Source organism: Marmota marmota, unplaced genomic scaffold (genome assembly GCF_001458135.2).
Source record: "Marmota marmota marmota unplaced genomic scaffold, marMar, whole genome shotgun sequence".
Lineage (NCBI taxonomy): Eukaryota > Metazoa > Chordata > Mammalia > Rodentia > Sciuridae > Marmota > Marmota marmota.
This window is the reverse complement of record NW_026000051.1, coordinates 3038183-3096353: the sequence shown is the minus strand read 5'-3', so window position 1 is coordinate 3096353 and position 58171 is coordinate 3038183. Positions and strand designations below refer to the sequence as shown.

At 53.7% G+C, this 58171-nt stretch overlaps 3 protein-coding genes across 12 annotated transcripts; 2 read left to right on the top strand and 1 right to left on the bottom strand.

Moving 5' to 3' along the window:
• Nucleotides 1-2720: 2720 nt before the first annotated feature.
• On the top strand, nt 2721-29044 carry Miga2 (mitoguardin 2). 5 transcript variants are annotated; one of them, XM_048812912.1, is made up of 16 exons: nt 2721-2863; nt 5502-5743; nt 6923-7133; nt 8644-8756; nt 9563-9680; nt 10013-10149; nt 16586-16703; nt 17357-17457; nt 17939-18054; nt 19137-19209; nt 19416-19502; nt 23430-23528; nt 23817-24173; nt 24587-24640; nt 25311-25427; nt 25660-29044. In XM_048812912.1, exons 2-16 carry the CDS (start codon nt 5648-5650, stop codon nt 25864-25866), a joined length of 2004 nt encoding a protein of 667 aa, XP_048668869.1. In that variant the 5' UTR covers nt 2721-2863; nt 5502-5647; the 3' UTR covers nt 25867-29044. The 5 variants fall into 5 exon arrangements, with proteins under 5 accessions (XP_048668869.1, XP_015352944.1, XP_048668871.1 ...); XM_015497458.2 differs by having other exon boundaries at nt 23817-23951; nt 25660-27577; XM_048812913.1 differs by having other exon boundaries at nt 2861-2997.
• A 4563-nt stretch (nt 29045-33607) lies between these two features.
• Dolpp1 (dolichyldiphosphatase 1) lies at nt 33608-42629 on the top strand. 4 transcript variants are annotated; one of them, XM_015497457.2, is made up of 8 exons: nt 33616-33825; nt 37166-37266; nt 37469-37553; nt 37652-37751; nt 37963-38061; nt 38559-38687; nt 39301-39390; nt 41253-42629. In XM_015497457.2, the coding sequence occupies exons 1-8, from the start codon at nt 33750-33752 to the stop codon at nt 41287-41289; spliced, it is 717 nt and encodes a 238-aa protein (XP_015352943.1). In that variant the 5' UTR covers nt 33616-33749; the 3' UTR covers nt 41290-42629. The 4 variants fall into 4 exon arrangements, with proteins under 4 accessions (XP_048668874.1, XP_015352943.1, XP_048668873.1 ...); XM_015497456.2 differs by lacking the exon at nt 33616-33825 and adding an exon at nt 33983-34275; XM_048812917.1 differs by lacking the exon at nt 38559-38687 and having other exon boundaries at nt 33608-33825.
• A 2137-nt stretch (nt 42630-44766) lies between these two features.
• Crat (carnitine O-acetyltransferase) lies at nt 44767-57050 on the bottom strand. Of its 3 annotated transcripts, XM_048812910.1 has the most exons (15): nt 56271-57041; nt 55741-55902; nt 55309-55572; nt 52134-52252; nt 50892-50945; nt 50183-50348; nt 49718-49892; nt 48925-49103; nt 48262-48362; nt 47789-47908; nt 47508-47630; nt 47284-47419; nt 46876-46938; nt 46030-46167; nt 44767-45573 (listed from the first exon to the last, which is right to left on the bottom strand). In XM_048812910.1, the coding sequence occupies exons 1-15, from the start codon at nt 56295-56297 to the stop codon at nt 45358-45360; spliced, it is 2043 nt and encodes a 680-aa protein (XP_048668867.1). In that variant the 5' UTR covers nt 56298-57041; the 3' UTR covers nt 44767-45357. The 3 variants fall into 3 exon arrangements, with proteins under 3 accessions (XP_048668867.1, XP_048668868.1, XP_015352941.1); XM_048812911.1 differs by lacking the exon at nt 47789-47908 and having other exon boundaries at nt 56271-57050; XM_015497455.2 differs by lacking the exon at nt 55741-55902 and having other exon boundaries at nt 56271-57025.
• Nucleotides 57051-58171: the final 1121 nt, after the last annotated feature.

The window sequence follows — 58171 nt, the reverse complement described above, 5'->3', positions numbered from 1 at the left end:
GGGGCCTGGCGGGCAGCTGCCGGGCTCGCTGCTGCCCCTGCCGGCCGGAGCCGGCCCAGCCTCTCGGGCCGCTCCCCCTGGGATATTACGCCTGGAAGCACACGTGCGGCTAGCTTATTGCAGGTGCACAGCATAATTACATACTAGTTGCCCTCTTGCTGCTGCTTTTTACAAATTCTATTTCTAATCGACAAGTAAGAATTGTATATATTTAGGGGTTACAAAGTGATGTTTTGATGTATGTTCATATCGTGGAATGATGAAAGCAAGCTAATTAACATGTCCTCACCTATTTATCATTATTTTGTGGTGAGAACATTACAAATCTACCTCTTCAGAAGTTCTGAAATATACAACACATTTTCATTAACTACAGTCGTTCTGCAGCTGAGCAATCGATCTCTAAATTGATCAGGCCTCTGTGGCTGGCCCCTCCTTTGTCCCTTCCTCTCCCGTTTGTGCCTTTTCAATTCCCTTTCCCTTTATTCCAACACTGTCCCCTGTCTAGTAGGCCCTTGGTCTCCCAATTTTCTACCTCTTTCCCTGGGACTCTCCTCCTCCGCTCTCACCTTCCCCTCTTCTTCTGCCCTGATCTTGGTCACCCTATGGAACAACTGAGCCGAGACAAGCCAGCTGTGGACTCACCTTCTACTGCTATTTGTCCCCTCTGGTTTCCCCAAATTGTAGTGGGATGTAGAGAGGGATCATGGGAAAGAAAGGTGCCCTGGGGTTGGAGCCCAAACCCAGTGTGTGAGGAGATGAGATACTTTGGTTGGACAGCCAACATTTGTCTCTGCGGATGGGCTATTCTTAGGGTATGGACATGTGCTGAACTTGAACTCAGTTCCTCACATCCCAGACTGATAGGAGCATGACTTCAAGATACTCTTGCTGCCTGCCCACATTCTCTTGGAACTTGGGGTTTAGGAAGAGCTTGTTACCTTTCTGTACCTGTCCTTGTTCCCTACCTCTAGACTTTTTTTTTTTTTTTAACTTCTTCCTCGTCTTCTCTCCCACCCCCTCTGGTACTGGAGATCAAACTAGAGCCTCAAACATGCCAGACAGGCACTCTACCACTGAGCTATACCTCCAGCCCTTTTTTTATTTTGTATTTTGAGGCAGGGTCTTGCTAAATTGCCTGGGCTGGCCTCAATCCTGTGATCCTCCTGTCTCAGACTCTCAAGTCATTGGGATTACAGGCTTGCTCCCCAGTTTAGGCTTTATCCCCCCTGTATGGTGGATTGAACCCAGGGGTGCTTTACTACTGAACTACATCCCCAGCCCTTTTTATTTTTTGAGACAGGGTCTTGCTAAGTGGGTGAGGCTGGTCTTGAACTTTCCATCCTCCTGCCTTAGCCTCCTGAGTAGCTGGCACTGGGTGGCTCCTACATCCCTGCCCTTGTGCACCATGGCTAGGCTTCATCTTTTAACCCAGAAAGAGATGTTCCTGAGCTGGTACCCTGTCCTTACTGGCTTGTTCATCTCCCTGTACTTCCCCAGTTCCCTATCACCTACCTCTCTGCCTGTCTGTGCAGGGGTGAGCCTTGAATCACCTGGGGATTTGTTGAAAATCCAGGCCTTGGTCCCTCCTCTAGTCCTGTTAGTTCAGGTGAGGCCCAGGCAGGTGAAGTTCTAAAAAGCTCCCAGGTGACTCAATTTTAGAGCCACTGACCAGTTCAGAACCACTAGTGACTTACTGTGTATAAAGAGCTTTTATGGACTTTAAAATCACAACTGTAATTCCTAAACTCCATGTATCTGTCACTATGTGCCTTGTTTGTCTGTATTGATCACTGATTTGTTTATCAGTTATTGGTCTTTGGCCAACCATAGCATTTAACCAGTATCCAGCCATATTATATCATCTAAAGCCATGTACCAATACTGGTTACATGTTTATTTATTAACACACATCAATTTAAAAGAAAATCAGTAGTAACTCACATTGAGTACCTGTTACGTGCCAGGTACTGTTCTTTCCAGGCAACAGAAATGAAATAGTAAACAAAACAAGGTCCCAAAGTTTAGCATAGGGCATGGTTAGGTGGTCAGAACTGATTTCCAACTTGACTTCAATCCTTGGGAACACAATGTCTGGCTGGCAAGAGGGGCACTTCTGCAGAAGCTCCAGAACAAGGTGGAGAGTGGCAACTGATTAAGAGGATGCAGAGGGAAGTCGAAGGCGGTGGTATTTGAAAATAGACGTTTGAAGGACAGGAGAGGTCCGGTGGATGGCGGATGGCGCACGGCTGTAATCCCAGAGACTCAGGAGGCTGACGTAGGAGGATCACAAGTTCAAAGCCAACCTCAGCAACTTAGTGTGGCCCTAAGCAAATTAGCGAGACCCTGGCTCAAAATAAAAAAAATAAAAAGGCTTGGGGGTGTGGCTCAGTGGTTAAGGCCCCTGGATTCAATCCACAGTACAAAAAAAGAAAAAAGAAAAAAAGAAGCAGGAAGGATTTGTTGATCAGGGAGCAGCTGGATTGGAATAGAGGAGCCAAACTCGAGAGCACAGACAGCCCCCGGGGGCCTGACTGCTCCGCCTCCTCTCCTTGAGAGGCTCCGGGTCTCTCTCGGCCGTCTGTGTCAATCTAAACCTGGTGGCCAATGGTAGGAGAGAAGAGAGCACTCCCGCACCTCAACCGCACTTAGGAGGAGGGTCAGAGGGCAGGAGAGGCGGGCCCAGAGTGATCACGTGCGCCACCCGATTGGCCAAGGGCCAAGGCGGTGCCGAGTAGTTTGGCGGCGTTCATTGGCTAGAGCCGGTCGGCTGGGCTCGGAACCACGCCCCCTGCGGTCGCGGGTTTGGTTGCGCGGCTGCCGGGGAAGGAGACGCTGCCCTTCCGCAGCGATGGGATCCCGGGTGAGTGGCGGCCTGGCTGAGTCGACCCTACGGGCGGGCAGCGGGACAGGGTCCCAGACAGAAGCTTGCGATGCGCGGGGTCAGCCCTGCGCAGGGAACTGGGCGGGTGCAGGTGTCCCGGCCCAGGCGGACCGGTAAGGTGCTCAGGATGGAATGAGTAGGTACTCGGGCCGAGGGAAGCGCGAGAGGGTGCCTTGCTTGGCGGTAGAACGAGAAGGTACCTGGGTCAGAGAGGAGACACCCGGGCCTGGAACGTTGCTGGTATCCGAACATGAATGCAGGTGTCCGAACCCAGACTGAGAAAGTACTCGGGATGGAAGGACCAGGTGTGCTGGCCGTGGGTGATGCTGGAGGGTGCCTGGACGAACCTCAAGGATATTCTAGGAGTAGGAGTCAAAGAGGAAGGGGCCTGGCCTAGGCAGTGCAAGATATCCGGAATGGAATGAGCACTGCTGTCTCAGTGCTTGTCTACCCAGTGCTGGGCCAGGTGGGAGTTCGGAGGTATATGGGATGGGATGAACAGAAGACTGGGCACAGGGTGGCCCAAGGGAGGGCCTGGGTTGGGGACATTCTGGGGTCAAGATGGATTAAAGGGTACCCAGGCCAGAGGCCTTTGGGGGTTGTCCAGAGCAGGGGAAGAGGACCTAGGATGGAAGGCATGGGCATCCAGGCTGAGAGTGTTGTAATGTCTGGAAGTGGAATGAGGAGGTGCTGACCCAAGATTGTAGAGCAGGAAAGAGGTGGTTGCCCAGGTGGAGCCCTGCCTTGCCCAGCGATAGGTGTCTTTGTTGGGGGGGGGGGTGTTGCCACAGGGTTTTCACTATAGTTAGGAGGTGGAGGCCTCTTTTCCTCTGGCCCTGGCTTGTGCCAGGGGGATGTATAGGTAGGTCATGAATGGACTGGATTTGGACCCTTCCCTGCAATGAGGTGGGCTTGGAAGGGAAGTTGTTACCTTCTTCTCAAGGGGGACAGCAGAGGCTATCTAGACTCTCAGGCAGACAAATACCAGGCCTCAGTGCCCCCTCTACCTGTCTGGCTCCTGGCACATGCATCCGTGCTCATCCTTATAACCCCAGGTGGGCTTCTCAGAAGCTCAGGGGCTTGAAAGTCCTTCAGGTGTGGCACAGACAAGCAGTGGAGTTGGGGAAAGCAGTGGCTGGGAAGCACCACTGCAGCCTTAGACCACCACCCCCACCCCCACCCCCACCCCCACCCCCGCCAACTGGGGATATTTGAGTGACCTCAGTGAAGTTGCTCACTTCTCAGAGCCTTACTTTCCCCATGATAACTGTGGTTATCATGAGGGTTCTGCTGTGGCTGGACTCAAACCTGTAATAAGTGCTTTGGGAAAAGTAGCTGCTGAACCTCTGATGTTCTTATCACCCCAACTCCAGGCCTGAGCCAGGCTTGGGGATGGGAGGAGGGGCTTGCAGCATGACCTGGACCAACCACTGGAGGTCACAGCTAATCGAAGCCTCCTGACAACGTGGCAGTTTCCTTAGTCCTAGAACGGGAACGTCACTGTGCCATCATTCCTTGCACCCCACCTCCCAGCCTCAGAGCTGGACTGATAGGACTGTAGGTCCTTCCCACTCACTGGGGATAAGCCGTCTCTTGTGCTGGCCCAGTGATTTTGGCCACTATCCCAGGGAGACAGGGTCTGTCCTGGCCTGTGTGTTCCTTCTGCTTGAGGTCCCTTGAAGGCATCCTTAGGCTTCGTGCTGGCAGTTGGGGAACACCCTGCAGGGTCTTAGGATCTGGGCTGTGTGATCAAGGTACTTATTCCCTGGCTTTGGAAGGGAACAGTAGGATACTCTGGGAGGGTTTCAAAAGGTCCAGAGAAAGCTGCTCTTGTTCCCTGTGGTTCTTCTGGGCCTGAGCTTCCTGCTTCCTGTCAAATTTAGCAAAAGGGTTGCATTGAGCAGTCTAGAGTCCAACAGAACTTGATCCAAATCCTGACTCCCCACACCAGTGTGACTTTGGACTCCTGACAGCCTCCCGAGACTCAGTTTCCTCATTGGAAGGTGGAGGCAGCACAGGCAGAAGGGTGAGTAGGTAGCATCTGCTGTGATGTTTCCCAGCAACTCGGGAGGAGGATGAGGCAATAGGATTATGAGTTCAAGGCCAGCCTGGACAACTTAGTGAGACCCTGTTCTCTCTCACCTCCCCCCAAAAAGAAGAATTGTGACAGATCGATGAAATAACATAGATAAAGAGCTCAGCATAAAATAGCCATTGTCCTTGTCTGGGGAGTGGACCCTGCTGTCCTTTTCTGGTACAGTCCACAGAGCTTAACTTCATGGAAGGTGAAAAAGATGTGATTATTCTCAGTCTTGGGCTGAGAATTTTGTTTAGCAAGTGGCTCGGGGCTTAAAAAGGTGACCTGTCCATCTCCCAGGCCTGGGTCCTCTTTTTGGCCAGCATGCCAGAGGTGCTGCCTTCTGCTCCCAGGGCTCGAGGTGGGCAAGGGTCTGTGAGGATCTGGCTGCCCACCTGCTGCCAGGTGCAGGGTCTGGGGCCCAATTCCAGCTGGTGTTCCAGACATAGGCTTTGTCTCTCCCTGTGCTCTGAAGCCTTGTGTGGATCTCTGTGTCCATGTGTGCATATCCATGTGCTGACCTGGTTGTCTGTCTCTCAGATCTGTGGAGGGACTCTCTGGTATGAGTGTCCCTGTCTGGTTGGCAAGTGGACGGTGCCTCAGACCCGGTGGGCAACCAGCTGAAGGTGTTCTCTTGGGAAACTCTTGGCCCCACGGGCTCTCTTGCCTGGGGTGCCGGTCCTGCCATGGCGTTCCGGAGGACTGAGGGCATGTCCATGATCCAGGCTCTGGCCATGACGGTGGCGGAGATCCCTGTATTCCTGTACACAACCTTTGGGCAGGTAAGGATGGGGATGGCCCTGCCTCTTATGCTTCTGGTCCCTCAAACACTGAACTGCTCAGCCCAGGGACCCTCAGTGTCTGGGAGAGCTGGGCCCTTGTCACTGATGTCCCAACCATCAGGTGTCATCTCTGAGCAGAGTAAGAGGGACTAGGTTAGGGGTCTGGGCCCTGAGCCTGGTCTTCACATCAAGGCCATGTGAGTCCTTGACCTCAGAGCTTGTCTGCAGAAGCAGGTGGGCTGCCTCCCTGGCAGCTCAACTTTCCTGGCTGACCTGGGCTCTTTTGTTTTTTGGTACCAGGGATTGAACTCAGGAGACCTTGACCACTGAACCACATCCCAGCCCTATTTTGTATTTTATTTAGAGACAGAGTCTCCCAATTGCTTAGTGCCTCACTTTTGCTGAGGCTGGCTTTGAACTCGTGATCCTCCTGTCTCAGCCTCCTGAGCTGCTGGGATTACAGGTGTGGCCACTGCACCCAGCTGACCTGGACTCCTGGCGCTTCTTTTTTTTTTTTTTAATAAGTTTTAGTTGCCAGTGAATTTTTTTTACTTTATTTTTTTAATTTTATGTGGTGCTGAGGATCGAATCCAGGGCCTCACACATGCCAGGCAAGCGCTGTACCACTGACCACAGCCCCAGTCCTCTGGATGCTTCTTGAAGCCCTATCCTATGGGATGTGGTCCACCCAGCAGGCTCCCAGTCCAGCGAGCAGAGGGCGAGGGGAGAGTGAGACGCATCATCATCTTCCCAGAGTCTTTGAGAATCGAGGGCCGGCAGACCGGAGTTCCCATGCTGCCTCTGTCACTATGAGCATGTGTCTTAACCTCTGTGACTTCCATTCCTCACCTGGACAATGTGTCACCGGGATGTGACACAGCTCAAGTGCTGGTGCAGTGCCTGGTGAGAGGCGCTGTATCCCTGTGCCCTAGGTCATCCTGACTAATGACTTCAGGGATGCCTGCTGGACCCCAGGCCTCAGCTCCTTGGTGTTGGCCCTTTTTCATCTTTATATATCTGTAGTCCACTTTCAGAGAGGCTGATCAGGTCCTCTCTCCAGTAGTGACTACCTTTGTCACTTATCTGGTCAGTGCAGGGACATTAGGTGCCCAGCACCTGAGTGCTCTTGGGATAGTGTTCCCTGGGGCAATGTAACCAGCCACCCTCTCTTTCCCACAGTCTGCATTCTCACAGCTGCGGCTGACCCCAGGCCTGCGCAAGGTTCTCTTTGCCACAGCCCTCGGGACTGTGGCCTTGGCCCTAGCTGCCCACCAGCTGAAGAGGCGCCGGCGGAGGAAGAAGCAGGTTGGCCCTGAAGTTGGAGGTGAACAGCTGGGCACAGTGCCCCTGCCCATCCTTATGGCCCGGAAGGTCCCATCAGTGAAGAAAGGTAAGCTTGCAGTGGGGAAGCACTGACTTGGTCACATTCCAGGGGCCACCAGTAACTGTGGGGTCTTGGGCTAGTGCCTTCCGTCTCACAGCTAGATTCCCACCATCCAAGAGACAGGGGTAGAACCTTCTTGCAGTCATCGTAAGGGTCTAGTGGATGGTGTGCCTGATGCACATGTCCCACCAGTGGGTGGTTCCAGGGACCCTTTGGGAGCACCCGGTACAGAGGGGCGCTGGTGGGTGTGGCCGGCTGGGGGCAGTTCCCTGAGGTTCAGGGACAGGAAGGGCCTTTGGCTCTTGCTGTAGCTCCCATCCCGTGTTTTAGAAAACTGAGCCACAACTTGCCTGCGGCGATAGTCACCCTTTTCGCATAACACTTCTGAGCGTTGACATTCATATGGTCATATAATCGGCCCACAGCAATAACCTTTCTGTCATCCCCTCATCCCCCCCAGTCCCTTTGTCCTCAGCCCCTCTCCCCTACTCCTATTCCTGGCAGACGCCCATCTGTGGCTAGCTGGTATGGGTTTAGAAAACTCATGGCTCCTTGTAATCTATTAAATGAAGCTGTCTGCCACACCTGAGCATCCTATCAATCTGTTCCAGCGCCAGGTGTTCTCATAAACTTTCACCTGGAGAGAGATTCATTTTAAGAAGCCAAAGCCTCCTTCTGGGGAGAACTTTTTTTTTTATTTGTTTTTTTTTGTACCAGAGATTGAACCCAGGGGTGCTTAACCACTGAGCCACATCTCCAGCCCTCTTTATATTTTATTTAGAGATAGGGTCTCACTAAGTTGCTTAGGGCCTGGCTAAATTGCTGTTGCTGAGGCTGGCTTTGGACTTGCAATCCTCCTGCCTTAGCCTCCTGAGCTGCTGGGATTACAGGCGTGCACCACCACATCTGGCTGGAAGAAGAATTTTAGATATAAAATTTCACAGCAAAATAAAGTTTTATCTTTATAGTTAGAAGAAGTTAACGATAGTCTTGTCACCTTGCAGTGGCCCCTGGGAGGTCTGGACCCATGTCCACACCAGCCTCTAGTCTGCTTGCACTGTGCCACCACTACCATCCCACTTCACCTTTGACCCCTTCCCTTCTTTACCCAGGGCCTCATGCATGCTAATCATGTGCTCTACCACTGAGCTACACCCCAGCCCCTACTTTTCTCACTTAAAAAAAAATTTTCTATATTTTAAAAATGTTTTTGTCTTGACTCCCTCTTGGAAGGAGGAAAATTCCAAATCTTTCACATAACCAACAACACAGGGAAGCAGAGTACGGAGGCAGGGAAGTGGCCGGACCTCATCCTGAGCTCATCCCAGCAGGCCTGGGATGCTCCTCCGGGCATGGTCCTGTGCTGGATGACAGGTTAGGGCTTGAGCAGAATAGCAGGAGCCCCGTGTTCCTTGGCTCTGCTGTTCCCTGACCCAGAAGGTCAGGACGTGCTCCCAGATGAGGACTGCCAGGGAATTGGGGGGTTTCTGCATGACCTGCCTCCTGTTCCTCACAGGTTACTCCAGCCGGAGGGGACAGAGCCCCAGTAGCAAGAGCAATGACACTCTCAGTGGCATTTCCTCCATTGAGCCCAGCAAACACTCAGGCTCCTCCCACAGCCTGGCCTCGGTGAGGAGCTGGGGTGGGGATGGCCAGGGAGGGCACCCAGCACAGCCCCCACTCTGCCCTCAGGGAGCTTCTGGACTAGCAGGAAGACGGGAGAAGTTTCAATTTATTCGTGCCTTTGTTCATCCATGCATATAGGTCTTCAGAGATGGCTGCAGGCTGCAGCCACATGGGAGAAAGGTGGACAGGTGCAGAAGAGAGAGGCTGACGGCCTCTTGGGGAAGGCACTTATCTCTGAAAATACCTTTCTTCATTCTTTTCTCAGACACTGAGCAAACGCCTGCGTGGTGACAGGGACACTGCTAGGTGCTGAGGATCTAGAGATAAATAGGACAAAGGGAAGCTTGTTTTTTCCTGGGGCAGTGCTTCAGCTCCTTCACTCGTCTAGTTAATAATGCACTCAGCAAGCTCGAGCCCAGCACCACCCTGGGGACACGGGGGTGAGCAAGGGATGGTTCTTGTCCTCTGGAGCCCATAGCCTCTGGCAGGAGGGCGCAGCCAGTCCTGTGGATGAGAGACTGGCAGGTGGTGGGCACTCCTGCCTTCTGAGTCTGTCTGGTACAGCAAGGACTGGGAGCATGTTTCACAGGCAGACACTGAGTGCCAGGCGGGCCTTGGCCTGGTTCCTCCTGTGTTGGTGGCTCTGGCTGGCATCGTCAGGTGCTTGAGCTGTGGATTCAGGCCATTCTGAAAGTTGAACAGTGGCCAGGCTTGCAGGATGGTTTTGGGAGGCTGTGGGGGTGGGCTCAGAGGGGTCCTGGAAAGGGTCTGCAGAGTCCTCACTCCTTGACCTTGTGCTTGGCACCCAGATGGTGGTGGTGAACTCATCCAGTCCCACTGCTGCGTGCTCTGGACCGTGGGACATCCGAGGGATGGAGGAGTCTGTGCCCGTCACCGACGACAGTGCTGAGCGTCTCTACGCACAAGGTGCAAGCAGGAGGCTGACTCCGCCAGGGCGGGGTGGAGGAGGGCTGCCCAGAGCCGCTGGGGCTTGGGCCCTGCTCCAGGTGCTGCCCCAACCCTGCCCCAAGCCCCCCATTCAGTGATTTTCAGCCCTTTTTGGACAGGGGACAGTGTCCAGGAACAAATTTGGTCTAAGTGAAGGCCTGGAATCTGACCAACTCTGAAGAGTGGTCAGACCCAGCTCCCCAGGCATGCTAGGTTCTCCTTTTCCTGTGACTCCCTGCCTCCCTCCATGTGCGCCCTTCTTAAGCAAGGCTCGGGAGGCGGGGCCTGACTGTCCTCCTGCCTGTGCCCAGGCATGGAGCTCTTCGAGGAGGCACTGCAGAAGTGGGAGCAGGCCCTGAGCGTTGGCCAGAGGGGGGAAGACGGCAGCACCCCCACGCCAGGGGACAGCCTCCGGAGCCCTGAGACTGCCTCTGAGGCACTGTCAGAGGTAGGTGGTCTTCCTCCACGTCTTGCCCCCGGGTCATTTGAGGTTGGTGACGTGGAACACTGGGCAGCCGCGCTGTCTGTGACTCCTTTCCTTCTTGGCCTGAAGCTTCCCATCCATGAGGGCATTATTGGGATTTATAAAACAGTCCACGATGGTGCTTGGCACAGTGCCTGGCACTTGGTAGTTCCTCAGTAAATGATTATCAGACCCCTCCTCCCAACTCTGAGAAAATGTGCATTGACGAAAGCCTGGAAGGAAATGGGCCTCCGTTCAGAGGGGATTGACTCACGGGGCCTTTTTTGTTTGTTTTTGGTACCCGGGATTGAACTCAAGGGCACTCGACCACTGAGCCACATCCCCAGCCCTATTCTGTGTACTTTTTAGAGACAGGGTCTCACTGAGTTGCTTGGCACCTCATTTTAGATGAGGCTAGCTTTGAACTTGTGGTCCTCTTGCCTCAGCCTCCCCAGCTGCTGGGATTACAGACGTGTGCCCCCGGGCGGGCTGTTTTTCTTTTCTTGGTGTATTCTTTTGGAATACTGTCTAGGTGGTTTTCTGTAGTGAATTTTTATTTTCCAATATTAGGAAAGAAAATAAAGGTGGCTGCTGCTTTTTTTGTGGGGCTGACAATTGAAGCCAGGACTTCACCCATGCTGGGCCAGGACACTGCCACTGAGCCACATCTGCAGCCCCAAGGCTTCTGTTTTTTACAGTAAACATTTCTGTGAAAAGGGCACCAAACGCATGTCCCAAGATGGATGTTCACTGAAGTTAACACAAAATCCTGGAAACTACCTAAATACCTCTAGCCACTGCAAGGAGCAGGGGAAATCTGTGTGGACGGACAGGCCCAGGGTGTGTCATTTGAGTGAAAAAAATAAGCCAGAGAACTGTGTGCATAGCACTACCCTGTGTGCAATGGCTTTGAACAAGACGCACGTGTATGTGCAGTAGAGAGCACTGGTGTGTTCGTACATTTCCATTTTTCTCTGAATGGATGCATTTACTAGGGGAGAGAGGTATTAAGAGGGAGGTGGGAAAAACTTCTACTTTACTGTGCAGTACTTTTCTTTTCTTTTTGAATATTTTTAGGTTTTGTTTTGTTTGTTTTGGTGCTGGTGCTGGGGACGGAGCCCAGGGCCTTGCCATGCTTCTGTTGCTGAGCCGCACCCTCAGCCTCTCTGATTCTTATAATGTTGAACAGACCCTTATGGCAAGGTGCCGTAGTGATATCTTGGGCTGTTTTTTTTTTCCCCTCATGCCTTTCTGTATTGAAAAAGATAAAAAGCAAAACCAAAGGCTGGTGGGTCCCTGTTCTGCTGGAGGACAAGCAGGAGCCCTCTTTCAGGAATGGCATGATGGTATCTGCAGCCAGCCAGGAAATCGCAACAACTTGAGGCGCCAAAAACAGGGAGTTTCCAGAGACTTGGGAGATGATTGCAAGTTCAAGGTCAGGCTCGGCAATTTATCAAGACCCTCAGCAACTTAGTGAGAGCCTGTTTCAAAATAAAAAATAAAAAGGACTTGGTCTGTGGCTCCCTACTGCAGCATCCTGGCCCCAACCTTCAGTTCTAAATCAAACCAAACCAGACAGGGAGTTTAATCCAGGGACTCAGTTGCCCGGATGAGGGAGGAGCTGGAGGGATGTGGGAAGAGGTTGTGGCCCTGAGCCCAGGTCAGGGCTGTTCTATGGGAGCTGGACCCACAGGGGAACTCACGGTGAAAATGCCCACTCTTCCACCCTGCACCTCTGTCTGTGTCTCACCTGCGTCTCCCGTTGGCCAGGAGCCATCAGGTGGGGGTGCTGGCAAGCAGTTTGCAGACCTGGATTGCACCTGGCACAGCCGCTCAAAGGCTAAGAGTGCACCTGCCCTCTGCCCTGACTGGGGCATGAGCTCAGAGGCCTCCTGCCATGTGGGCATGCCTGCAGGGGCCGTGGGCAGACACGAGGGCAGGGAAGTGCCTGGGGCATGGTGTAGAGGGCCCACGCTATAGCCCCTTGATGCCAGTCCATGCAGTAGATGATGGACACCTGCAGGCTCTGTCAGGGAGGGGGAGTGAGCGAGGCTGCTTTGTTTCCCAAATTATACTCATTGCTGAAGCTGCATCTTAGGATCCTGGATCTTGTACTGTTTTCCTCACTGTGAAAGCAATGGAATCCCCACTTGGAGAACAGTGAAAACCACAGAAATCCCAGAGAGGAAAATGGAGGAGCCCAGCCCCTGCCCTCGCAGCTCATGGTTGTGGTGTGGGGCGAAGGCCCTCAGCCTCCTGGCTGCTGGGCTGTCACACAGGGTGCTTGTCATTGAGCCCCCATCCTTTCCCAGGAGTAACCACCGTGGGCCCCCAAAGGCATATTTCTACACTATAATTTTTAAAACAACTTTATCAAATAGAATTCCCATGCTATCAAATTTATACACTTTCTATAATTCAGTGGCTTTAGTAGCTTCCTGGAGTTGTCTGTCCATCATGGAAATTGCTCCCAGAACATTTTCATGAAACCCCTTGTACTTCAGCAGTCACCCCCACATTTCCTCATCCCCCAGCCCTGGACAACCGTGAGTCTCCCTTCTCCATATATAGATGTGCGTATCCTGGACTTTTTTTTTTTTTTAGACAAATTTTTAATATTTATTTTTAGTTTTCGGCGGACACAACATCTTTGTTTGTATGTGGTGCTGAGGATCGAACCCAGCGCCCCGCGCATGCCAGGTGAGCACACTACCGCTTGAGCCACATCCCCAGCCCCCTGGACATTTTTTAAAAATCTTTATTTTATTCATTTATTTTTATGTGGTGCTGAGGACCGAACCCAGGGTCTCGCACATGTGAGGCGAGCGCTCTACCCTGAGCCATACCCCCAGCCCTATCCTGGACATTTTTATAAGTGGAATCATGAAATATGTGGTTTTCTGTGGTTGGCTTCCTTCATATGGCATTGTGCTTCCAAGATTCACTGCTGAATGACATTCCAGCATATGGATATCCATTTTATGTATCCACTTGATTGATTTTTATACATCAGTAGATGGATGTTTGGGTCATTTGCACTCTGGCTGTAATGAGAACGCTCTATGAGCATTTATGTAAGGGTGGTATTTTTGATTTTTGGTTTTTTGTTTGTTTTGTTTTGTTTTTGTACTAGGGATTGAACCCAGGGGTGCTCTGCCACAGAGCCACATCCTCAGCCCTTTTATTTTTTGAGACGGGGTCTTGAACTTGAGATCCTCCTGCCTCAGCTTCCTGAGTAGCTGGGATTACAAGTATGTACCACCATGCCTGGCTGTTTACACTTCCTTGATAGTATCCTTTGAAGCACAAAATTTTTTTTTTTTAATTATTGGTACTGGGGATTGAACGCAGGGGTGCTTTACCACTGAGCCACATCCCTAGTCCTTTTTATGTTTTATTTAGAGACAGGGTTTCACTGAGTTGCTGAGGATGGCTTTGAACTTGCAATCATCCTGCCTCAGCCTCTGAGTCACTGGGATTACAGATATGCACCACCACCCCCAACCAAAATTTTTAATTCTAAAATTCAGTTTACTTATTTTTTAATTTTATAGCTAAGAAACTTTTGCCTACTCTGAGGTCATTTTACAGCAAAGTAGTGAAGTGAGCAGGCTGCTGCCAGAGCTGCTAGGCTCTTCTGGCCACACAGACGTGCCCTGGCCCTGCTATAGAACCCAGCAAAGAGGCCCATGGGTCTGAGGTCCTGTAAGCTGAGCCTGGGTCTAGCTATGCCAGGCTATAGCTGGATAATCTGGGACACTTCTTGAGTTTTTAAAATTTTTCTATTTTCTTTCTTTTCTTTTCAATACTAAGGATGGAACCCAGGGCCTTGTGTAATGTAGGCAAGTGCTCTATCACTGAGCTACAACCGCAGCCTTTTTTGGGGGCGTGGGGGGATTGAATTTAGGGGCAATCAACCACTGAGCCACATCCCCATTTTTTTTTTTTTTTTTTAATTTAGAGACAAGTCTCACTGAGTTACTAAGTGCGTCACCATTGCTGAGGCTGGCTTTGAACTCACAATCCTCCTGCCTCAGCTTCCAGAGCCACTGGGATTACAGGCATGTGCCACTGTGCCCAGCCCGTAGCCCTTTTTTTTTAATATTTATTTTTTGGTTGTAGTTGGACACAATACCTTTATTTTATTGATTTTTATGTGGTGCTGAGGATCAAACCCAGGGCCTCACATGTGCCAGGCAAGCTCTGTACCGCTGAGCCACCACCCCAGGTACCCACAGCCCTTTTTTTAAAAAAAAAAAAAAAAATTTTATTTGTATTTTTTAGTTGTAAATGGACACAATTCCTTTATTTGATTTATTTGTTTTTATGTGGTGCTGAAGTTTGAACCCAGTGCCTCACACGTGCTAGGCAAGCGCTCCACCACTGAGCCACAACCTCAACCCCCACCCCCCCAGCTCTTTTTAAAAGTTCTTACTTTATTTTTTGAAACAGGGTCTGGCTAAGTTCCTAGGCTGACCTGGAACTTGCGATCCTCCCACCTCGGCTTCTGGAGTCGTCACCATGCTCTGCTACCTCCTTGTATTTTCTCTGTGAATCTGGATCACAGTATCCCTGCCTTCCCAGGACACCTTGAGGCTGAACAGCGAGGTCCCTGTCCAGGGCAAGCCCAGTGACTCCCAGCCCTTCCAGCCCTTTCTCCCCAGCAGCCTCCTCCCAGGGTCCAGTTACATGCAGGGGCAGGCTCTGGTAACCTGCAGAAACACAGTAGTCGGCTGGCTCGTGTCTCTCCCTGGGCCCAGAGCGCTCAGGGTTCAAGGAGGCCTTGGAGGCCACAGGGTGCTGTGTAGCAGAAGGCAGTGTCCCAGGAAGCCTGCTCACTCCAGACCTGCACCCCCCCCCCCACAGCCAAGACCCTCCTGGGCCTCTCTGCAAGCGTCCCCTTGCCTCCCTCATCCTCCCACACAGCCTTCCCTCTGCTGGCCAGCCTTGTGATCTGCTGGCTACAACCCCACAGCATGGTGCTGGGGTTCTTACACTCTGCACCCCAACACCACAGTAACAGCTACATCAGTCAGCATTTTATCGCTGTGACCAAAATACCTGACACAGGCAAGTTGGAGGAGGACAGGTTTATTTTAGCCCATAATTCCAGAGGTTTCAGTCCGTGGGCGGTGGGCCCTGTTGCTTTGGGGCTGAGGTGAGGCAGAACGTCTTGGCCGAAGGGCTTGGGAGGAAATGTACTCAGCTCATGGCAGCTGGGAGGCAAAGAGAAAGAAAAGGGGCCAGGCAAAAAATGGTCTCCCAGTGACCTACTTTTAAAAATTGGGCCCCACCTGCCATAATGCCATTGAATGGAGTCCATGAGTGGATTCTTCCACTGATGAGGTCAGAGCCCGCGCAACCCAGGCACCTCTCGAAGCCCCACCTCTGAACCTTGCTGTGTTGGGGCTGAGCCCTCAACACGTGACCCTGGGAGTCATGCCAGACCCAAGCACAGCAGCTGTTACCTGCAGTCAGGCTCTGTCCTCACAAGGCAGTGCTGCTGAGGCTCAGTGCAGTGCTTTCCCAGGCGCGTGTGGCTAGCAACAGGGAATTTCATCCCATCTCTTCTGGCTCTGAACTGCTCTCATGGTTAAAATAATAACTACAGTAATTATCATGAAAGCTGGAAGCCACGGGCTGTCACTATGGGCCAGTGTTTGTGTGAAGTGTTTTGCATACTTTTTCTCATTGAAGTTTTTCCCCAAACTCTGGGAGATGGGCACACTCATTTCCACTGACAGATAATGAGAAGCTCAAAATGGGAAAATTATTTGCCAAGGGTCACACAGTTTGGAACTGGTGCCAAGATCCACACCCAGGTGTGTTTGGCTGCAGAACAGCACTGTTCAGTAGAAAGCCCCATGTTAAAATTTTGTAGAGACCATATTAAAAAGCAAAAAAAGCCAGGCATGGTGGCACTCACCTGTAATCCCAGCAGCTCAGGACATTGAGGCAGGATTGCAAGTTCAAGTGCAGCCTCAACATCTTATTGAGACCTAGGGGATGTAACGGAGTGATAAAGCACCCCAGGGTTCAATCCAATATTCAAAAAAAACAAAGGCAAAAAGAAATTTTAAGTTTAATTTTAATGATATGCTTTATATCACTTGGTGTATCCAAATTTTGATCATTTCGGCCTGGAGATGACCTAAAAGACTGCTGAGATATTTTGCATTTCCTTTTGGCTCTAAGTGAGGGATCCATTGTGCATGTGTACGTAGGGATGTCTGTTGGGACTGGCCACATTTCAAGTGCCCATGGCCCTGGTGTCTCCTGTCATGGGCAGCAGGTCCAGAGCTCGTGCTCTTGGTGCCAGGCCCCAGTGCCTTCTCCCCTTTCTCCAGGGGCTGGATGGGGCAAGAGGCCCTTCACTGGGGAGGTGGCAGGCGTGCGTTGATGGTCACGGCTTTCCTCACAGCCAGAGTCACAGCGCAGGGAATTTGCGGAGAAGCTGGAGTCCTTGCTGCACCGGGCCTACCACCTGCAGGAGGAGTTTGGCTCCACCTTCCCCTCGGATAGCATGCTGCTGGACCTTGGTGAGGGGGCCATAGAGCAGCTATGGGGCTGAGGGTGGCAGAGATAGAGGTATAGAGGAGCCAGAGAACCAGGGGGCCCCTTCGGTGCCTTAGACAGCTCCTGACTCCCGGGGCCCACTGGGGGTCTGGCTTCATGCACCCAGTCCTTGTTGCATAGATGAGGAGCTGAGGCACCCTTTCAGCAGGGCCAGTAGAGCAGGTGAGGCCCCAGGAGCCCCTGGCCAGTGTACCTGCGCAGCCCTTGGGAGCAGGCCTTGGGGCCTGTGTCAGCATGTTCCTGAGCTCTGAGACCTTTGGGAGGCTGAGTGGCTGAGTGCCTTTGAAGGACCAGAGCCTTCTACACTTGAGCAGGCAGAGATGGGATGCCAGGAGTGGCCACTGCCTCCCTCAGGCCGAGTTCCAGCCTGTCAGAGGGGAAGCATCTTGCCCAGGACTGCACAGTAAACTGAGTACTTTCCTGCAGAGCTGAGGGGCCACCAGACCTCAAGTCCAGTGGTGTGACCATGGCAAGTCCCCTTGGCAGCTTGGAGTCCACACCTACCAGGCCCAGGGAAGACACTGGAGGCCAGGAGGGCTCAGTTGCCGATCCCTGTGCCCAGATTCCTTTCAGCCCCGAGAGGGGCCTCAGTTCAGCCCTCTCACTGCTCTTTCAGAGAGGACCCTCATGCTGCCCCTCACCGAGGGCTCGCTGCGTCTGCAGGCTGACGACGAGGAGAGCCTGACTTCGGAGGACTCCTTCTTCTCAGCCACTGAGGTAACTGGGGCAGGGAACCAAGCAGGCTGGGCAGCCCAAAGCTCCCGGGAGGCCAGCCTGGGAGCACTGGGCTGTGGGAATGTGAGGCACTTCCTCCAGCTGGAGCTGAACTTCGCAGAAGCAGAGTGTCGCTCCCTGGGGACTCTGAATTGCTGAGGACTGGGCCTGAGATGCTAGGCATCATGGCTAGAGAGGAGGCCCACCCGGGGCTCTGGCCCCTACTCATCTGTCGTGGGGTTGGTGCTTGGCATTAGCCTCCTGTGTGGCCTCCAGTGTTGGGCACACACATGTCCTTGCCTGGGACAGGAGGACTTGAAGCCAAGCCTCCATCTGATGGACCAGTGTTCCCTCTGATCTGCTCTGAGAGGGGCAGTGGTCAGACCCCTCGGGAGCCTCTGCCGGCAGAAGGGTAGGCAGGCGCCCTCGCCTCGTGGAGTGTTGCTCGCTGGCTCCCTCAGCCCCTCCTGTGTCTCTTCCCCAGCTCTTGGAGTCCCTGCAGGTGGGGGACTACCCGATCCCACTATCCAGGCCTGCTGCTGCCTACGAGGAGGCCCTGCAACTGGTGAAAGATGGGAAGGTGCCCTGTCGCAGCCTCAGGTGAGGGTACAAGGAGGGCACAGGAGGCAGTGGGCGAAACCCACTGCGTGGAGCTGGTGGAGGAGCTGCTCGTGGCTTCTGCCCCTGCTGAGGGAGACCTAGCTGGTCTTGAACTAAGTCCAGCAGGTCCGCTAAATGACAGCTGCAGGGCTGGGGCTCAAAGGTAGAGTGCTTGCCCCGCATGCGAGGGGCCCTGGCTTCGAGCCTCAGCACCATGTAAAAGTAAATAAAGTATTATGTAAAAAAATTTAAAAAACCAAAAGTTACAGTAATTAATAGTTAACCATTGTTCTGAGTTCTCAAATGGTCCATCCCAGCAGCACAGTGGACACAGTCCTACACCATGTCCTGATAACCCTTGGTAGTAGAGGTTAAGAACCCAGGCTTTGGGGACAGAGCCCTGGCTTCTGTCCAGGTTCTGTCCTTTGTAGTGTATGGGCCTGAGCAGGTCTGTCCCTTCTCATCCTGCTTTTGTCTGTGCTTATATTTCGGTCTCTTTGCCATCAGAGAGTTAGCTTTTCTGTATAGTATAAAACTCAAATTTTCCTAAGGCTTGCAAATTCATGTATTTAAAAGTCCACTGATCAGGTCTGGGCTGGGGAGTAGCTCAGTTGGTGGAGTGCCTGCCTTGCATGCACAAAGCCCTGGGTTTGATCCCTAGCACCACACACACACACACACACACACACACAAAGTTCACTGATCAAAAATGGTTGAAAGTTCTGGTTGAATCTGTGGTGATCTGGACAAAGGGCAGCTGCAGCAGGTGGAAACCCCCTGCCTGATGTGCTGCCCTCTGGGAGCAATTTGACCATTTTGGTCCTTTGCCAGTGATGGCTGAGGGCTGGTTGTGGCCTAAAGGAGGCCAAGGTCAGCCCAGCCACCGTGATGAGGAGGCTGGCCTCTCCTCAGAGACCATCCGTCAAACCTCTGCCTCAGGCTGTGGGAGGCTGAGGCCTACAGGGAGGCGTCACAGTGCCAGGTGAGGCTGGCAAAGCTTCCCACTCCCCACCCGAGTGCGCCCTGTCCCCCACTTGACTTTGCTGAGCAGGCAAGTGTGACACTATCTGTCCTCCCCTCAGGACGGAGCTGCTGGGCTGCTACAGTGACCAGGACTTCCTGGCCAAGCTGCATTGTGTGCGGCAGGCCTTTGAGGTAGGTGTGGTCCAGGGCCTCTTGGGGAGGGTGGAGCCAAGGATGAGGGGCAGTGTGGCCATGTGGTGTGCACATGGCTTCCATCTTGGCCAGAGCGGCCCTGTGCAGGATACCTCCTGGGCAGATGGGATCTCCTGCCCAGCCCATTGTACTGCCTCCTCCATGGGCAAAGGGGCCCCAGCAGCTCTCCCTTCCTCATCCTGTAGGGGCTCCTGGAAGACCAGAGTAACCAGCTGTTCTTCGGAGAGGTCGGCCGGCAGATGGTGACAGGCCTGATGACCAAGGCTGAGAAGGTAGCCAGGGTGGGGTTTTTTTTTTTTTTTTTCCAGAAAACAATTTAAAACCAAGCAGAGGAGCTTTGACTTCATCCTGTGAGCAGTGGAGGAAGGGCTGAGGTTTGACTCCCTGTGCCAATTTTGAAAAACAAAAAATCTGTATTGCTTTTTATTTCAGATTCCAACATAGTACAGTTTTACAAAACTTACCAATTATAAAACACAAACTGTAAAAGGTTCCCCGCACCCTCTCTGCCCAAGGGGGCCCCTGCTGCCCAAGGGAAATGTGAGCCTGTCTATGGTTGGGAACGTGCCCCTTCTGCCGGCTTCTGTGGAGGCTGTTCACCCCTGGACACTGCTGTCTGGTTTCCCAGCCTTAGGACCCTCCCAACCGCCTGCAGCTTTGCTGTGTGATCTAAGGGCGTAGCTCACCCATGAAGGCACCTCAGGCCCTGGGGTGACAGTTACTGACTGTACAGCAGTCCACATCACGGACAGCACTACTTTAGTTCTCCTCACTCAGGTCCCTGTGGTATCATGAAGTCTCTGCCCATGGTCTTGGCAGGAAGTTTTGAAGGCCGGCAGAGCTTGCCAGTTTGCCCTCGGCAAGGCCTGGACACTTATATTCCCATGAGATATTAGTAATCTTTCTATTCTTTGTATTTTATCCATTGCTTTATGGCTGTTTGGTTATGGGTGAGGTTGCATAATTTCTCGTGTTTATTGGCCACTTGTGGGTTTTTTGTTGTTTCTTTAACGAATTGGAGCAAAGTTTTGGAACAGGCCTTTTCCCGAGTGCTCTGCCCACATGCTGGAGAAGCGATTCTGAAGTCCATATGTGCCCTCATCCTCCATTTCTGAACACCCTTCATTCCTGCTGCCTGCCATGTGCAGCCTGAGCTCTGTTCTGTGGTGGCCTCACCCTGGCCAGAGCGAAGGTCCCAGGGCTTCCAGTGCACAGCAGGCCCTCCGCCTGATCTGGGCCTTCCCCTGCGCTGGTCCCTGTGTGCCTAGCACACTGTTCCTTAATTCTTTTTTCTTCTTTTTTCTACTGCATAAGATTGTTTTTATTGACAGCTGGGTCTTTACATTTGAATGTTAATTTTTCATCTGTTTATTTCTAGGAGCTAGAACCACATTATCCAGCCAATTCTTTTTTACTTCAGCAATTTTATGTGAAATATACATAGAAGCATGTGAAAAAGTATGTGTAGGACTTAATGAATAAAAAGATGAGGGTTCACTCTGGCTGTGGTGGCTTCAGTGCCCTGCATCCTGCTCAAGCCCTGTCCTCCTCCCGTCTCAGTGAAGCCCACGAGGTTCAGGGCAAGTGCTCCTTGAACATTCATGTTGGCTGGGTGGCCACCTCCAGCACCTACCACTTACCTAGCAGTGAGCGCTTTACTTGCATTTCTTTACTCGCAATTGCTTCTTGGAGCCTACTGCAGCTCCTGTGTGGCAGAGGGGACGGTCTGGACTCTGAGCAGGTTAGGCGTGCAGCAGGGCTTTGCACCCAGGTGGGCCTGGCCTATCCTGTGCCTGTGGCCCGCTCTTTGTGGCATCCCCAGGAGGACAAGTGAATGAGTGAACAAAGGCTGAGCAGGTGCCAGGAGCGGGGCAGACCAGCCCCTCTGGGGCATGCCTCCGTCCAGCCTCTGCCCCGGGCAGGACTTGGGCTTTGTTGTCATTAAGAAGTGCAAGAGGCTGTCTGGCAGCTCCCGAGCGCCACAGCCTGTGCTGAGCTGTGTGACTACAGCAGGAGCCAACGTGGCCCCATCAGGGCCCCCAGACAGGTGGCCAGGGCCAGGCCATCTGAGAAGATACTGGCCCTATGGGGCGTGGCCAGGCCCTGGAGTTACAGCATCAGGCTTCTTCCTCACCGTGTGTCAATGGGCCAGTCCCAGAAACCTCCGGGTCATTGTATGTGAGTGGGTCCCTGTGTGTGAGCGGGCATGTCCCATGTCAGACCTGCTCAACTGGCTTAGAAGTGTCAAGGGTCAGTTACCTTCCTCCTTGACATTGATATTGAGGGTCATTGGTCATTTGTAGGTAAGGACATAAGGCTCTGGGGGTGCCCGGACAGCCCAGGGCCATCTCTAAAATTCTCTTTCAAACTTAATAAAAACAGTGGGGTAGTATGGTGCATGCCTGATGAGCCCAGGTGCTCGAGACCAGCCTAGGCCACAGTAATAATAATAATAAGTAAAATGATAATAAGTAAGTAAATAAAGAAATAAAATTGTAAATTGTAGGGCTGGGGATGTAGCTCAGTGGTAGAGCACTTACTGAGCATGTGACTTGCTTAACTTATATATATTTTATATATATATATATAATTAACATATATATACACACACACATATATATATATGTATCTATCTATATAATATCGTGTGTGTGTGTGTGTATATATAAAGTTAATTAAGGATAAAAAAAATTGAAAGTGATGATAGCCAGGCACAGTGGTGCACACCTGTAATCCCAGCAACTCAGGAGCCTGAGGCAGGAGGATCATGAGTTCAAAGCCAACCTCAGCAACTTAGCGAGGCCCTAAGCAACTCAGCCCTGTCTCTAAGATCCGCCTCTAAATAAAATATAAAAAAGGGCTGGTGATGTAGCTCAGTGGTTGAGCACTCCTGGGTTCAGTCCTCAGTACCAATAAATAAATAAATGGTTAAAAAGTTGATGGGTGGATGCTCTTTGTAGGAAAAACTAAGGAAAAAAAAAAAAAGCCAGGTGCCATGGCGCATGCCTGTAATCCCAGTGGCCTAGGAGGCTGAGACAGAAAGATTGCAAGTTCAAAGCCAGCTTCAGCAACTTAGTAAGGCCCTAAGCAATTCCCTATCTCAAAATTTAAAAATGGGCTGGGGATCTGGGGGCGTGGCTCAGTGGTAAAGTGCTCCTGGGTTCAATGGGGGTGTGGGCACAAAAGAAACCAAAAAGAACAAAGTAAAAACTGTCTCTGATTCTACCCTGTTCACAGTTTGATGAATATCCACCTGTTGTCCCCTTTTGCCCATGGTCTTTATAAATGTCATCAACCTGTCATCCTGCCTGGCTCTTTAGAGCATCACCTAAAGTGGGCATAACTCCTGATGGGGAGTCAGCCATGCTTAGAGCAGACCCTGGTACTTCCTGTCTCTGCGCAGACCCACGTCAGCAAACTGCATGGAGAGGCTGACTGAACCACAGGGTCTCAGAGTGAAGGTGCACGGTAGAGCTGAGGGTCTTCGTTCTTAGTAGCGTTAGCAGTCTTTTTTTTTTTTTTTTAATATTTTTTCAGTTGTAGTTGGACACAATACTTTTATTTTATTTATTTATCTTATATGGTGCTGAGGATTGAACCCAGCGCCTCACACATGTTAGGCGAGCGCTCTGCCCCTGAGCCACAATCTCAGCCCCAACATTAGCAGTCTTTTTGATTGACTGATTGATTTTGCTGTGCTGGGGATGGAATCCAGGGCCATGCACACACTAGGCAAGCACTCTGCCACTGAGTCATGCCCCAGCCCTGCATTAGTCTTAGACTCTGTATTGAACACTTAAGTGTCAGGCACTGGATTGATTGTCTTAGAGGCAGGAGTTCACCAGTTCCCCCAGAACAGCCTTATGAATGTGGGCTGTAGCTTCTCGTCTCACCTCTGAGGCCCAAGGTCAAAATTTGGATCATACACCACCTGACTAAAGCTCAGGTTCTCGTGCCTCCCTTGAGTCAGGTTGTGCTGTGCCTGTGCACATCTGGAAGGCAGCAGGTGCTCCCTGGTTCTCTGGAGAGGCCCACTGCAGCAGGCAGTAGATGCTTCCTCACCTGGTCTTCCCTAGGGCAAGGCCCCATCCCTGCCTTGGCATGTCCCCATCCACAGGCCAGCCTGTCCCTGTGGATCTCATCCAGCTGGGGCTTGGGGCCTCTCCCACAACCAAAACAGGCTGTGCTTCTCCCTACAGAGCCCCAAAGGCTTCCTGGAGAGCTATGAGGAGATGCTAAGCTATGCTCTGCGGCCTGAGACCTGGGCCACCACTCGGCTGGAGCTGGAGGGCCGTGGGGTGAGTTGGTCTGTGCTCAACTTCCTGGGCTCCTCTGTACCTGAGATCCTTGGGGGTGGGGGAAGGGTATGCCAACTTCTGCCTCTCTTCCAAGCAGCTGAGATGACACCATTACTGCTCAGAGCCCTGGTTCCTGCCCTGCCCCAGGCACAGGCATGAGGGAGGTGGCCTCTGTTGCAGAGCAAGGGAAAGATATATACACCCTCCACATGTCACATCCAGGCTCCTTCTGGCTTCAGCCTTGCTGTGTGCACAGTGGCTCTGAGCCCAGCCCTGAACTCCCCGCAGGTGGTTTGCATGAGCTTCTTCGACATCGTGCTTGACTTCATCCTCATGGATGCCTTCGAGGACCTGGAGAACCCCCCATCCTCAGTGCTTGCTGTCTTGCGAAACCGTTGGCTGTCAGACAGCTTCAAGGAGACGGTGGGCCACTGTCCCACCCCAAACCTCACATCACAAGATCCTGGAACTCACCTGATCCCTTCTCATGCCATCACTGCTTGGGGCACCAGGGCTGGGCACCTGCCCATCAGTTTCTGGGCCTGCGGTTTCTTCCTGGGCACCCTAGAACTGCCTTTCACTGGGTCCAGCACCAGGAGCGAGCCTGGCCTTTCTGCAGCGTGGATCCCCAGCTCTGCTCACTCGGTGCTGGCATTACTTCCACCCAATAGTGATACATCCTATTAAGTGAAAATAGGAGGAAACAACCAAAACAAGAAGAAATGAGGCACAGAGTAGGAGAGAGTCTGCTGGACCACAGGGACTCTTCAGCAGTCACTGTGATTCCCCCAACCACCAGATGGGATGGGGGCTTCATCCTGGCCATTTTCTATGGGAGGAAACCCAGGCTCAAGGAGAGCAGCACCTAGTTCAGGGCCCCTTGCAGTCAAGGCTAAATTCCTGAGTTAGGGGAAAGAAACTAGAGCTCAGGACTGAGCCCCATCTTCCTCCCTGGGGTGGGGTGAGCTGGGGATAAGGGATTAGAAACCAGGCAGGGTGGGTAGGGGCTCTGGGGTTGGCCTTATTCTGACACCGAGGTGGGTCCATCTCTGCTCTAGGCCCTGGCCACTGCTTGCTGGTCGGTCCTGAAAGCCAAGAGGAGGCTCCTGATGGTGAGTGGCCATACAGTCACCAGGGAGCCTAGTACCAGACCTGGTTCTCAGGCGAGATGGGTGGGAAACACTGGTGCAGGGAGGTCTCCCGAGTCCCCAGACTCTGCTGCACCTTTGGCCTTTCTCATCTCCTGCACTGGCCACCTTTCCTGCCCTCACCCCTCCGTTGGCCTGGAGCTCCCCATGGTCATTTTGGTCCTTTTTGTCTCACCCCCCAGGGCCCAGCACAGAGTAGCCATTAGGAAGTGTCCAGGGACTCGCCATAGGGGAAGGGACATCCTGGGAGGGCTGTGCACAGGGTGGGCTGGCGGGTCAAGGCAGAATGCCCAGGGAGCAGGCAGAGCCCCTCCTCCCACGCAGCATGCTGGTGACAGCCGGCTGCATTCTCTTAGCTGCCGTCCATGCTCACTTTGCCCTCTGGGCTCTGCTGCCCAGCTGGTACCAGCTGCCACTGCCAGTGCTCTGGGCACTTCCTTGCTGGGGCCTCCGGAGCCCCGCCTCATGCAGTTCCCACAGCAGTCTCCTGTCCCAGTGAGGAATGGCTGTGAAGTACCCATTGCTTGCCCAGGGCCACCTAGCCACCATGTAACCACCCTCAGATGCCCCCCAGGACCTGGGGGCGCTCACCCTCCCTGACCACAGTGCGCTTCCTTAACTGTCGCCCTGACAGGTGCCAGATGGCTTCATCTCCCATTTCTACTCCGTATCGGAGCACGTTAGTCCCGTCCTGGCCTTTGGCTTCCTTGGACCCAAGCCCCAGCTCGCTGAAGTCTGTGCTTTCTTCAAGGTACACAGCAGCACCCCTCTTTCCATGCCCCTGGCACAGGAGCCCTGGAGGGGCCAGCAGTGCAGGGAGGGCCTGGACCTGCTCCCAGAGGAAGGGGCCAGGGGCAGCAACAGGAGAGTAGCCCAAGGGTGGGAGAGGATGGGTTGGAGCCCTGGTGATCGGGAAGGGGACCTAATGGGTTTCGAGGACATCGTTGAAGGGCCCAGGCCCAACACCAGCCCTGTGCCCCCAGCACCAGATTGTGCAGTACCTGAGGGACATGTTTGACCTGGACAATGTGCGCTACACATCGGTGCCAGCGCTGGCGGATGACATCCTGCAACTGTCCCGGCGCCGCAGCGAGATCCTTCTGGGATACCTGGGGACACCAATGACCAGCAGCATTGGCCTGAATGGGGCACTGCCCCGAGAGAACGGGCCCCTGGCAGAGCCGCAGTAGTGGCAGGCATAGGCTGGAGGGGAGGTGGCTGGCTGGCCTCGCTCATGCAGATGGGAGAGAAGGTGACCCTCCCTCCTTTTGGGTTGGCACTCAAGGGCCAGGGTGGCCAGGGCAGTTGCCTCTGAGCTTGCCCCACCCCCCTCATCTGGGAATCCCCAAAGCTCAGAGAGCAAGTTTCCCTGGACAGGGCTGGAGGCATGGAGAGGCCTACCTGACTGCTCTCAGCTGTCTCTGGGGAAGGGTCCCTGGGAGAGGGTGGCATCGTGGAGACCTGGGACAGGAAAAGCCAAAGTCCTGTGAGTGTGGGGTCCCAGAAGCTCTGACTACGCTAGGGCTGTCCACAGGTGGGCTCTGAGGGGGGAGGTAGAGGTGGGAGCGGCACGGCCTCGTGGTGAGCATCACGGAGTCCTGAGCTACAGCACCCTGCACCTGTGTGGCCGGTCTCAGGACCCAGGTGTCCTCTGGTCAGTCCAGAAGGCCCCACCCTGCCTGCCTCCTGCAAGAGTTTGCAAGTGTGCACAGGGGTGGGGGACAGCACCTAGTGGCAAATGTCTGGGTCATCCAGAGGTTGACAGAAGGCTGGGCTGCAGCTCCGGGGTATGGTGTTTGCAAGGCCCTGGGTTCCATCCCCAGCGCTGCCAAAAAAAAAAAAAAGATTGTTTTTTCCAGGACAGAGGTGGGCCTGCTCCCCCTGGCAGGGACTGGCCCTGACAAACCTGAGCACCAACCCAGGATACTGTCCCCCCATGTGCCCATACCCTGCCAAAGACTGTCATTTCTCCTTCCACCTCTGCCACCACCAAAGATGGAGCAGGTGGTGCTGGGTGCTCCGGGCTCCTCCCACCTCCCCTGGGAAGCCAGGAATTCCCTGAGTGGTGCTAGGCTGGAGTTGGGGGTGCTGACCAGGGGTACTTGGGACCATCACCTGTGCTGCCATCAATAGCCCCAGGAGTGAGGGGCCGGGGACCACGGTGGGGGATGTCAGAAGATGAACACGGCTGGACCAGATCCCCCACCCTCATGGGGACAAGAAACTACCTGGCATTGTACCTTCAACACGACGCACAGACGCTCCAGGAGCTGACTAAGGGAGTGGAGCCCGCCTCAGGGCAGGCACCACCCGCTGCTCCTGTGGGGATCCTGCTAGCATCTGTCCCAGCAGCTGCCAGGGCTCTGCCAGCCCTTCAGACTTGCGGCTCTGCCAGTGTTTTGCCTGAGCTGGAAAATTTTATTTATTGCCTTAACAGTTTATTTGGAGTTTCTGCCCCTTCCAGGTTCTGAGACCTTTAGAGAAACAGACTCCTGGCTTCCCAGGCTGGAGCCAGAGCACTGGCCCTGGGACCAGGTCCCTATCCTGGAATGGGAAGAGCTGCTGGGTGGGGAGGGCACACCCAGAAGGGGGGACGGGTGAAGGGTGATGCTGGGCATGCCTGTCCTCTCTGAACCTGGTCCCCAGACTGGAGGACCCATGGGCACTAGTGTGGCTCTGGCCCGACCCCCTCCTGGCCCTCCATCCTCACATTCCCTCTTTTGCACTTACCCTGCGCTGTGAATGTACGCCTGGGCGCTCGCTGCCCCGGTCACTGGAAGTGGCGTTCTCACCTGGTCTTTGTTTACACGCCGTGCACTTGGCCTGCTTCCAGCTTCTGTATGGTGCAGCGTGTGGTGGAGCCTGTGCGTTGACCGCGAGTCCAATAAATGACGGACACCATCTCCTCCTGCACTGACATGGGGGTGGGGTGGCTCTTTGCTTCTTGGCCAAAGCAGAGGACAAAGAGCGGGAGAAACCCCTCACTGAACAGGACTACTGGTCCTGGGCAGTGCTGCGCTCACAGGCAGGCGGGAGGCGGGCGCCTTGGGCGCGCACTCGCCTCAGCGCTGTGGCAGGAAGGCCACTTCCGGGCCTTAGTTTCCAGGTCTGCAAGCTGTAGGCACTGGGCGGGGGGCCCACAGGCTTCCAGGCTCAGTTTCTCTGACTGCACTAGGAGAGCCTGGCAGGGGCAGGGAGACTCGCGGGGGCGGGGTGGGGGGGCGGTGCAGATCCAGCCTGCCATGTCTTCAGCTACTTCATGGACATCCGAAAATCACAAGCTGTTAAGTCTCAGCAACGTGGGAGGCTGAGGTAGGAGGAACAAAATTCAAGGCCAACTTGGGCAACTTAACAAGGTCTTGCCTTGAAATTAAAAAGTGGGCTGGGTGCCAGCAGTGGTAGCATAGCACATGCCTATAATCCCAGCACTCAGGAGGCTGAGGCAGGGGGATGGCAAGTAGCCTTAGCAATTGAGCAAGACCTAAGCAACTACCAAAATTAAAAAGTGGCAGGGTGTGGTGGTGCTGGGAACATAGCTCTGTGATAGAGTGCTTGCCTAGCATGCAAGAAGCCCTGGATTTGATCTCCAGGTTTTAAAAAAAACAAGAATTCAAATGTTACAGAAAAGTTTTGGGGGGAACCTTTGAAGTCTGGGGTTAAAACTGCTATTGTGGCTCAGTGGTACAATGCTTGCCTAGCATGTGTGAGGCACTGGGTTCAATCCTTGGCACCACTTATAAATAAAACAAAGGTACTGTTTTCATCTACAACCACACACACACACAATGTCGGGTTGTAGCTCAGTAGTGGAACACCTGCTTAGCATGCACAAAGCCCTGGGTTCAATTCCTGACCCTGCAAAACAAAACAAAGCCGATAAAGAACACCCCTAAAACTAATATTAGTATTTAGTACTTAGCTATACTATTTCCTGTATGTATTTTCCAATTCCTTGCTGTGTGGGTGTGGTCCTTGGGATTGAACCCAGAATCTCACACATGCTAGGCAAGCACTGTATCCCTGAGCTCCCTCCCTAGCCTTTCCTATTTTATTTTCAGACAGGATCTCGCTCACTTGCCCAGGTTGGCCTTCAACTTGAGGTCTTCCTGCCTCAGCCTCCTGAGTAAGAGGGATTCCAGGTGTGCACCACCACAGCTAGCTTCTTTTCCAAAATATTTTTAGTTTTCAGATGTGAACTTCACCCATGAATACTTGAAGCAGGTAGTTCAGAAGGTAATTCTTCTCCAGCAAGACCTGCACACCAAAGTCACACCTAAACTATTAGTGATTCTCTAGTGTGTTTCTTGGTTTGTTTTAAACAATTTTGTAAAGGTGTAATTTGCAAACGATAAAATGTACTTGCTGTAATGATTTTTGGTACTTTACTAAAAATAGGTGTGTATCCACTACCACACACAACGTCAGCACATTGCCATCACGTTGAAAAGACCCCTTGTGCTTGTTTGCAGAATGTCCCCCAGGCCACCACCAACCTCTATTCTATACTTGCCTTTTCTGGGCCTTTTCTATAAATGGAATCACACATTATATGATCTTTGGTTTCTACCTTTTTTGGCTAGAATACTTTGAGCTTTACTTGCTCTATAGCATGGATCAGTATTTTAATTTTTGGTACCAGGGATTGAGCCCAGGGATGTTTACATTTTATTATGAGACAGGATCTTGCTGAATTGCTTATGGGGCCTCACTAAGTTGTTGAGGCTGACCTTGACCTCACAATCCTCCTGCCTCAGCCTCCTGAGCCGCTGGGATGATCACCACACCTGGCCAGTATTTTCTTTGTTGCTGCAGACCATTCTGGAATTGATTTTCTCCCTGCTTGTTCAATACCTCTATGAACTCATGGGTTTTTAATTATTTGATATGATGCAGTCACAATCATTCCTCTAATACTTAAAACAGTCACACGCTTAGCCACTGGGAGCTTCTTGGAATAGCTGCCAGGTCATTTGGACACCCTCCCATCAGTCTTTGAGTCCTTCCACAGAACACAGCATGGTGCTGCAGGAAGCTCAGCAGCTCACCTCTAGACTCAAAGGCGGCTGTCTGGTACCACCTGGACCCAGCTGAGTCACCAGCTGCATGAGTGACCCACCAGAACTGCCCAGTGGAGCCCAGGCAAGAACTCAGACCCACAGTGCAGAGCAGTGGTTTTCAGCACAGGTTTGGGGAAGGGTGCTGTGGACAGTAGGTAACTGTGCCCAGTCCCCTCACTAATGGTAGGGAGATCTGGAGGGAAGTGGTGCTGGCCAGCCATGGCAGCTGTGGGATGGACATCTAGGTCTCCTGAGCCCAACCTAGAACTCCAGGCCCCTTACTTTGGCATGGCACTCCCATGGCCATAAGCAGCTAGCAATGAGCCATCTAATCCCACCCCTTCCCAGCCTTTGCTCAGGTGGTCATAGAGGACAGTGGTCATAAGATCCTGCAGGACAGGGGCTGGGGATGTGGCTCAAGCGGTAGCGTGCTGGCCTGGCATGCATGTGGCCTGGGTTCGATCCTCAGCACCACATACCAACAAAGATGTTGTGTCCGCCGAAAACTAAAAAATAAATATTAAAAAATAAAAAAAAAAAGATCCTGCAGGACACAGCACTAAGTCTTTGGCCCAGCAAACAGTGGCAGGAATTACAACATAAGGGACTTCCAGGTTGGACACAGGGGGACAGGACAGCTGAGGACTCCCACCATGTGTTTATGGGCCTCCTGTGTGCTAGGTGCTGCTCCAGGCACTGCTCAGGTGTGGTATGTGCAGCAGCCACCTGCTCACCTTGGCTTTTTTCCTGAGACAGGTTCTCCTCACGTTGCTAGGCTGGCCCTGAACTTCTGAGCTGAGTGACCCTCCTGCCTTAGCCTCTGGTGCTGGGACCATGGGTGTTTGCTGCTGGGGTGGGCTCTCTGTTCTGGTTTTTGAGACAACTTAAAGTACTTACACTATGGAAGTCAGTAAATGTCCCAAACCCAGGGAGCTTGCAGCCTGGGGATGAGCCTGACTGTTTCTGTCTCGAGACTAGGCCCTGCAGTGTGTGGAACCCCAAGCCTTGCCTTCCAGAAGCTTTTTGTATGTGTGTTTGTGTGTTGGGGGGTACTGGGGATTGAACCCAGGGGTGCTCTACCACTGAGCCACACCCCCAGCCCTTTTTATTTTTTGAGACAAGGTCTTGCTATGTTTTCCAGGCTGACTTCAGCCTTGTGATCCTCCTGCCTCAGCCTCCTGAGTAGCTGGGATGATGGGTGAGCGCCATTGTGCCCAGCTTCCCAGAAGCTATTCTAAGAGACAGGCCATAGATGGCTCCTCTGGGAGTGTCTTTTTTTTTTTTTAAGAGAGAATTTTAATATTTATCTTTTTAGTTTTTGGCGGACACAACATCTTTTTATGTGGTGCTGAGGATCGAACCCGGGCCGCATGCATGCCAGGCGAGCGCGCTACTGCTTGAGCCACATCCCCAGCCCTAGGGAGTGTCTTGACAGTTGACATGGTTGCTCCTATTTGAGACTCCTAGTCTCTCTAACTGCGTCTTCAGGACCCAGAAATTCTGCAACCTCCTCAGAATGGAAGTTTCATGAGGGCAGATGTCCTTGACACTCATGATGGCACTGACGAGGAGCTCAAATATTCCTGAAACAATGCTGGGTGGTGCATGCCTCTAAGACCAATGACTCCAAAAGCTGAGTCTGGAGGAACAAAAGTTCCAGGCCAGCCTTGGCAACTTACTGAGACCCTGTCTCAAAATAAAAAGGGCTGGGGATGTGGCTCAGTGGTTAAGTGCCCCTGGGTTCAATCCAGGGGGTGAGTGCAAAACCTAGACATACCGTGTATGGCATATGGCGTTAGAAGTCCCCTTTGTCCTCAGCACCAACAATGCCCTCAGTGCCATGGATGGCCAGACCCCTGCTGACCTCTTCCCTGCAGAGCTTCCCTGTCCCTCTTGTCTCTGTCACCCACCACTGCAGCCTCAGGACACCTGCCGTGTTGTTTCCTCTGCCAGGAAACCCACCTTGCAAAACTCCCACTCCTTTTGTAGTCCCCCATCCTTATCACCTCCTCAGGAACACTCCCTGGTGGGAGAGAATCTGGGGTCTGAGAATCCTGTGTTTCGGGGAATTGCTTCTCTAGGCCTGTTTGGGAAAGGCACTGCAGCCCAGACCCATGATAGCTGCCATGTCCCAGGGAACTATTCTGGGAAGCTCAGGACCCACTCCTCACACCTCCTGCTTCTCAGAGACTAATAATGGCAGTGTCTGAGGCAGCTGGGGGCAGGTGACCAGATGACTGCAAGAGCAGCCGACCCAGAAAGGCCCACTGGGCTGGGGAGGTAGGGAAGCTGAGCACAACTGAGCTGGGACAGGGGCTTCCTGGGCCCTTGGTTTTTGTCTTCTTATTGTCCACTTGGGAGGTCCTGGTTTTGGCTGGCAGGCAGGCAGGCTGGCAGAGTCAGCCATTCTGATCAGTGTGATTCCTGTTGATTCTCTCTCCACCTCACAGGCACTGATGTCATTTATCAGGCACTTGTTCTGGGTCTGGCCTGAGACAGGTTCAGGGATGTACCGGACTCTGTCCACATGTTGCCCAGGGCTTCTCTGATGTTTGCCGCCACCTGTCATCCCAGTTACTCAGGAGGCTGAGGCAGGAGGATTGCAAGTTGAAGACCAGCCCGGGCAATTTATTGAGACCCTGTCTCAAAATAAAAAGGGCTGAGAATGTAGCTCAATGGTAGAATGTTCCTGAGTTAATCCCCAGTACTCCCCTACACACACACACACACACACACACACACAAAAAAAAAAAAGTGCAGAGGCTAAGGCTCCAACCTGGACCTTCTGGGTCAACCCAGGAGGTCTTAGTGAGACCCAAGAATCCATGTTTTCTACAAGCTGAGGTTGGCCCAGGTTGTCAGAGAACCACTGCTCACTTGCAGAGACAGAAAAGGAAGCAATTAACAATCCTGTGTTGTGAGGGCTGAGGTAGAAAGGGGATGCAACCACAGAAGTCCAGTGGAGGCCCCTCACTTGGCCACAGAAACCTTTACGTGTGAACAGACACTTGAGTCAGACTAGGCCAGGCAAAGTAGGGCAAGAGATGTGCATTCCAGGCAGAGGCACTGCATAAACCAAGGTAAGGAGACAAGAGCACCTTACCTGACCTGTAATTCATCTAGCTGGAGAGGGGGTCAGAGGGTGAGGTGGGTGGGGACGTATGGAGGTTTACTTAAGAATGTTTTGGGAAAACTGAGGGGTAGGTGGAAAACATGCTTCCAAGATGCCTCATTAAGTAGTATCAATATGGCTGAACCAATAAATCCTTGTTAAATGAGTGGAAGAAGGAAGGCGTCCTTAACCTCAATTAGGCTTCCGTTCTGTAAAGCGTTTAGGGTACCTAAACGTGTGTGCCCCCGCCCCAGGAGTTCCCTCTCTAACCCACGAGCTCTTTAACAAAAAAGCCCTCTGCTTCGTTGGACTTGTCCTTCCGTTGATCAGTAAAGGACAAAGAAAAATAAATGCCAGAGTCTTTGGTCTCAGTTTACTTATAATTAAAAGCGGATAGGACCCAGTGGTGCTGAGGTTTCCTCTTTGCTTCGAGCACGCGCTCTTACCGGCGCGCAGGTCCCGCCGACCGCAGAGGTACTTCGGTACCGGGAAACTTTCCTCCAGAGCAAATCCCAGCCGAACCAAAGCTCCCACCAAAGCTCAACACGCCCCCCAAGCTAGCGCCTGATTGGCCCATCCTACCCACACTGTGAGCCATGCTTACCTTCTGATTGGCTGGCCTGCTCTCTGCTCTGGGTTGGAACTCTCCTTCTTCCTAATTGGTCAGGCAACTACTTGCGCTGGTCCTGGATTGGGTGCCGGCTGGGACGGCTCGCAGGCTCCTAGGGGCCAGCTCTCTGATTCGCCGCTCGGGTCAGCCTCACGGCCTGTACGCTGAATGGCTGCGCCAATACCTGTATCGGTCTCCGATTGGGTGCGTGGCGCCTTCCCGGCGTGATAGGTCAGGACCACCGCCCCCCTGGCTCCCCATTGGCTGCTTGGCGAAGCCCGGTCTCCGGGTAAGATGGCAGCGGACGGACAGTGCTCGCTCCCCGCTTCATGGCGGCCGGTGACTCTCACCCACGTCGAATATCCTGCAGGTAAAAGGCGGCCCCGAGGCCCCCCTCCCGGGCCCGGCCCGAGGCCCTGGGCGCTCCGGCCCGCGTGGGCCCGCGGAGGGGGCGCGGAGGCACCGGGGTGGGAACTGTCAAATAGTGAGCCATGGAGGGCTCGGCCGGCGCGCGCGCCGCGCAGGCGCAGTGGGGCGGCGATGAGCTGGGCGAAATTGTGTGCCTCTGGATCGCGCACTCTGCGGCTGCGCGCCTGGGGCGATCCCCCAGGGTCCCGCGGCTCCGGTGGGCTGAAATGGGACTGGGGTCTATGTGAGGCGGAGAAGGATCACTGGCCTTTGTTCCCCGCCTTCCCCGAAGCCAGAGAGGCCGCACTCCCTCCTCGGCGTGCGGGGAGTGCCTGTTTCTTTGGGATAGCGCTTTGGACTGGCTGTAAGAGAAAGAGCTCCCTGTTGCAGGGAGTGTGCAAGCCGAGGCCAGGTTTGTGAGTTCTTGTGGAGTCACGCCCTGAGCAGCGCTCACTGGGGGCACCGGGCGAGGAGGCAGTCAGCCAGCCCCTGGGATCCTGACTTTTATGCAGCTTCGCAGTCCACACACTTCTAGGAGGGCAGGGCTTTCCAGTTGAGAGGTCCATTAGCGACCGTTCCGTAGGCAGTCTAGTAGATACACTGCAGAGCTTGGGCCTTGGGGTCAGACGTATCCGGGCTCCAATTCAGGCTGAGGCCTTGAGCAAGTGCCTATCCCCACCCTAACCCGACCCTGCCACTTCATCCCTGAAGTGGCACTAAGCTCAGTGCCTCTCTTCTGTAATGATGTGTGAATCAAACGAAGGCAGGCATGAGTAGTGCAGGGCACAGTGCCTACCACAGGGTAAACAACCCCTAAATACCTGCAGCTGATGTTACCTGTTTCACAGGTAGGATGTTTATGTGGTGGGTGAGGCTGGGGACCCCTCACTGAGCCCTAGTTTGCTCAAAAAGGGCCTGCTGTTACTGCTTTCTTGGGCAGGGACATGAGAACCTGGTCCTGCAGAGGACCTCAGGGCTGGATGCCAGAGAACTTTGACTGGTTGTTCTGGGCTATACTAGGGGTGGGGCCGTGCTGCCAGGTGCTTTTTCCTATCTGCCTGCCTGCCCACCCACCATTCGATTATTGATTTAGCCAGTATCCACTGAGCACCTCCCAAGTGCTAGGCCCTGGGCAGTTCTGGGTTTAGATTGATGAACAGTCCTGGTTGATAGGTCCCTACATTCCTGTTCTTTGGAAGGAGGTCTCTGAGCAGGGAAGGGTCTTGACCAAGCATCTTCTTGACATCCCCTCCCTGGCCTCAGAGTAGCTTCTCAGAGAGCTTCAGTCTTACAAGGGAGAAGCAACTTGGCAGTGTACACACAGGCTGTGATAAGGGACCTGGCTGTGCCTGCAAGGTCTAATCCCCTGTAGATGCTTCTGGAATCCTTTGCTCTCCTCTGTGCCACTGCCTACACTGAACTTGCTTCCTTCATCTTTCACCTCACATAGTTTTTAGGCATGGTGAAGTGGCGGGCAGGGGAGTAGTGGAGTATAGAAAGACTGACCCTCCTTTCATGGGGCCTGAAGTGTAGGGGGAGACACACACTAGGCCAGTAGCTACATGAACTAGCAGATCATGAGCTGTGTCCCGATTACAGATTCTCTGTCCAGACTGAGAGCTATGCAATGGTAGGGTCTTGTCTTTTTTTGCCACTGTGGTGTATTCACTTATGTTTGTTGAGTTCACTCCGGCAGCATCCCAGATGGGGACTGTAGTGTGTACGAAGTCCAGAAGTAGGACAGAGCACAGTTCTTCAGGGAACTAGAGTGCTGTCCCTGGAACTGGAGCAGAAGGTGGAAGGGAAGCAGGCCAGGACTGCCTGAGGGGAACGTATCCCAAAGGCAGTGGGAGCTATGGAGGAACTTAGATCAGAGAGTGGAGAGACCAGAATTCCTGGCAGCACGTACAGGAAGGTCCCAGGGTAGTTCTGGCTCTAGGGCAGGCGGATGAGATGGCTGAAGGTATGCGGCACCAGCTACTTACTGCTCTGTCCTCACAGCTCAGTACCAGGGCATCAGCCAGGTAGCAGAGAGACCCAGAATCTCAGAGCTAAGAGGGGATGGATGGGGAAGCAGAGGCCCAGAAAAGGGAAAGGACTCACTCAGCATTGCCCAGTGGGGCTCAGACAGCAGAAGCACTTGAACCTAGACTGCTGCTCTGTTCTCTCAGACCAGCTCTAAGCCAGATCCCTGGGTAAGTTCAGGGAAGGCCCGATGAGGCACCCATCTTTTCAGGTTTGGAACCCATACTCAGCCCTCTGTGGGCACCTTTCCTGCTGCTTGGGGCCAGCCCAGTGTTGTGGACCGCTTCCCGCTCTGAGTTCTCCCAGCCTCTGTGTGATCCCCATGTGGAAGTGTCCTGGGTGCCAGGAACCAAGTTGGTGTCTCTCGGGCCCCATCACATCCTGTCTACACCATTGGAGGGGGTAGGTACTAATACCTGCACCTCCTGGGAGAGTACTGAGACTCAGGCAGGGGTAATCCTTGCCTGAGTTCTGTGGGCAGCATGTCCTGGCACAAGGACTGAGCCATCCCTCTAACCCCAGATCGCCATGGCCACCTTGTCTCAAACAGCAGAAGTAGCTTTTGGGCTCATCCTTGCCTTTGGCCTCAGTGTCTCTATGGGCCAGTGGTCTTCATGCCACCTCCCTCCAGGCTTGTCAGGAGTTTAAAACCCTGGTAGTCAGTAGGTCACAATTTCTCGCTGATGGAGAAGCAGTGAGAAACTGTTACCTGCCACAGGCAGCCACTGTCCCAGCTTGGCTGCATTGGAGCTTTAGTGTGGACTCAAGTCTGTGTGAGTCCAGAGACCATCAGCCTTCCCAGCGGCCCAGGGCTTGGCTGGGGCAGCAGAGGTGTGGTGCTGTGCCATTGGGCTGCCCTCCATGCAGGGACCTGCCTCTGGTGTCAGACCAAGCAGGCTTCAGATCTCTGCTCTGGCAGAGTGATGGGTGTGGCATGTGGACCAGGTTGGATCCTTGGATTTCTAAGTCCCTCACTTCTGTGTGTGTGTGATTTGTGGGAGTGACTTTGGGCAGGTCCATAACTCCTTCTGGTACTCAGAATGGGGACAGTGAAGGCACCTGCATTAAGATCATGCTGTGTGATTTTTGGTGGTTAGGACTAGACCTTTCTTGTTATACCTGCTTTACTAGGTTGGCGTGGTCGGTTGGTCTACTGGGCATCTTCACTGCCTCGCCCTGGGCGCCAGGTCCTGTTGGGACCTCCTTGCTGGCTCAGGCCCTACTTGGGTTGTAGGGACTGGCTCCTGTTCCCATGCCTGCTTCTCTGTCTCCCACAGGTGATCTCTCTGGCCACCTCCTTGCCTACCTGAGCCTCAGCCCTGTTTTTGTCATTGTCGGCTTTGTGACCCTCATCATATTCAAGCGGGAGCTACACACGGTGAGTCTGTCCTCTCAGCTCCACACCCTGCTCTGCTCTGCCGTCCCCTCCATACTGCTGCGTGTCTTGCGGTGCAGAGTTCTTTGCTGGTCTAGGCTGTTCACTTGTTGGCCTGGGAGGTCAGTCAGAAGCCACAGTCTTTGCGGCTGGGCTATGGCCAGCAGGTACACAGGCTCAGCTGACTGACATCTTCCCCTGGCAGATCTCATTCCTCGGGGGCCTGGCACTGAACGAAGGGGTCAACTGGCTGATCAAACACGTCATCCAGGAACCACGGCCCTGTGGAGGTAGGGCCCGGGCTGCAAGGGCCTGTGGTTCCCCAGGTTGGGGTGTTGCCAGGAGGCCTGCGTCCTCCTGTGATGCCCTGGTCTCCTTTCTCCCCCAGGCCCCCACACAGCTGTGGGCACGAAGTACGGGATGCCCTCCAGCCATTCCCAGTTTATGTGGTTCTTCTCCGTCTATTCCTTCTTATTCCTGTATTTAAGGTGAGCTTCTGTCCCAGTGGGTGTGACCCTAAAATGGCCCAGGATGGGCTGTGCTGGGGACTTACTGCTAGCCCTTCAGATACCCCTAGGGGTGGAAAGAGCTGCAGCTGAGGCAGAAGGTTCCAGGAGCGTGTGGATGGGGCCAGGGGCTATTTGGAAGGCCTGGACCACAGACTGTGGGCTGAGGCTGGCTGATGGTCTGTTTTCCCAGAATGCACCAGACGAACAACGCCAGGTTCCTGGACTTGCTGTGGAGGCACGTGCTGTCCCTGGGGCTCCTCACTGCGGCCTTCCTGGTCTCCTACAGCAGGTATGAGGCAGGAGGAGCCCTGCCCTGCACTGCCCACTTGGGATCCTGCTAGACCTCATTGTGGGTCCCCTCCCAGGTCTTGTAGGGAAGGTCTGGGAAAGGGCCCCACACCTCAGGTTTTAAAGGGACAGGGTTCCAGTTGCTCCTTCTAGCCCATTGACGGAGCCTAAGATTCTGGGGATATCCCTGTGTGTCAGCCATTTGTTCCTGGGGGAGCCTCTTACAGACAGACTCAGTTTAAGGGCTGGATGGGAGGGAGGCAGATCCCAGCTGAGCAACCTCGTCACTTCTAGAGATAGGGAGCAGCCATTGGGCTCCAGTGCCCTGCCCCCCTTTGGAAGGTGGGCTGAGGCATGTTCCTGGGAGCTTGTCCTACCTGCGTGTGACACCACGTGTGCATACAAGGTCCCTGGGAAACTGACCGTGTTGACCACAGGAGATTGTGTAAGCCTGTCCCTGTCTGGCTCTCATGAACTTCCCTTCTGGCCTTGGCCCAGGGTCTACCTGCTGTACCACACCTGGAGCCAGGTGCTCTATGGGGGCATTGCTGGAAGCCTCATGGCCATCGCCTGGTTCGTCTTCACCCAGGAGGTCCTCACCCCGCTGTTCCCCAGGATAGCAGCCTGGTAACTGCCTCCTGTCCCTCCACCTTCCTGGCCTGTGGCACCTGTCCACTCCCACAGGTGTGGCCATCAATGGGAAGTCTCCAGCAACCTGAGTCCAGCCTCATCTCCCTGGGAGAGCCCAGTACCCAGCCGCTTGCCTAGCTTCCACCTCCCCTAGGTCTTGCTGCAGGGTCTTATGGGGCCTCCCCACATCCAGAAGCCAGAGTACCATCCTCTGTCCTTGCCTAGGCTCTGAGGGACTTAGAAAACAGTCGGAGTCATACAAAGTGGTGCACACCTATAATACCACGACTCAGAAGGCTGAGGCAGGAGGATCAAAAGTTCAGGGCCAACATTGGCAACTTACCTTGACACCCTGTCTCAAAGTAAAATCAAAAGAGCAAGGGGATAGAGTTCAGTGGTAGAGTGCACCTGCGGTTTAATCCTCAGTACTGCCAAAAGAAAAGGAAGAAGGGAGGGCGGGGTGGGCCAAAGTCCTGCTGGGTTGTGAGTACTGTGGCTCTGTAGAAGTGGGGGAGGGTGCAGCACCAGCCCCAGGATCTGGTGGGGCATCTGGCTTGGTGGGAGGCTCATGCGCTGACACAGCTGTGGCTTTCTGGGTCTGTCTCTCCAGGCCTGTCTCTGAGTTCTTCCTAATCCGGGACACGAGCCTCATTCCCAATGTACTCTGGTTTGAGTACACGGTAACCCGGGCAGAAGCCAGGTAAGTTAAGGGGCCAGAAGTTACTTCTGTCCCCATGTTTGGAGGGCTTCATTAAAGCCTGGAACTTGCCTACTTTTCTTTCATTGCTTTATTGAATTCTCCTGTGATCCTCATTTTGCAGATGAGAAAGTAAGCTCAGAGGAAAGGGAAATCACTTGCCTGACATCTTTCAGAAAGTCGGTGAGGGAGCTGGGCAGTGAACTTTTGTCCCAGAGCCCTTGCACTTAACATCTGCAGCCAAAAACAGGAGAGCTTGTCCACTGAGATCTCAGGGGTCCTGGGCGTGGGGTCCTGGGTGTGGCCCTCCAAGCTATTTATTGAGATGCTTCCTGGTGGCCAGGTCAGCGGGCACACCCAGTTAGGGCAGCCTTCAGGTGCAGAGCATGTCGGGGCAGTGCTGGGCTTTGGATGCTCCTGACTCACACTCTTCCACTCAGCTCACCCCAGATCTTGGGTGGGATGTCTACTGGCTCCTCTCAGGGTTCAGAGAGGAGCTGAAGCAGGCTGGGCTCCAGAGGATGTTTTCCAAAGAGGAGTGAGAGGAACGAAGAGGTGGGGCAGGGAGGGGTGTCCCAGCAGCTAGGAAATGTGTTTAGTATATTAAGGTCCAAATTATCCTAACAAGCTTAACTGTAAAGCCTCAGCTCCAAGAGACAAGGGGATTTAAAGGAGTTAGGGCTGGGCAATCCCATTAACAGCAGAAAGGCCCCAGCCACCCTTGCTGTGCTCTTACCTGGCTCCCAGAGTGGTGCTGCCTTGCCCGTCCTGGCTGGCTGGCTGCCACCTGCCTTCATTTGCCTGTCCTCCACATGGACCTGCTCTGTGCCAGGCTGTGAGGTTGGGTGCAGTCAGCCAGGGTTCCACCCTGGGGGCACTCACAGCTGCAGGGAGATGTGTGGAATGAAGAGCCTGTCCGTGAGGTGAGGTCCGTGCCAGGGAGCCAGACCCAGAGGTTTGAGGGTTTGCAACAGGAACTTAACCTGCTGCGTGACCGCCCAGGACCGCCTCCTAGGAGAAGGAACAGTGGTCCTGTTAGGGCCAGAAGTGGGGGCTCTCAGCAGAGGGAGCAGCATACACAAAGCTTCTGAGGCAGAAAAGTTTGCTGAGGTGCTCAGCAGAGAGGCAGATGTCATAGGAGCCCAGGGAACAGGAAAGGCTGGGGCCACGTCGTATTGTGCCTTGTGGGCCATGGTTAGGTTTGTGGATTTTAACCTGGGTCCTAGATGAGCCCTGTTCTTCTTGAGCCTCAGTCAGCTGCTTTAGAAAATAGGGGCAATTCCCTGCTTTGATTAAGTTCCTGAGCTCATATGGATATAGGCACATTCCAAACCAGGATGTCAGCAGTTCCAAACTCTGCAGTCTGCTTTGCTTACATATTTCCAGATATAGGGCTGCTTTTTTTTTTTTTTTTTTTTTTTTTGGTGGTGATGGTGTTGGGATTGAACCCAGGGCCTTGTACATGTGAGGCAAGCACTCTACCAACTAAGCTATAACCCCAGTCCTGAGCTGCTGCTTTGTAATTCCATTTTGGTGATAACTGAACTGCTTGGGCTGACCTGTATGTAAGGGGAGTGCTCCATGATTAATTGGAATCAGCCAGGTCCCTCTTGTCCAGGTCTCTGCCCTGCCCATCTCCTGGCCCTCTTCCTGGGCTCCAAAGTTGAGGAAGTATCATGATACAGTCCAGCAGAGACTGACCCTGTCCATGTTCCAGCCGCAGGGCAGGGGCTCTGATTGGTACAGCTTGGGTAGTCACTGCAGCTGCTGTATGGGCATTTGTCCATTTCATTGGAACTTTGAGTGGGGAGGGGATACCACTGAACACCAGGTGTCCCCACATCTGACCCTATCCTATTTTTCAGGAACAGACAGCGCAAGCTGGGGACGAAACTGCAGTGACTGGTGGGTAGGGCTGGGTCCAGCCTCCAGATCTGGCCTGCATGATGCTTTGCAGGATGGACAGAATGACTGACAGAGGGCTGAAGCAGAGACCTCTACAGACCTGAGTCACCAAGTGGAGCCTTTTTTTTTTTTTTTCTTATTTTAATTTTAATGGACAAGGTGGACCAAAGGGCTGAGCCAGCCCCTCAACTAGGACCCTGGAAGGCCTGCTGCCTGGGGGCCAAATGGCCAGAGACATTTACTCTGCTGCTGCCAGCCCCCAGCTGGGCAGAAGGTGCCCCTGACGTGGCACCAGGGTGTGGGGAAGGGGATGAGGGCTTGCATCTCTAGTCTTGGGCCAGAGATTCCAGGGGACGTGAAAAGTGCACACTATTTATTTTTTGATTTTTTGTCAAAGGCAGATGGGAGTTTGGAGATGGGACCTAGAGTCCACGTTGCAGTGGTTGTCCTGAGTACAGAGGGGCCCAGGCCTTTTGCCCCGAGCCAGGGGCAGACTGCCTCTTCCTGGACCTGAGGGGCTGGGGGCCAGGAGAAGGGAGTGTCCCCTGTGCCCTCCCTGCCACCATTGCCATTCCAGAACCTCGTCAGTGTTTCGTTTGGGGGCAGGGCCCAGAGCAAGCATGCGTCTGGCGGCTGCTATCATTGTGTTCTTCCGTATCAACCTGACACCACAAGGGCTTTCTCTGGTCTCCTGTTCCCAAGATGACAAAGGAGCCTGCACGTAAAGCTGTTTACAGCTCCGTGTCTGCCACCCAGCACCAGTCAGTCTTCATCCCTCGAACAAAGGAACCAGGAGCCACGACAAGAGGAGTCTGGCAGCCAGTGCCTGATCCCCTGCCCTTCTCTATATGCTCTGAAGATGTCCTTGTCCTTCCCACCTCACCCAGCAGGCGGGGAAATCTGTCCAGGTGTGAGCTCACAGATCCCCATATGCCCAGCTTGGAGGAGGGCTCTTCCTAGGGACCATCTCTTGAGTCACTCTGCAACACTCATGGACGAGAGGCTTCCAGACTCCCAGAAGTTTCCAGAGCTGACCCAGGCCCCTGAGGACCTGTGTTTCCCCCCACCCTTTTCTCAGTGGAGGGTCCTAATCTGCTGCTGAAGCACAAGTTTTCGGTGCTTTCTTTATTCATTTGTTAAAGGCAGTGTCCAAAGCCATTCCGGATGCCAGGACCAGGGCTGGTTTCTAGGGAGGTAGGTCAGTCCCCATGTTTCCCTCCCCTTCCCTTAGTATTTTTATTTTTTACTTTTTGCCTGAGACAAGCCAAGTGTAAGGTGGTTTAAGAAAAATCAACAAAATTGTTTACTATTGTTTTAAAATAAAATCTTAAACTATGGCGGCTTGAGCATGTGATAGCTTATGTGAGGCGGCTGGGGGTGGCTGTGGTGACATGTGACCCTTAGGACAAGGAAATCATAAGCATCTTGAGATAACTAGTCCCTCCACTAATGCTGGACAGGGAGCCAGGGGCCTCACAGGTGCCAGGTGAGTGCCTCACCCGGGCGCTGCACCCTAGGCCCCAAGGCAGGGGTTTGAAGGCCTTTGCATTTCCCACCAGGGCCTTCCAACCTCTGGCTCCATCCTCTCTGTGGTCCCACATCCTGCCTAAGCTGCAGCTCTCAGCCTTGGGGACCATCAGTTTCTCAGTCTTATTCTCCCTTCCTGCCTCATGCTGGCTGGCTCTGGCCTGCTGTCAGCAAGTTGGGTTCCATCTTCATGGGGCAGCTTGTAAGACTGGGGAACAGGGCCTGCCTTTCCTAAGACAAGAGGAACGTCTCCTCCACTTCTTTCATTCCATATTTCTGGGTGCATGGATGGATGAAAATCTTGCTTTTGCAGAAGTAACTGCACACTTAACTGGGTATTTTTTTTTTTTTTAATTTTGGCTGTAGATGCACACATACCTTTTATTTTTATATGGTGCTGAGGATCGAACCCATTGCCTCACACATGCCAGGCAAGTGCTCTACCTCTAAGCCACAACTCCAGCCCCTGAACTAGGTTTTTAAAGGCCTAATAAGAGAGGGACCCAAGGATGGCCCTGAGATGCAGAACAGCTACACCCTCATGGGAGGAGGAATCAAAAGTTACCCCTAATCAAATGGGTGTTAAGGCCTGTGAGGTCCCCTGGGGCCACTGAACCTTGACATTCAATTAAGCCAACTTCAGATTAGTGGTGACCCAGGAGCCTTGTAGATTTAAAATTAGTTATCAACTTACTTTTTTTTTTTTTTGGTATCGGGCATTTAACCCAGGGGTGCTTTACCACTAAGCTACTTCCACAGCCCTTTTTGTTTTTTGAGACAGGTTTTCTAAGTTGCTTATGACCTTGCTAAGTTGCTGAGGCTTGCCCCAAACTTGTGATCCTCCCTGTCTCAGCCTTCCTAGCCAGTGGGATTACAGGCACGTGCCACTGTGCCCCAGCTAATTATTAAATACTGCTTTAAATCACCATGGAGCCTATGGTCTGGGGTCCATCTCTTGTTCCGTGGGGCTTTGGGCAAGTGGCATCTATCTAGCCTTATCAGGAAAGGAGAAAAGAAGGCCACAATGAGTATCCATCTTCACAGGTGAAGGAAAGATTTGGTCAGACCTTAAGGGCCTCAAGGCTGGATCAGTGCCTGGTGTACCAGTTCCTTCCTGTACTGCCCTCTCCTGCTTGAAATCCAGTTTCCACCAATAGCCACCTTCATCTCCATCCCCTGCCCTGGGTGGATATGCTGCGGGGCTGGGGGCTTAGCCATACATGTTCCTCAGGCTCTGACCTGAAGGAAATAAGTGTGCTCTCTTGGAATTTCTGTTCTGCTACTTAGTGTCCTGGTAACCTTAACTCTGAGCTTGTTTCCTCATCTGAAAAATGGAAAACCATGGGCCACACCCTCAGTGATGGTCGCAGGTTGGTCGGGCCATGAAGTGCCTCACATGTTGCTGCCCTCCTAGCCCCAGTGCACCTGCTCCTGGCATTCCATATGTGCCCACTTGACCCTGACAAGATGCTCCACTTCTACTAGGTGTACGGGGTTGAGGGCAAGTACGTGGTGCTGGCAGGTGGCTGCTTCCCCGGTGTACCCCCAGCAGGTGTTTGCCCTGGCAGCAGTGAGGGCTGGGGCGAGCTGGGGCAAGCATGCCTGATCTGCTACCAGTCCTGATGGGATCCATGGAGGGCAGCTGGACCAGCCTATGGGCCCTGGGTGTTGGCCACCCCACCCCGCCCATCAGACCAGGGCCTCATGGTGCCACCCAGCTCATGGGACTTGGGAAGGCCCAAGCCAGGACAAGTGGGTGGAGAGTTGATGAAGAATGTGGCCCTGGGTGTGGCACCATTCTTGGCTCAGCACCTAAGGTCCCAGCTGGCCCTTAGCTCCCTGAACCCAAGGACTCCTCTGGGGACCCTTTTGGGACACCATTTTCCAGACAAGGACAGGTGGAAGAAGGCACCTGTCCCCCTCCTTTCCCCTCAGCTGAAAGACCTCTTTGCCAGCACATTTTCCCTTTATTAATTAATTACCTGGTGTGCTCGTGTTTTACAACTGTGAAGTGGTTCAGGGACCATGCTGCATGGAAGCAAGAGGGCCAGGGCTCATGAGTCACCTTATCCAAAAAGACCATAGCAACCGTGTTGTTGATGGTACCTCAGGGGGTCCCCTTGACCCGGAAACCTTGCTCCCTGGCTCCTCAGCTCCAGATCATCCTTTGTCTTCAGGTCCTTGAGTGCTTGGAGTTCAGAGTACAGACCCTGACCTGGCTATGGAGATGGCAAGGACTAGCCAGAGCTGAGCTAGGAAAGAAACAGAGCTCTTTCTAGTCTCCTAGTATGGTAAGTGCTGGGCTAGACTGGGTCCCTTCTCCAGGGGATGATTCGCTGGAGGCCTGGGCCTTAGGTCCTGCTCAGTTCTGAACTGAGCCCCAGCTCAGAGAAGGCACTTGCTTGAGCCTGTAGGACCCCCAAGAAGATGTGTGCAGATCCTGGGGCCAAGGGCAGAGGAAGCAAAGGAATTGAGCCCTGGAGGGTGGCTATCCCCAGATGGGATTGGCTATGGCACTAGCAGGCCTGAGCACAAGGCTCAGAGTTTGGCCCGGGGGTGGTTCTGAAGTAGGGTACGCATGTCCAGGAGTGCCCTCTCCAGGTAGTGTGCCATGCGGGCAGCGTTGGTCTCAGCACAGCTGTTGTAGGCAGACACAGAGAAGTTGATATGGGCCTCCATGGGGTTATAGCAGATGCCGTAGCCATCGGGGACCACAGGCCCAAAGAACATGACGCAGTCTGTCTTGGCAGGGACCTGGGGACAGTGGATCAAAGCTCTCATCCCTGGTCCATGGTTTGCCTCCAATCGTGAGGAGGCACTAGCCTGTCTTCTCTTCTGTCTGCTCCCACCCTGCTCTGCTGCAGACACCCTCTCCTTATCTCCAGCAGAGGGGGACTCCCTCTCGTCCTCCAGGGTGCAGTCATCTCCTCTGGGGAGCCTTCCTAGGCATTTCCTGGGGGATTGTAGCTGCTCCCTCCTTTGCCCTCCCGACCCCCAGCACTTCCCATAGAGGGGAGCAGGCATGGTGGTCTGTCCCCTGCTAGTCCAGCATCTAGCACAGATTGACCCAGATCAGGTGTTTCTATCTGACCAGTGAGTGAAGGAAGCCAGTTTTCTTAAGGAGCTCTGACACTACCTCAGCCTGCCTAGGCTGCAGTGTTGCCCCTGTCCCCACCTCCTTGGGGACTCGAGGCTTTGGCAGTGGCCCACCTGGCTGGTGGAGAGGTTGAAGTGCATGGCGATGGCATAGGAGGTGTCCATGAAGATGTCAGGCATGCTCACTAGGTCCTCGATGGCCTGCAGCTTCAGGCCCAGCAGGTGCCGGTCAAAGGCTTCTCCACGGATGGCCTGTGGGGAAGGAGCTGTCAGGAGCAGGTGAGGGCCAGGAGCAGGAGAGGGCTACGGTAGCACTGCCCCTTCCAGCCACTAGTCCTTGGGAACCAAGACATCAAAGTATCAAGGATCAAGGCAGGAGAGGAAATTTCCAGATGAGGAAATTAAGTCCCAGGGAGGGACAGAGATCTGGCCAGGAGGCAGGACAATGTGGGATTTAAAAGCATGAGCCCTGGAAGTGGGCAGCTCAGCCCCGTCCAGGCTGTGGGACCTTGACAAACCCTTAGGTTCTGGAGCCTCAGTGTCTTCCATCTGTGGCAGAAAGCAGTAAGATCTGGATGACAGCTGCATGTGATGTGAGCAGTGTATGGCACAAACAGGTGCCACAGCTAGGATGGGCACCTAGACCATTAGCTCCCTGGCTGTAGCCCAAGCTACTGGAAAGCAGGAAACGCATCGTTGCTAAACCACGGACACCCTCAGCATCCCACAATACCCAGGGGCCTGTGCTAACTCTGGAACTGGGATGAGGGCAGTTACCAGGTCCCCCTTAGATTCCCCAGCTTCAAAATGGGGCTATTGCTCTGGGTGTTCCAGAGCTCAGGGAACGAGTGCTTCTAGTGAAAGGTTAGCAGCCATGTAATGCAGGGATGAGAAGAAAGATGGACAGACAGGTGGGGGATGTTAAGGGACAATAAGCGGTGATACACTGGGCTCACTCACCCTGTCAGTGTAGGCTCGGTGGGCTTGCACAGCCTTCCGCAGTAGCTCCACCTTCTGATATTCCTGGTGGGTGTGAAGGTCAGGGAGAGCTGAAGCACTGTCCCTTCCCTCTTTCTCCTCTACTTCATAGCCCACTCTCTACCCAGCACTACGTTCCCAGCTCCTTCAGAGCCGAGTACTGCTATCTCTTCAGTCCCCAGCCCCCAAGGCCCCAACATAGGGATGGCTCCCTTTTCCCTCTGACTATCAGAAAGCTCAGAACTAAATCGATGCTTCATCTTCTGTTGGATTCCCATTGCCCACCATAGGGCTGGAAGAACACACATGCGCAATCCATGTGTGATGGCAGAATGAACAGGAAAGGAGATGGCTCGAGTCCAGCTCACCGGCCCTTGCTAGATCTCTCACCGTCACACTGGAGTCATCAATAGCCTTGACGAAGGCCAGTGAGTCCATAGAGGCTGATCGGATGGTGTCAGTGCGTCCCAGGTGAAACATGCGCAGGGAGGCACTTTCATATGTGGCACACGCCTGCCCGTAGATCCTGGGTGCGAGACATTGCTAAGCCCACCCTGAAAGGTTGCACCCCGTTCCCAGATCTCTCCTTTCTTCGCAAATAGGAGGTAGCACACCTGTAGTAGGCCAGCTGTAGGGCCATCTGGATGAAGGCATCAGGGCTCAGCTTCTCTGACTTGGGGAAGTCCTTTCCAAAGTGGTGGAACACCATCACTGTGATGTCCAGGTCCTGGATCATTCTTGGAAGGGGGACACAGGAGGAACAGGTGAGAAGCAGGTACCCAGTAGCCCCTGCCAACCCCAGGGAGGGACCCAGAGCACAGGGACAGGTGCCGGGACAGGCCTGCATGGAGCCTTGGGCTTGAAGGCTTGTTGGCCTTGCCCCTGCAAGACCTACATGCCAAGGTTCTGCTTGGCCTTCTCAATGTCGTTCTTGATCTCAGGGGTGATATTGAACCGCAACTTCCTGGGCATGGGCAGAGGTACCATGGGGGACCGCACGAGCTCCGGCTTCTTCCTGCATGGGACATTGGGGGCTCAGGCTCATGCTGGTGCCCCAGAGCCTGAGTGTGTCCCTGGGACTGGGGTAGAGCAGTTGGGTCCCTGAAGATGGGGGACGAGTTCAGGGACACTCAAATTTGCTCTTCAGAAAACTGCCTTTGCACCAGCTTCCATGCTGCTAAATGTAGGGACGCAAGGGACTTGTCCAAGGCCACACAGCAGGAAGTCGGGAGCCAGAGTTCCAACTGGCTCTAAGAACCATGTCCTCTGCCTGCTCCCTTTGAAGTAGATTCCCAGGTGAAAAGGAGAGTAACAATCCCCAAAGTTCCTACACCAGGAACTGGGAAACCAGAGTGTGACCTTACTCACGTGTACTCGATAACATGGTCCAGAAGGGCAACAATGGGTGGTCCCTCCGCTGCTGCATGCTCATAAACCAGGCCACAGGAGCCATCTTCTGCCACAATGAACTGTGGGGGGAGAAGGGACTCTGTCAGGCCCAGGTCAGGAGGGTGGTTCCTGACCCAGTCACTCCAGGTAGGTCTCATAGGAAGGGCCTCTCTGAAGTCATCTCAAGGGGTTGTGCTGTTTCTGTTATTAATGACAACTAACACTCGTAGGGTACCCTGGCTCTGCCAGCCCAGGTTGTCCGAAGCCCATCTCATGCTCAGCACAGCTCAGCCAAGCCTAGAAAGCCCCCCCGCCCCGGAGAATTCTGCCCCCACCATGTTAAAGGCGCAGGAAGGAAAAGTTGTGCCCAAGCCTGTACCGCCTGCCTGCCTGACCCCCCAGATTCCAGGATCTCTGATGAGCCCAACCACTGTTCTGGGGCTGACAGTGGTGTGCAGGTCTAATAATGACAGGTTGGCTGCCTGGTAATTATGGTGGCATGGCATCCAGCCTGCTGGCTTCCTCTCTGCTTTATAAGTGGGAGGCTAGGGACGCCAGGTCCAGAGGGGCAGGAAGTCCCTAGGCCACAGTGGACCAGCTTTGGGTAGGTGTCTGGGGATCATGGCCCTGCCAAGTCCTCACCTGCAGTGTCTTGTCAAACCAGCGGTTGCCACTGTTGAGCTTGCTGCCGCCTCCGTGCAGCATTTGGCCAGCCACATGGTTGCGGTAGACATCTTCTGAGACCCTGGGCACAGGCCTGTCCAGGCACACGGTGAAGATGCTCCTCTGGATGGAGCGCACGGACTCCCGGTTCACCTTGTCTGTGGGTAGTAGAAGGGGGAAGTGGGGGTGGGGAGACAGGGCTGAGTCCCATGACCTATGGTTTCCTGCCTGGAGATCTTCTGGCCTGTTTGCACCCCTTTGGGGGTGGGCAGCTCCCTGCATTGGGGGATTCCAGGACATTCACTGAGTGCTGGGTGCATATTTGGAACTTCACCCCCAACAAGGCACTTCAGTCTTCCCCTGTACCCTCCCTGGAGGGCAGGGCCAAACACCTGACCACCGTGGACACTGGAAGTGGAAGCCCAGGGTCACACCAGGGGACTAATGTTGCATCAAGGATCCAGAGTGGGTGGTCTGGCTCTATGATGATGCCTTGACCAATATGGATTTGGAGCCTTAGGGGGACCTACGGGGATAGAGGCAGGCTCTGCAGCAGAAGACTTGGACTCTGATCCCAACCCGTTACTTAACAGAGAGAAACCAGCCTAACCAAACCAAGCCTCAGTTTCCTCATCTATAAAAGTGACCAACGACACTCTGATTTGAGAGGATCCAGTGAGACATGTGGCTGCCCCAGCCTGGTGCTGGCCCTGCTCACTGTGCAAAGAGGCCCTGAAGTATGGCCTCAGTGTGGGCCCCACCCTGGAGGCACCTTTGATGAGGGTATTGTAGGCTTTGGCCCATGTGTTGCGATGGTTGGATGTGAGGATGCCCACGGGCTCCTTATTGGCTTGCAGAGATGAGTTCCAGATCTTCTCCAGCTGCTCAAAGATCTGATCCGAGGTGAGGGGTGTTCCGTCGCTGTGGTACACGTCCAACTCAAAGAACTGTGCAGGCAGAGGCAGGGGCTGGGGGATTTCGAGCAAGAACCGTCCTGACCCACCCCCCAGCCTCCTTTTGGCAGCTTGGAGGTCACAGTCAGTGCTGTCCCAGGGCCCAGCTGAGAGGATGGAGTCAGGCTCAGGGGAAGAAAGGAAGGAGATCCTCAGATTGCTCTCCCCAGGCTGGGCAGGCCCACAGTCCCTCCTGGCCAGGGCATGGAGTTCCGGGGCTGGTGAGCATCTGTGTTGGGAAGCTGCCTCCTGCTGCAGGGCAGGGCTGCCGAAGGGACACCCACCTGGTAGTTGTGCACCACAGTGATGTGCATGGGTGGCTTCTTGGTCTTTAAGAAGTTGACAACTGAGTCCTGCTTGGGGCCCGGCACTCGGCAGGAGGACAGGATCTGATAGTACTGGTTCATGCACAGTGGCTTTCCCCCCAGATACTCCACAGGCAGGGTCTCACTGTGGGGGAAGGGGAACATTGAGGGGTCACTGGGCAAGTAAACAGGGAGGCGGCCAAGGTGGACAGGAATCTGCTAGGGGCTGGGCCAGCCAAGTGGGAGCTTACACAGGGCCAGGAACCCCTGCATCCCTACTCACCCTCAGCATGAACAGGGGCCATCAGAGCTGGGCAGGGGTCAGGAGGTCTGTATTACTCCTGCCCAAGGGTCCCATTTATGAGTCATCTGGAAATTCCCTCCCTCCCGCTTTCTGGGCTTCGGTTTGCCACAGGAGATATGAGGCAGCAAGTCAATCTCTGGGGTCCTCTTTCTGGGATGGGGCAAGGTTACCTGGTGGTCCCAGTGGCTGGAGTGAGGAGGACCTAAACATTCTAATCCCCAGAATGTGCAGTCTCTAGCCCCCACCGAGGCTGGGTCAACAGGAAGTGAAAATGACTGGCCTCTGGGCCTGCCTAGCACCCAAGCTGACACATTGGGTGAGGGGTGCCACAGGCTCAGGCAGGCCTGAGCAGGAGTGGGACAGGGTCGGGGTAGAGCTGCTCACTTGTCAATCATGGCCTTGAAGTCCAACACACCCTCGATTAGTTTGGCAGCGAACCTGGAGGGATTGGTTAGAGATGTGAAACTGTGTGGACACTGAGGGAGGCCCAGGACACGTCGGATTGGGGCAAGATCACCTGGTGGGGGAGGGGGAGGCCTAGCCAAGGTAACCTACCGATTCCCTCTCCCCACCTCCCCCACTGCTTACAGAAAACTGGGGGCTCAGGCAGGGATCTCTGAGCCCCTCCACGAGAGGCTCTTCTGAGAGCTTTCTTCCTCACTCTCTAGAGGAGGGCCATCAGCAGGGCTCAGGGAAGGTTGGTGGCCTACGGTCTGACAGGACTTAGGTGCTAATCAATGGCAGCACATTAATGGTTAGTGGCATCAGGTCCACCCACCAAGGGTCTGAGGTCCTGAACCACAGGCTGGGGCCAGGAGAGGACGTATGCTGTGAAGTATCAGGCATGGAGGGACCTGAGGATGTGTGTGTGGAGGAAAGGGCAGCGGCTCATAGTGTCCCCTCTGCTAGGTCCCTTCCCCTCTCTGAGACTCTGTGTCCTCCTTGGGCCACTGGTCTCAACTTGGCCTTCCTCCCTGGGTCATCTGGGCTTATGAAGAGGGGTTTCCTAGCCCACACCAACCAGCCCCTATACCTGGGGCCTGCGGTGGCCTCAACATGCGCACCACTGGCTAGGGTTCCTGGGCCTGAGTTCCAGCCCTTCCCCAAGTGCTTTGGTCCATTGTGATGTGGAGATTGAAACCCAGAGCCCTGAGTATGTGAGGCAAGTGCTCTGCACAGGGCCACACCCTCCTGTCTCACCCTGGCCCTTTAAAAGAAGCAGGTGGCAGCATCGAGTGGCTGGCTCTTGAGCAGGAGATCCCTATTGCTGGTATTTTTATCTCTGGTAAGGACTGGAACGTGGAAAAGGGGACTGTGTACAAAGGTCACCCCTGTGGCCAGCTCAGGAGATTGGGAAGGAGTGGACTCAGTCCCAGGTTTGAATCTCTGACCCTGGAGGCCCTGCCTCCTATCCTGATTAGTGGTCTTGGGCAAGTCCCTTTACTGCTCTGAGCCTCAGTTTCCCTATCTGTAGAATAGGGAGGATGCTCCCCACTTCACAAGTCTGTTTGTAGGGATACAAGATCAGGGTTGGGTCCTTCCAATCTCCTGGGGCTTAGACTTGGTGCTAAAAACTGCACAGCCCTGCTGCTACGTCCTTGCCCCACCCCAGCCCCTGCCACTCACCGGAGCTGACCCTGCAGATCCACAAAGTCCTGCTTGGGCAGCACAACTCCAGGGCTGGAGTAGATGACCACAGGCTGGCGGAACTGGAGATAGGCTGTCTTGAGCCACCACTCAGACAGCTGGACGAGGACCAGAGTCTCGTTAGGAGAGGGGCATGGGCACCTGATACCCTTTCTCCCCAGGGCCAGGGACCTGGCTGGCCCCATGCCCTCTGCCCCATATCTGCAGCCCAGATTTTCCAAGTGAATGCTGAGGTTCAGAAACCCTCCACACCTCCTTAAACCTACCATCTTCCCCTTAGCCTGGGCAATTAGCACTGCCAGGAAGGAAACCTGGGGTGGTAGGGTGGCAGGAAGGTAAATGATTTTTTTTTGGTGTGTGTGTGGAGCTGAGATTGAACCCAGGGCCTCTGACATACTGTGCGAGCACTCTCCCACTGAGCTGCATCCCCAGCCCTTTATTAAAATTTTATTCTGAGACAGGTTCTCACTGAGTTGCCAAGGCTGGTCTCAAAATTGTGATCCTCCTGACTCAGCTTCCTAAGTAGCTGGGATTTTAGGTGTGTCCCATCACACCTGGCTCAGTGAATGAGTGTTTGACCATCCCCAGCTGAGAGGTTTTCTAAGGAGACAGGGATTTGGTGTCAGGACAGCTCACAGGTCCTGTCCTCCTCAGTAGCCTCAGTTTTCTTGGTGTCAGACCAGAAAATAAACTTTGATCTCAAGGTCAGAGCAATCTTGACCAGAGAGGAAGGGTAATTACTGTGCTAGTGACAAGATATGGATGACACGTCCTTAAGATCTATCCTCTGCCCTGGGGGTGTGGGGGGTCTCTCTGGGGACTGGCCATGGGCATGATATTAAAGGCTATCTTGATGATGTGGACACTCCTAGGTGACTGTCCAAGGTGTCCCTGAGAATTCTGTGCTGATTACAACCCCTCTCCAGCACACACTGCCCCCACCACTGTGCACCTCTCTGCAGATCCCTCAGACCCTGGAGACCCAGGCCACCCCCTGTGCACCCTTGTCCCATTCCAAGCAGCATCAGGAGGTACTTCCTCAACACTTACTCCCCTTGAGGAACTGATGGCCTATGGCACCAGGCCACTTGCCTCGGATCCTTGGCAAGGGGAGGTGACTTGCCTTAGGATGAATACTGGGTGACTGCTGTCGCTGACTCACAGCCTAAGGACTGGACTCCTGAGTCACGCAGGTCTTCCTGTGTAGCACAGTGCCTCCTGAGAGCTGCTGTGAGGCTCTGGGCTTTGGTCTACCTCTCTGGGCCTTGGTGTGCTTTATGTACAGGGAGGGACAGATAGAAGCTCCCTCACAGTCAGGGGTCTGCACTCTCCCAGGGATCTCAGAGCCTTGGGCTGCACCTTGGGAGACAGGAAAACCTACTGGTATGGCCCTGTGAGATCCTGTTAGGTGGCATCAAAACTGCTTCAGGAGCTCTGAGTGTACAGGCCCTATTCCTTGAGCCAGAAGCTTTGGGTTGAAGGAGTCCCTGGCTAACACAACTGGAGAACCAGTGGACTCCAGACCCTCCAAGGTCCTACCAGGGCCAAACCCTGACTCTAGAATCCAAGGCCTTGACCTGCCAAGCCTCAGTAAATGCTGCACCGAACCCACTCCCACCTGCCTCTCACCTCTGATGATCCCTGGGCCAGTTTCTATACCTCCCACCTCACAGTGCAGTTGGCCCTCTGAATCTGCTGGTTATGCTCACAGATCCAACACCTCAGTATGGAGAATATTTGAAGAAAAACCTATGTTTGTACTGAACAAGTACAGACTTGTTTTCTTGCCTTTATTCCCTAAGCTACACAGTGTAACAACGTTTACATAACATTTACATTGTATTTGGTGTTGTAAGTTACCTAGAGGTGACGTATAGTACCCAGGAGAACCTTCATTGGTCCTATGCAAATACTATGCCCTTTCCTATAAAGGACTTGAGTATCCTCAGATTTTGGTATGCACAGGGTCCTGGAGTGGATCCCCTATGGATACTGAAGGACAGCTGTACTTCACAGGAACAGAATCCAGCACTGGTTCTGTCCCAATCAGCTTCTCCCTTGGTCGTATCCATTCCTGCCCCTAGCTGCTCAGGATTGGGACTGCACCCCCACCCATCAGTTAAGTACCAGTGATACTGCCATCCAAACCATCCTGGGCCTCATGACTCCCCCTTCTCCCTGCAATGCCAGGCTGAGGCCACCAGCATCTCCCTGGGGGCAAGTGCCAGCCTCCCACTGCCTCTGCTCTCAAGCTTGCCTCCCTCCCAGCAGCTGGGATCACCTTCTCTATCTTTATGTTGAAGTATAAGAACAATATAGGGGCTGGGGATGTGGCTCAAGCGGTAGCGCGCTCCTCTGGCATGGGTGCGGCCTGGGTTCGATCCTCAGCACCACATACCAACAAAGATGTTGTGTCTGCCGAAAACTAAAATGTAAATAAAATTAAAAAAAAATAATAATAATAATAAAGAGGAAGGCACAGGCACCAGTACAGACATGTGCCACACCAACACACATGACAGTGCAGCTGCAGAACAGGACAACTGACCCCTGGCAGGCACATTTCCTGTCCAAGAATATCCCACTGAGCTCAAGTCCATGTTCCTTCTACTTGACTTGCCCTGCTCTTCACTCCACTCCAGGCTCTGTCCCAGGCTGTTGTCACCTCTGCCCTAGTCTTAGAGCAGTTCCTCTTCCTACGGCTCTCCCTGCTCACCCAATATGAAGATGCTGCCATTCATCAGGCCACACTTGCATCATCATCTTTCTTTTGTAGTGCTTTTGGAACCCAGGGCCTCAGGCATGCCAGGCAAGGGCTCTCCCACTGAGCCATATGCCAGCCCTCACCACCTTCTTTTATTTCCATGGAATTTCCCTGCCTGAAATGACCTCACCCACTGACCTGCAACCTGTTTACCACCTTTCCCTCCTCTCTGTACTTTGTCAGTATCAGATCTGAGAGGCTGGTTACCAGGTCTTTCTTGCCCACTCAGCACCTGCTAGTGTCAGGCCCAGGTAAGGGCTCAGCAAACTCTACATTGCAAATAAGTGAAGACTCTGGGTGTGTTGCTGGCAAGAGGCCACAGTGAGGGGTGCTCAGGAGGACCCAGAGCTCTAGGAGCTGGGGACCAGTGCAGCCTACCATCGCACTTACCCAGTTCTCGGTTTTCTTGGCCCTGCGTTCCAGTCCCTTCTGCAGGCGTTCCCCTACACCCCCGGAGGTCTGAAACTCATCCACCAGCTGCTTGGTTTGGGCCCACTCCTCCTCACTCACAATGGGCTGCAGTGCCTTGAGGTAATGGTCCAGGGACTGCTGAAGTGGGGGCACAGGCAGCCTTGGCAGAGCATCCTGGTGTGTCTTGAAGCGGCTGGAAACCTTCGTCAGGGACGAGGGCCTGAGGAGGCCCAGGGGCTTCACCTGTGGGCAGCAGAAGACCTGCTTATTCTCTTGCAGGCTCTGAGCACCTGAATCTCCCAAAGTTGCAGTCCTAGGTAGGTGCTTATGTGACCACCCCTGAAGGCAGAGATGGCCTCATGGGTGGTGCCTGCCCTGGTCTCCCAACCCTTGAGCTACAGGTGTCCCCGCCTCCCAGGGGCCTGCAGCTACACGCAGGGATGGAGGAGGGTGGGTGTGGCCATTGATCCTGGCAAGGCTCCAGGGACCCCAGTCAGGATGAAAGGTGCTGTTGGAATGGTAGAGGTGAAGGGCCTCCCTGCTGTCTGGATGCACAGGCCCTGCCTTCTTGCTCTGTGAAGATGAATCAGTAGCAGAGAGCTGACAGCCCCCTCTCTGTGGTTCCCATCTTCCTTTCTCCCACCCTTTCCAGGTTGAGAAATAGAAGGGAGAAGAAAATTAGAGAGCCAGACATTGAGAGCACCCCTGGGTGAGGCCTTGGCCTCAGGATTTCTCCTGCCTGTGGGGTGGGAGTAGGAGATATAAGGGCAGTGCAGTGGCGAGAGCTGAGTGGCCTGGCGTGGAAGGTGAGAGGTGGTAAAAAAAATGTGAGAAAGATACACAGAGGAATCCAGGAGACTCTGGAGGTGGCAGAAAGAGAGACAGGAGGGTCCCAGGCTGCTGGCTGGTGGCAGGCAAGCGGCAGAAGCTCCATTCCATACCTTTTCTCTCTGCTGCCCGTCTTCCATGGCAAGACTGAGGTTCTGAGCCCTGTCTGTCTGCCTTGGCTGGATCTCTAAGCCTAACTGTGCTACCAAGTGGGTGAGCAGAACCTACCAAGAGGCAGCCACCTGCCCGGGCTGGAAAAAAAGACAAGAGCCAAGATTCAGGGGAGAGGCAAGATGGTAATGGTGATGGCTATGGTGGCATCTGGGATTGAGACACTGACGGGTAAAGCTGCCAGACTGAAGCAGCTGCTCCACCCTCCCCAGCTTCCTCAAGTGGAGGAATGGGGAGCAGGTGAATGGGCTGCCGGTGGTGGGCAATGGAGTAGCAGTAAATATTTAAGTATTTTTCCTTTCTTCTCAGGATGGGCCCAGTGCCAGGGAGGCAGGCCAAGAGGTATTTAAAAATCCACCTGTCAAAATCTATGTAGATCTTTTTGATGGGGGAAAATTTGGCTGGAGGGCAGAAACTGCCGGGCTACTGAGTCACAGTAGCTCTGAAATCAGTAGTGAAATTGGGGTTGATGCAAGTGAGAGACACCAGTCACCAGTGAGTAGTGGCTGCCAAGAGCCCCATCCATCCCATTTCTCTCCTGGACTAATGAGACCCTTCTGCACCACCCCTCTACCAATGTCTGGTGTTTCTTCCTCACTGTGGCTGGTTCTGCTGGGGGTGGAAAGTGGAGAGCTTTTGTTATTTAAAATAAACAAAATGGGCTGGGGATGTGGCTCAACGGTAAAGCACTTGCCTAGCACTTGGGAGGCGCTGGGTTCGATCATCAGCACCACATAAAAATGAATAAATGAAGTAAAGATATTGTGTCCAACCACAACTAAAAAATATATTAAAAAATAAACAAAATGACACTGGCTTTGGAATTAGGGTAAATTTGAATCAACAGATCCAGGGGGACTGGCCAAGTCCCCCCTTGCCTCAGTTTCCCCAGCAGTAGAGTGATCAGGTCAGTATGGAGGATGACCTAGAGGCCCTCTGTGGGACAAAGCACAGATTTCTTGCAATGGAAATGGTGAGGTGGAGACTCAGGTGCTGGAACACCTTGAAGAGTCTCTTTAAGTCTGAGTTCCAATGTGTATCTTCAGCCACTGGCCTGGAGTGTCTGTCTGGGAAAGAACCAAGCAGAGAAATGCTTGGATCAAAAAGGAAAGGAACCCAGCCAGCACATGCCTATAAGCCCAGCAGCTGGGGAGGCTGAGACAGGAGGAACCGGGAGTTCAAAGCCAGCCTCAGCAAAGGGCAGCTCTAAGCAACTGGGTGAGACCCTGTCTCTAAATAAAACACAAAATAGGGCTGAGGATGTGGCTCAGTGGTCGAGTGCCCCTGAGTTCAATCCCCAGTACCCACCACCACCCTGGCACCCGCCAAAAAGGGAAGGAATCCATATCAGGATAGCAATATCTGGGCTGCCTTCCGGGGGAGAATAGGGTGGCTGTGGACAGATTGGGGAAGTGGGCTGGTGGGGAGAAAGGGCATGGGACTGCCAATTGCTGTCCCCTACCAGTTCCAAGGACTTCGTGTGCAGCTCAGCTTCATTCCTCCAACGAGTTTGTCTAGCTACACACAAATCCCGAGGGAGGGGGCATGTGATACACACAAGGAGACGGATCAACTGTAGAACTGGAGAAGTGACTCAGGCCTGCGCAAGGGCGGCTCAGTCTGAGCTCCTGCGACAGGTGCCAGTCACCGTAACCGGGGGAGCGAATGCGGGGCTGCACGTTCCCGGTCCCTCCCAGCTTGGCTCCAGGTCTCAGGGTGCTGCCTGAAGCCAAGGTCTCCGCCGACTTTTGCAGGTGGCTGTCACTGCGCGCCCGGGACGCGGGTTCGCTCCCGCCTCTGCCCTTGCCCCTCCGCTTCCTCCTCGGCCCAGCCGACACCGCCC

Coding starts and splice junctions, on each gene's coding strand:
- Miga2 (XM_048812912.1), top strand. CDS start 5,648: ATGGCGTTCCGGAGGACTGAGGGCATGTCCATGATCCAGGCTCTGGCC. Junction 5,744..6,922: donor TGTACACAACCTTTGGGCAG/GTAAGGATGGGG, acceptor TCTTTCCCACAG/TCTGCATTCTCACAGCTGCG. Junction 16,704..17,356: donor TAGCATGCTGCTGGACCTTG/GTGAGGGGGCCA, acceptor CTGCTCTTTCAG/AGAGGACCCTCATGCTGCCC.
- Dolpp1 (XM_015497456.2), top strand. CDS start 33,996: ATGAGCTGGGCGAAATTGTGTGCCTCTGGATCGCGCACTCTGCGGCTG. Junction 37,267..37,468: donor TCAAGCGGGAGCTACACACG/GTGAGTCTGTCC, acceptor TTCCCCTGGCAG/ATCTCATTCCTCGGGGGCCT. Junction 37,752..37,962: donor TTCTTATTCCTGTATTTAAG/GTGAGCTTCTGT, acceptor CTGTTTTCCCAG/AATGCACCAGACGAACAACG.
- Crat (XM_048812910.1), bottom strand. CDS start 56,297: ATGGAAGACGGGCAGCAGAGAGAAAAG. Junction 47,420..47,507: donor CTACAGCTGGCCTACTACAG/GTGTGCTACCTC, acceptor TCTCGCACCCAG/GATCTACGGGCAGGCGTGTG. Junction 46,939..47,283: donor TTGATGACTCCAGTGTGACG/GTGAGAGATCTA, acceptor CACACCCACCAG/GAATATCAGAAGGTGGAGCT.